At 45.5% G+C, this 72,089-nt stretch overlaps 2 pseudogenes; both read left to right on the top strand.

Moving 5' to 3' along the window:
• The first annotated feature begins 30,981 nt into the window (after positions 1-30,981).
• LOC123158818 (wall-associated receptor kinase 5-like) lies at positions 30,982-35,377 on the top strand (annotated as a pseudogene).
• A 34,613-nt stretch (positions 35,378-69,990) lies between these two features.
• Positions 69,991-72,089, top strand: part of LOC123158817 (putative disease resistance protein At3g14460) — a 6,535-nt pseudogene continuing 4,436 nt past the window's right edge.

The raw sequence follows: 72,089 nt of genomic DNA, 5'->3' as shown, positions 1-72,089 counted from the left end.
GGAGGAGGTGTTGGGGAGGGAGAGGGCTGCGCCAGGGGAATGGTGCGGCTGCCCTCTCTCTCCCTCACTATATATAGGGGGAAGGGAGGAGGAGGAGGCGCCCTAGGGTTCCCTAGGGGAGGGGCGGCGGCCATAGGGGAAACCCTAGATGGGTTTGGACGCCCCCACCCCCTAGAAAACTTGCCCCCAAGCCGGGAGGGGCGGCTGCCCTAGGGGTGGCGCCCCCACCTCTCATGGTTATGTGAGATGGGGTGGGAGGGGCTCTCAGCCCCTTAGTGGGCTGATGTGCCCTCTCCCCTTGGCCCATAAGGCCCCCAAACGCTTGCCGGGGCCTCTGAAACCCCTATCGGACACGCTGGTCATCACCTGGTACCCCCGGAACAATTCCGGACTCTAATATCCTTCGTCCATTATGCCGATCTTCACCTCTGGACCATTCCGGAGCTCCTCTTCATGTCCGGGATCTCATCCGGGACTCCGAAAAACCTTCGGTAACCACATACTATTTCCCATAACAAGTCTAGCGTCACAGAACCTTAAGTGTGTAGACCCTACGGGTTCGGGAACCATGCAGACACGACCGAGACGTTCTCCGGTCAATAACCAACAGCGGGATCTGGATACCCATGTTAGCTCCCACATGTTCCATGTTGATCTCATCGGATGAACCACGATGTCAAGGATTCAAGCAATCCCGTATGCAATTCCCTTTGTCAATCAGTATGTTACTTGCACGAGATTCGATCGTCGGTATCCCAATACCTCGTTCAATCTCGTTACCAGCAAGTCACTTTACTCGTTCCTTAATGCATGATCCCGTGACTAACTACTTAGTCACATTGAGCTCATTATGATGATGCATTACCGAGTGGGCCTAGAGATACCTCTCCGTCATACGCAGTGACAAATCCCAGTCTCGATTCGTGCCAACCCAACAGACACTTTCAGAGATGCCTGTAGTGTACCTTTATAGCCACCCAGTTATGTTGTGACGTTTGGTACACCCAAAGCATTCCTATGGTACCCGGGAGTTGCATAATCTCATGGTCTAAGGAACTGATACTTGACATTAGAAAAGCTTTAGCAAACGAACTACACGATCTTGTGCTATGCTTAGGATTGGGTATTGTCCATCACATCATCCTCCTAAAGATGTGATCCCATTATCAATGACATCCAATGTCCATGGTCAGGAAACCATAACCATCTATTGATCAACGAGCTAGTCAACTAGAGGCTCACTAGGGACATGTTGTGGTCTCTGTATTCACACATGTATTATGGTTTCCAGTTAATACAATTATAGCATGAACAATAGACAATTATCATGAACAAGGAAATATAATAATAACCATTTTATTATTGCCTCTAGGGCATATTTCCAACAATTAGTGCATCACCGATATAAGGCCTGCTAAGTAGATTTGACAGAGAAGACACAAGTCTATTCCTCTATACCACATTTTTTACGTACTTTTTTTGACATCATTTTTTATATACCTAATCTTTTTTATATATAATGATATAAAGGGAGAAGCATTTCTTCTGGTATGTCGCATTTTTTGTAGAAAACTCCCCTCTAGTTTTCTGAAATCAATCAGTGGTCTGTATTTAAGTGAGGACATAAAAACATTTAGTATTTCACAGAAACTCGTTGTTGTTTCTTGAGATCAACCCATGGTCTTAAGTGAGTCAAGAAAAAAAATCGGTGTTGATACGTCTTCATCGTATCTACTTCTGCAAACACTTTTGCTCTTGCTTTGGTCTCTAATTTGCATGATTTGAATGAAACTAACCCGGACTGACACTGTTTTTAGAAGAACTACCATGGTGTTGTTTTTTGTGCAGAAATCAAAATTCCCGAAATGGGACGGGACTTTTTCGAGTTTTTTATGGAATATATTAAAAATACTGGAGCGAAGATCCACCGGAGGGGGGGGGGCACCTGTTACTCAGAAGGCAATAGGGCATGCCTCGGGGAGCCACCGCCACCTCCTCTTCTTCATCGGGAGGGCCGATCCGGACTCCGTTTGGGGATCCGGAGAGGGGGATTCGTCTCCATCATCATCACCAATCCTACTTCATCAACAACTTTGTGATGCTCACCACCGGGAGTGAGTAATTCATTCTTAGACTTGCTGGACGGTGATGGAGTTGGATGAGATTTTTCATGTAACGAGTGAATTTGTTAGGTCTTGATCCCTAGTTTCCACTATGTTTTGAGATTGATGTTACTATGACTTTGCTATGCTTAAGAATTGTCACTAGGGTCCGAGTGCCATGATTTCACATCTGAACCCTCTATGTTTCAATGAACATATTTGAGTTCCTGATCCTATCTATGCACTTGTTATTGTTCTGATCCGTAGACCCCAAAGTGGAAATAATTGGGATACTCTACAGGGATGACTGTAATTCGAGTAGCTGAAAATCTGGGATATGTTGCCGCTGATCCTGCAGGATCATCTTTGGAAAATGCTCCTGCTCCATCCTCGGCAATAGTGCAGCGTACACGTCTCTAACTAGCTAGGGGTAATTCAGCGAACTAGCTATAAAACCAATCTTGGGGGTTAGTGTGTTCTACATGTGAACCTGACACTCTAGCAAAGGTGCTCAATGACACACGATGGAAGAAGGACATGGAAGAAAATACATGGCACTACATATAAATAAGACATAGCAACTCATCATAGCAAGGTAAAAATCTCATTGATTGCAAGAGGGTATTCAGAAATTGAAAGAAAATCCGATGAAACTATTGATCACTATGTTTTGGTTTCCTCTGCAGGTCTTGTTATGTTAGTTCTCATAGGTTTCTACTTACTTTGCAAACATTCTGGTTTTCATTACTCCTAAAAGAATTGGTGGTCTACTTGGCTAGTTTGTGTGTGAGCATCAAAATATCACCATGGTCTTAGGAATGAATTCGACTTAGATGCTACACTACTTATATTATGGTCATGGTCTTCCATCATGTACCTAAATCTTGTAAGTAAATCTAACAGGAACATATATCCATTATAACAACACCCACTTATACTCCTATATTAGATTTCTCATTTTCTTCCCAAGGCAGCGGGCATGGTTCTCATACGAAACGATTCTTCAATAGTCTGTTTCTCCACTCGCCTTGAATTCTTACTCACAAGCTGACAAAATCAATTAATGCCTTATGAGTGTTTCTTTGCTATACTTGGACGAAAATCATGATATCTGTGAAGAATTCACCATTTGTTTTGTATTTTCTGTGTAGGTGCTCCTGTGTTTGTTCTCGTAGGCATCTACGTACTTTGCTGTTCAATTTCATTGGCTCTCACTCATCAGGACATGGTGGTGTACATGACTTTGGTGTTCTGCTACTGATATTAAGGTTTGCCATTTTCTCACCGACTGCTACATTGCTATTCATACCACGTGTTCTAGGATTTACCATTTCTCTTGGCTTGTTGTGCAGGTGTTTTTCATGATTATTCTGGTAGGCTACTTGATACTTCATGTTTATATTGGGTCGTCACTCACGAAGACTTTGGTGTACCTAGAATATTCAGGCTTGAGATTGAAAAGATCATCATCGGTAATTATTGGAAAGATCTTCCTTCAGGTACATAAATCTGTTAAGTTTATCTAAAGTAGAACCTTAGGGAAACTCTAACCGATCCCCAGTAAGTTAATGGAGTAAAAGGCTTAGTGGAGTATATATACTACACTAAGTTTTGACCAGACCTAGCTGATCCCCTAAACTTAGCGGAGTAAAAAAATATATTTGCATTTCAATTTCGGCCACCGAAATACATTTATTTGCTTCTTTATTTCATTCAATGACATTCGATTACATAATAATTCACCAATTCTTTGCTAGAAGAGCAAGACAAAAGAAAACAAGGACCACAATTAGACATTTTAGAAGTATCGAACTTCCATAACTGCTCCCACTAGTTTGATTAATATCTTCTTGATGCCTTCATTGTTGATCTGCGGATTCTCGATCTTGCATATTTCATTATTCTTCTTTGATTCCAAAGAAGTAGATGTTGCTTCGCCTCTAATTTCTTTCTAATCTCGCATCTAGTCTCATCTCTAGTCTCAATTCTAGCAATGAGTGCACGAACATCTATTAATTTTGGTGTATCAATAGATTAATGTATTCATCTTCCCAATACCAAATCAAGCATCCAACATCCTACACACATAGATGAGCATAAATGAGCTTCTGAAATTGAACTGAATCCAGTGAAAACCGGAATCAAAACAAGCACATTCCCATCGTTTGTGCATTTGAAGAACACCCATCCCGGAGGCTTTGCCGGGGCTGTGTGGGCCGCTTCCCGGCCAATCCATGGCAAGGTGCAGCCGCTGGCGGCCGGATACGCCAAATCCGGCAGCGACGACTGCAGCCGCAAATCCCCTGAATTTTTGGCCAGCGATTGGACAAGGAGGCAGAGGAGGACAGTGGCGGTCGCCTACAAGGCTTCCCCGGCGGTGGGGGAGGGTAGGAGGGGCCGCGGGAGCGAAGATGCGGTGCGGGAGGGGAGGGAGAGGCAGCAGAGGAGAGCCGCGTTGTTTTACTCGGCGGAGGAGAGAGTGAGTATAATTTGGGAAATTTTTAGGGAGAGGAGTAAAATTATACTCCATTAGACTGGGTTGGGGATCGGCTAGGTGACGGTTAGTGGAGTAAAAAGCTAAATATACTCCACCAACCAGTTATAGGGTATCGGTTAGAAATGCCCTTACTCCTTCCGTACGGTATCAATTATATCAACTTCAAGTTGTCACAGAAAAAAATTCTAACATATTCGTGCGATACGAGACTTCCATTTTCCATGAACAGTAGTTCTAGTAAATAGAGCATTCTTTACTGTTTTGTTTCTCCATGCCCGTTGTCTTCTCACAAGTGTAGAGAAAACCAACATAACTATCAGCCAGTGCATTGTGCAGTTCTGCATTTTTTTCCTCCAAATGCAAATGTGATGTAATCACCATTTATTTTTGTTCTTTGTGCAGGTGTTTTTTTTTCAGGATTAAAATTTGGCTTCTGCATATTTTGCATTTAGTTTTGGACTCTTGGCATTGATGGAGACTTGATAGTCTGCTTGGGTACTTCAGGCGTGAGGAAAAAGATATCACTATGGCAGCAATATGGAATAATAAATGAGACTATGCTTATTCTAGGTTAGCCATTTATTCGCACACAACTTAGACTGCTACATTGGTATCAGTTACCAGTTGCTCTTGGATTCGTCATTTTCTCGGTGGCTTGCTATGCAGGAGTTCTTATGTTTGTTCTAGTAGGTTTGTGGCTACTTGTCATTACTAGGGAAAAGCCTATACACAGAATCTTACCAGCAGCGCGCTTTAAAATAAGGCGCTGCTACTACGTAGTAGTAGCGCGCGCAAGCATAACTCGCTGCTCAAATAAATATAGCAGTAGCGCGCCCGCTCTAAGACGCGTTACTGTATAATTCCCACGAGGCCGCCGCAAGGCTGGTTCTAGCAGCAGCGCGTTATCACGAAGAGCGCTACTGCTACGTAGCATAGTAGCAGCGCATTTCACCAATAAGCGCTACTGCTAAGTTTACTACAAAAATTTAGTCCCACCTCGCTCCGTGAAGAGAGTTTCTACCACCTTAAATATGTTACTTCTCAAACTTTGACAAGCACTTGGTCTTCATTGAACTCTATGTGCAGAATTTGTGGCCACAATATGAGTCTTCACCGGTTTCTAAACCGGTGAGGACTCATATTGACAAATCAGATTGTACACAAAAAGATCGTTGATGATTAATGTATTTTTTAAGTCTATTTTTACATGCTGACACATAGCAGTAGCGCTTTCTTTGTGAAAGGCGCTACTGCTAGGTAGTTTAGCAGTAGCGTCTTTCTCTATAGCGCGCTACTGCTAAGCCATTCCATCTCCCACCCCCCTCTCCTCTATCCGATCCACTCACACTCGCACACTCACTGGATCTCCCCATCAACCCCCCGCGCCGGTCCTCCCCCCTTGCCCCTCCTTCCTCTGCGTTGCCGTCACCTCCTCCTCCTTGCTGGACTCGGTACCGGCCTCCTCCTCCGTCCTCCCTCCACTCGCCGCTGGCCGGCCCCTCCTTGCTCCGCCTTCCTCCTCCGTCCTCCCTCCACTGGCCGCCGGCCAGCCCCTCCTCGCTCCGCCTTCCTCCTCCGTCCTACTCTCTTCTCCCTCCTCGAGTCGCCCCTTCTTCTCCCTCCTCCCTGCTACATTTTGATTTAGTAGGCTAGTTCATATGCAACATTTTGATTTAGTTGATTTAGTAGGCTAGTTGATTTAGTTGATTTAGAACATTTTGATTTAGTTGATTTAGTAGGCTAGTTGATTTAATTGTTTTAGTATGCACCATTTTAATGTTATTTTTTTGTACATGGATAGGTAGATGCTTTTGTTTTTTTGTAATAAGTTATTTTTTGGCAAAATGTAGGTGGTACCTTGTCATCTAATACGTTACTAGATCTTAGGATTATAATTGTCCATCAAATTGCTTCTTGCGGAAGAACCAAAAATATCACATGCTACTGGTTTTCTTTCCTGTGAAGTGGATCGTTAATCCTTTGCTCATATTGCTTTAGGAAAAATGGCGCCACCACCACTATGTCGACTGTGCAAGTTAAGGTGCACCAGCAGCCTTGCAACTGGCAAGCTGTTCGACATCTACTTCCAGCTGAGTTTTCGTCATGCGGTGGTAAGAAATTAGATGAAATGTAATAACTATTTTATTTTTAGTGTTGGCATTACTGCATTGTGTCATTTTTCTTATTTTACACAGATCGTCCCATGCAATGTGATGTTGAAATTCAACAAGCTGACAGGAGACACTATGACATTTAAGGCTCCTGGGGGGATGTACACTATGGAGGTTGAGAAAGGACGCAATATGTCGCAGATTGGAGGAGATGGATGGGCCCATTTCATTGCCCGCATGCGTCTTACTGCACTATGCAGAACCGGGCTTTAGTGCCGGTTCGTAACGGCCTTTAGTGCCGGTTTGCCAACTGGCACTAAAGAGTGGGGACTAAAGGCCCCCCCTTTAGTACCGGTTCGTCACGAACCGGCGCTAAAGTGCCACCACGTGGCACGAGCCAGGCCCGGGGTGCGCGTAGGGCATTAGTACCGGTTGGTAACACGAACCGGTACTAAATATTTGGGGGGGGGGTTTGATTTATTTTCCATTCAATTTTTTTGCTGGTATTTCACGATACTAAAAATTGTACACGTTATGCATATATATAAATAGATTTTCTCGTACGTAGAACCGCATACTAGACCCGGTTAGACCCGGTTGAAAACCACCCATTAGTAGACCCGGTTAGACCCGGTTAGACTAAATATATATACCACCACTAGTAGAAAACCACCCATTAGACCCGGTTCGTAAGGGCCTTTAGTCCCGGTTCATGAACCGGGACTAATGGGTCGTTACTAATGCCTCCACCCATTAGTCCCGGTTCAAACACGAACCGGGACCAATGAGCCTCCACGTGGCCCTGTGCGCCGAGCCCAGTTAGGGGGCCTTTGGTCCCGGTTGGTGGCTCCAACCGGGACCAAAAGGCATCCACACGTCCGCATTTCAGTCGCTGGGTTTTTTTTGAAAGGAGGGGGGTTGGGGGTTTAATTTAGGTGTTTCGTGTATTGTGTTAGCTAGCTAATTAATAGAGAGAAGTGTCCTCTCTTATGTCCGTGCTTGGTCGACGCTACGTAGTATATATACATAAGTGATCGAGAGAACCATTCAGTACAGAAGTTCGTCATGCATACCGAGAGAAGATCGATCGACCTCTCCTTCTCCGAGAGATTGGTCGAACAACAAGTTTTTTACTGGCTACATACATGTATAAGATCTCTTAAGTACAAACCACTAGCATTTGAAATGAAGTTCCACATGGTATTCTCCGGCTTTACTGATGACATGTTCAAGAAAGAATCCCGCCAATTCCTCTTGAATTGCTTTCATGCGATCTGGTTCTAGGAGTTCATCCCGCATCTGCCACGTCTAATTAATTTGAAGAAGGGGGTTAATTAATACATATATATGAATGAAACTCAACAGAAATGATGGTGTAATAAAATGAAATTGTGAATATTGCTTACGCACTTCATATTGTCTTCTAGAGTAGCCCCGCTTGTTTTTAAAAGTCGCGTTGTGGATGAACTCGCACACGTAGTATCCACAGAAATCATTTCCTTCCTCCTGCCACAAGCACTTTACGAGAAATAGAGGTCAATCAAACTGATAATGAAGCATTATATAAATGGCATTGATGAAAGTATAGCTATAGAATCAACGGGAGATGCGCGCCAGTAGTACTTACTTTCGGGTATACATATCGCAGCTCCTTCGGCAGTCCCAGAGCCTGTGCGGTGAACTGTTTCCAAACCCTGCAAGACAAAGAAAATAATTATTATTACTTGAGATATCAGGAAATGAACAAAAAGTTGCCGATATGGTGCGATAATGATCGATTGAACTTACTTGCTGAGCATTTCAGTCATGTCCGCATAGGTGCTGGGATCTTTCCGTCTGGAGTCTAAGACGGTTACTAGTCCACGCTCAAGCTTAATCTCCAGAAGAATATAGTGGTACCTGCACGCATGCATAACTCATCTTTGTTTTGATTTTTGATCAACGATTGTAGCAAGTTGTCCTCGGCCTCTTCGACGCGCTTTTTAACCAGAAATACATCTATGATATTTGTGTTAATGAACCCAATATCATAGATTTCATTTTTTTTGCACTCGACGATCTTCAATCTGCATAATATATTGAGGATAATTAATTATAAATACATGCAAGGAAAGAGCCGAGCTATATATAGAGACTTAATGACAAAAATAGTACTTACAGGCAGTAGTAAAAGACTATTAATTTATCAAGGGCCTTTTGATTGAAGATCGCGAAGAACTCCTCAAATGGAAGAGCCAACACATCATTTGAAACAAGGTCGTGCTCCTCTTTAATTTTCAGATACAAACTGTTCGTCCCCTCAGACTCTCTGCAGGTTTTCATGTACCAACTATGGAATCTTCGCATCATTGTTGTCAGAGATTTTTCATCTTTGACAAGAGGCTTCCCGTACTTGTATCTGAATACGTCCACCTCCATGAAATCAGGAAGTGCATCATCAGGCAGGTAATCTTCAAGATTGCCATAACCGGCCACCGTCCCTGGAGGATTAGACACATTGAGCGGGGGGCACGATTGATGTGCTTGTTTGCCGAGCTGGGCAATTTTTTTCCCCATTGCTCGTTGTTCTTTTGACCTTTTATCACTGACAGTAGTTCCCGACCGCTTGGCTTGGAGATATGTCTGTTCAGTAATGCGCTCATAGTTGGTTCTCGGCGGAGACTTTGGTGGTTTCCTCAGGGCATCGAGAGTGCGCTTTGCTTTCACCGGATCTACCTTCTCCTCCGGAGGTGGATGTATCTTTGCTTTCACCCCTACAAAGAACTCCTTCACTTGGGCCTGCACGATCGTATTGTTTTCCTCCTTGGTCCTCTCGTACGGTAACTTCTCTACAGGCTTTAGAGGTGGACCGTATCTGTATTGCCTCTCTCTTCTTGTGCTGCTAGACGCTGGAGCAGACGGAGCGGCTGCAGCGTCTGTCTTCTTTCGTGCTTGCTTACGAGGCGGAGGAGAAGGACTACGACGCGCCGGAGCAGCCGGGGCGGCGGCGGGTCTGTTCCGCCCTTGCTGGCGAGGCGGAGAAGGAGGAGGCGGAGTGCCGCCACGCGCCGGAGAAGGAGGCGGAGTGCCGCCACGCGTGCCCTGATCGTCACTTGCCAGAGGAGGAGGCGGTGGAGGAGGCGGAGTGCCGCCACGCGTGCCCTGATCGTCACTCGCCGGAGGAGGAGGCGGTGGAGGAGGCGGAGTGCCCTGACTCGCCGGAGGAGGAGGAGGAGGCGGAGGCGTCCAGTTCAGAAGGTCGATGAGCTCCTTCCGCCATAGGCATGGAGTCTTTAGAGCAGAACCCAGCCTAGTCTCCCCTTCACCGGTAGGGTGCTCAAGCGCGAGGTCCTCAAATCACTCCGTTATTTCATCCACCATCACCTTAGCAAATCCTTCTGGAATCGGCTGGCAGTGATAAGTTGTGCCGGGTCCACTAGGATAAACTTGGCCAACAGCCGCCTTGACCTTCAAATTCATGCATCGCGCCATAATGTGGCAATTTTGAGACTCCGTGATACCATCCACGGGATACTTTGCAGGAGCCGTCAAGACATGCTCCGGCAGAAGCAGCTCGGTGGAAGCAACGCTGCTTCTCCGTTGAGATGGCAGGGTAGCTTCGGGGGAAGCTTCGACATGTCGTTTGTTGCGATCTGCTGCTTCTCGTTCCTCTTCTCGATCCTCTAGCCCCATTACCCTTCCAAGCAGCGCCTGCATTTGGTCCTGCTCCAGTTTCTTCCTCCTCTCGTGGGTTTTGTAACCCCCTGCGTCCGGAAAACCAACCTTCCACAGAAGGGAGCCTGGCGTACCTCGTGTCCGTCCAGGGTGCTCGGGATTCCCAAGGGCCATTGTGAGCTCGTCCTGCTCCCTGTTTGGAAGGAACGTCCCTCGCTGCGCTGCATCGATATAGTGTCGATGGTTCTTGACTGGTGTTTGCAGTTGCTCGTCCGTCCACTGACACTGCCCTATTACAGGGTCCAAGGTTCCGCCATCCCCAAAGAACCAAGTCCAGCAACGGTCTGGCCAGCGCATTGTCTCTGGTTCGATCCCTTTTTCAAGCAGATCATGCTCAGCCTTGGACCACTTAGGCCAGGCTTTGAGGTAGCCACCTGACCCCGTGCGATGGTGAAGCTTCTTCTTCGCATCATTTTTCTTGTTTGTCTCCGACATCTTCTTACTCTTTTCCGATGTCTTGTGGGCCACAAATGCGGGCCAGTGATCTTTGATCTTCTCATATTTGCCAATGAATTCTGGTGCCTCTTTTTTCTTGACAAACTGGTTCAGCTCTTTCCTCCACCTCCTCATTAGGCCTGCCATCTTCTTAAGAGCACAAGACTTGATTAATTGCTCTTTAACTGGCTTCTCCGGATCCTCCTCTGGCGGTAGGGTGAAATTTGCCTGCAGCTCAGTCCAAAGATCTTTTTTCTGCATATCATTGACATAAGACACCTCAGCGTCTTCATCCTTAGCAGGCTTATACCATTGCTGGATGCTGATCGGGATCCTATCCCTAACAAAAACCCCGCACTGAGCAGAAAATGCCTTCCTTGTCCGGATGAGTTCAATCGGTTCGCCGTCGGGCGCGATTTCTATGATCTCAATCCTTTCATCCGAGCTCAACTTTTTCTTCGGGCCTCGTCTCCTTACTGAAGTTGTGCTCGATCCGGAGGGCTAGAAATTATAAGGAAGAAAGACGACAGTAATTAATATGTGTACATATACCAAAACAATTAATGGATGCATCAATTAACTTGTCAGCACGGGCTTAACTAATATATATATATACCTGGCCGGACTCGGTTCGGTGACCGGAGCAGTCAGCACGGTCTCCTTCGTCTTGTACCTCCATTCTGTCACCGGAGCCATCATGAACATAGTCCTCCTCTTGTACCGGCATTAATGGGTCGATGCCATCATAAACATAGGCCTCTTCTTCATCCAGCTGACCATCGGTGTCGATGAGAAATGACGCAACATCATCACTTCCATTTGCGATTGTGTCCCCCAACATCGCTTCTGTTTCTTCGTCTCGGGAGTGCTCCATAGTTTCTGCAAATATTTACAACATGTCAATTATTATTCAAACATGGTACATAGTGGCAAACGTAGAACTATCTAGCTAATCACAATAAGGAATCATGTTAGTGGCCTCGACGCTGCTTCTCTAGGGTTTGGGGTCGCCTCGACACAAAGCTTCAAGGGTTTGGGGTGGCCTCGACGATAACGCTCTTTTAACTTGATAAATTTGGGTGGCCTCGAGAGAGGGAATTTTTCGAGTAGGGGCGCGGCGGGAGGGGGTAGGAGCCCTGCAACATCGTTTTCTCTCTAGGGTTTGGGTGTCCTCGAGAGTTTTGGTCGAGCGAGAGGGCCGAGGGGGGTGCTGCAGTTGTATAAGTTATCACGGTCGAGAGGGGGTATATATATCGACCGCCCCTCATGTCGAAGTTATCTAGAGGGGGTTATATCGACAACGACGCGACATACATATGCATGGGAAAATAATGTTATCGGGAAGGGGGTATCGGTACCACCCCCTCGTGTTGAAGTTTCTTCTTTCTCCTTTCCTTTCTTTCTTCTTCTCCTCTTCTTTTTCTTCTTCTCCCTCGAGAAAGGAAAATAATTAAGGAAAAGGAAGAAAAGAGGAAGAAGGAAGAAGGAAGAAGAAGAAGAAGTAAAAGAAGAAAAAAAAGAGGAGAAGAAGAAAGGAATAGAGGAGAAGAAGAAAAAATAGAAGAATCTATTTTTCCTTCTTCTCCTCTATTCCTTTCTTCTTCTCATCTTCTTTTTCTTCTTTTTTTATCTTCTTATTTATTTCTCCTCTTCTTCCTCTCCTCCTTTTCTCCTTTCTTCCTCTTCTTAATTATTTTCCTTTTTCCTCTCATTCTTTTTCTTCTTCTACTTCCTTCTTCCTTCTTCCTCTTTTCTTCCTTTTCCTTATTTTACTTTCTCCTCTACACTAACCTAAAATGCACTAACCTAAAATCGATCGATATCTACTAACAACCTAAATATAAAATTAATACATATATGAAAAAACATATATAAACAAAAAAATGCTATGAACATTATATTCATACATACATATATAGCCACATCCATTCATCATATATATACATAGCTACCACATACATATATACATTATACATAGAAAAAATGCAATGAACAAAAAAATACACTGATGAAAAAAATACTATGAACATGTACACATATATACACATACAAACACATATACACAAAAAATGCAAAAAAATGCTATGGAGGAAAATTTGGGCAGGGGCGGCGGGGCGGTGGCGCACCGGCCGCGCAGGGCAGGGGCGGCGCGTGGTGGCCGCGCAGGGCAGGGGCGGCGGCGTGGCGGCCGCGCAGGACAGGGCGGCGCGCGCCGACCGCGCAGGGGCGGCGGCGCGGTGGCCGCGCAGGGGTGTGGGACAGGAGGGGCGCGGGAGCAGACTATGCTCACAGGGGGCGGCGGCAAGGGCGAAGGCGAGCAGCCTGACGGCGTCGGCGGCGGCGGCGACGGCAAGGTGGAGCAGGGGCGTCGGGCGGCGACGGCGACGAGGAGGAGCAGGGGGCGTCGGGGGAGAAGTGGGCGATTTGGCCGGAAACTGCTAAGTGCTGCTTATATAGCACAGCCATTAGTCCCGGTTGGTGGCACCAACCGGGACTAATGCGCCCTTTAGTCCCGGTTGGTTCCACCAACCGGGACCAAAGGCCTCTTTTTCGGCAGCCCAAAGGGCGGGAAGCTGCGGCCTTTAATCCCGGTTGGTGGCACCAACCGGGACCAATGCCCCCCCCTTTAGTCCCGGTTGGTGCCACCAACTGGGACCAAAGGCCCCTGTGCTGCCCGCATCGGGGACAAAGTTTAGTCCCACCTCGCTAGTTGAGAGGGGCGCGCAGTGGTTTATAAGCCCCACTGCCGCACCCCTCTTGAAATCGTCTCTACTGCAGACTTATGGGCCTACTTGTTACTGCTTTGCCTGATCGGCCTACTGGGCCTTCTGCGGGCCTGAATCCTGGCCCAAAGTAGGGATTCAAGTCGTATTCAGGCCGTGGGGGCCCAGTAGGGGCACTTTTTTTTGTTTTTTGTTTTCTTTACTTATTGTTGCTATTTTTATTTTTTTACATTTTTTTTGTTTTCTGCATTATTTATTTTCTTTTGTTTTTTGCTTTATTTTTTAATTCTTTTTGCTTTTAGTTTTAGGAAAATTATAAACTTTCTGTTAGTGCCATTACTTTTCAAATTTGAAAACAATTTTTTTTTGTTTTCTTTCTTGCTTTATTTATTTTATTTTGTTTCTACTTACAACAAAAATACTTATTGTTCTTTTTTTGTTTTGTTTTCTGCATTATTTATTTTCTTTTGTTTTTTGCTTTATTTTTTAATTCTTTTTGCTTTTAGTTCGAGGAAAATTATAAACTTTCTGTTAGTGCCATTACTTTTCAAATTTGAAAACACTTTTTTTTGTTTTCTTTCTTGATTTATTTATTTTATTTTGTTTCTACTTACAAAAAAATACTTATTGTTGTTTTTTTGTTTTGTTTTCTGCATTATTTATTTTCTTTTGTTTTTTTCTTTATTTTTTTAATTCTTTTTGCTTTTAGTTTTAGGAAAATTATAAATTTCCACTTTTTTTGTTTTTTTGTTTTCTTTCTTGCTTTATTTATTTTATTTTGTTTCTACTTACAACAAAATACTTATTGTTGCTATTTTTAATTATTACGAGGGCCAAACCATAAGACATTAAAGCATTTCAAATGAACTCTGAAAAAGTTGAAAGTTGGCATGGTATCATAAATTGACCCACACATAGCATGTGCATGTACAAAACGGACAATGATATCATACTCGTCAGTTACAAAGTTGGCATGGTATCATCATAATAGTTGCGGGAGAAAGTGTTCACTTTTTCTTCGCTTGTGTTATTTGCTTATTGCGCCGTGACAATGGATAATCTTCATCGTTTATCAGGATGCTGGGGTCAGCCTTGACTTTAAATCGAGGAATTTCATGAAACTTTTCATAATCTTCAGACATGTCTGTCTTGTCCTCCACTCCCACGATGTCCCTTTTTCCTGAAAGAACTATGTGGCGCTTTGGCTCATCGTATGATGTATTCGCTTCCTTATCTTTTCTCTTTCTCACTCTGGTAGACATGTCCTTCACATAGATAACCTGTGCCACATCATTGGCTAGGACGAACGGTTCGTCAGTGTACCCAAGATTTTTCAGATACACTGTTGTATTCCTTACCGTGGGTCTACTTGTACCCCGCCTCCTGACAGATTGACCCATTTGCACTTAAACAAAGGGACCTTAAAATCATGTCCATAGTCAAGTTCCCATATGTCCACTATGTAACCATAATATGTGTCCTTTCCCCTCTCGGTTGTTGCATCAAAGCAGACACCGCTGTTTTGGTTGGTGCTCTTTTGATCTTGGTCAATCGTGTAAAATGTATTCCCATTTATCTCTTATCCTTTCCAAATCAATACAGTCAAAGATGGTGCCCTGTATAACAAGTAAAGCTCATCACAAACAGTGTTGTCACCTCTGATACGTGCTTCCAACCAACTGCTGAATGTCCTGATGTGTTCACATGTAATCCAGTCGTCGCACTGCTCCGGGTGTTTGGAGCGCAGACTGTTCTTGTGTTCATCGACATATGGGGTCACCAAGGTAGAGTTCTGTAGAACTGTGTAGTGGGCTTGAGACCAAGAATATCCGTCCCTGCATATTATTGAGTCCTTTCCAAGCGTGCCTTTTCCAGTCAGTCTCCCCTCATACCGCGATTTAGGGAGACCTATCTTCTTAAGGCCAGGAATGAAGTCAACAAAAAACCCGATGACATCCTCTGTTTGATGGCCCATGGAGATGCTTCCTTCTGGCCTAGCGCGGTTACGAACATATTTCTTTAGGACTCCCATGAACCTATCAAAGGGGTACATATTGTGTAGAAATACGGGGCACAGAATGACAATCTCGTCAACTAGATGAACTAGGACGTGCGTCATGATATTGAAGAAGGATGGTGGGAACACCAGCTCGAAACTGACAAGACATTGCACCACATCACTCCTTAGCCTTGGTATGATTTCTGGATCGATCACCTTCTGAGATATTGCATTAAGGAATGCACAGAGCTTCACAATGGCTAATCGGACGTTCTCCGGTAGAAGCCCCCTCAATGCAACCGGAAGCAGTTGCGTCATAATCATGTGGCAGTCATGAGACTTTAGGTTCTGAAAATTTTTCTCTGACATGTTTATTATTCCTTTTATATTCGACGAGAAGCCAGTCGGGACCTTCATACTAAGCAGGCATTCAAAGAAGATTTCCTTCTCTTCTTTGGTAAGAGCATAGCTGGCAGGACCTTCATACTGCTTTGGAGGCATGCCGTCTTTTTCGTGCAAATGTTGCAGGTCCTCCCGTGCCTCAGCTGTATCTTTTGTCTTCCCATACACGCCCAAGAAGCCTAGCAGGTTCACGCAAAGGTTCTTCGTCACGTGCATCACGTCGATCGAAGAGCGGACCTCTAGGTCTTTCCAGTAGGGTAGGTCCCAAAATATAGATTTCTTCTTCCACATGGGTGCGTGTCCCCCAGCGTCACTCGGAACAGCTAGTCCGCCGGGACCCTTTCCAAAGATTACGTGTAAATCATTGACCATAGCAAGTACGTGATCACCGGTACCCATGGCGGGCTTCTTCCGGTGATCTGCCTCGCCTTTGAAATGCTTGCCTTTCTTTCGACATTGATGGTTGGTCGGAAGAAATCGACGATGGCCCAGGTACACATTCTTCCTGCAGCTTGCCAGGTATATACTATCGATGTCAAGTAAACAGTGCGTGCATGCGTGGTATCCCTGGTTTGTCTGTCCTGAAAGGTTACTGAGAGCGGGCCAATCGCTGATGGTCACGAACAGCAACGCCTTTAGGTTAAATTCCTCCTGTTTGTGCTCATCCCACGTACGTACACCGTTTCCATTTCACAGCTGTAAAAGTTCTTCAACTGATGGCCTTAGGTACACATCAATGTCATTGCCGGGTTGCTTAGGGCCTCGGATGAGAACTGGCATCATAATGAACTTCCGCTTCATGCACATCCAAGGAGGAAGGTTATACATACATAGAGTCACGGGCCAGGTGCTGTGATTGCTTCTCTGCTCCCCGAAAGGATTAATGCCATCCGCGCTTAAAGCAAACCATACGTTCCTTGGCTCACTTGCAAACTCATCCCAGTACTTTCTCTCGATTTTTCTCCACTGCGACCCGTCAGCGGGTGCTCTCAACTTCCCGTCTTTCTTACGGTCCTCAATGTGCCATCGCATCAACTTGGCATGCTCTCCGTTTCTGAACAGACGTTTCAACCGTGGTATTATAGGAGCATACCACATCACCTTCGCAGGAACCCTCTTCCTGGGGGGCTCGCCGTCAACATCACCAGGGTCATCTCGTCTGATCTTATACCGTAATGCACCGCATACCGGGCATGCGTTCAGATCCTTGTACGCACCACGGTAGAGGATGCAGTCATTAGGGCATGCATGTATCTTCTGCACCTCCAATCCTAGAGGGCATACGGCCTTCTTTGCTGCGTATGTACTGTCGGGCAATTCGTTATCCTTTGGAAGCTTCTTCTTCAATATTTTAAGTAGCTTCTCAAATCCTTTGTCAGACACAGCATTCTCTGCCTTCCACTGCAGCAATTCCAATACGGTACCGAGCTTTGTGTTGCCATCTTCGCAGTTGGGGTACAACCCTTTTTTGTGGTCCTCTAGCATGCGATCGAACTTCAGCTTCTCCTTTTGACTTTTGCATTGCGTCCTTGCATCGACAATGACCCGGCGGAGATCATCATCATCGGGCACATCGTCTGGTTCCTCTTGATCTTCAGCAGCTTCGCCTGTTGCAGCATCATCATGCACATCGTCTGGTTCCTCTTGATCTTCAGGAGCATCACCGTATTCAGGGGGCACATAGTTGTCATCGTACTCTTCTTCTTCGTCGTCTTCCATCATAACCCCTATTTCTCCATGCCTCGTCCAAACATTATAGTGTGGCATGAAACCCTTGTAAAGCAGGTGGGTGTGGAGGATTTTCCGGTCAGAGTAAGACTTCGTATTCCCACATATAGGGCATGGACAACACATAAAACCATACTGCTTGTTTGCCTCAGCCACTTCGAGAAAAATATGCACGCCCTTAATGTACTCGGAGGTGTGTCTTGAACCGTACATCCATTGCCGCTTCATCTGTGTGCATTATATATAATTAAGTGTGTCAAAAATTATTATAGAACATCATGAATAGATAATTAAGTGACCAAATTAATAGAAGTTCATCATCACATTAAAACCAAAGTACATACATAGTTCTCATCTAACAACATAAAGCTCTGCAGATCATCTAAATTAATTAAACCATACACTGAAACTATGTAAAACATTTCAATGCGAAAACAAATGCAATCATAATCGCAATCAATGTAACAACTGATCCAACGGCATAATGATACCAAGCCTCGGTATGAATGGCATATTTTCTAATCTTTCTAATCTTCAAGCGCATTGCATCCATCTTGATCTTATGATCATCGACGACATCCGCAACATGCAACTCCAATATCATCTTCTCCTCCTCAATTTTTCTAATTTTTTCCTTTAACAAATTGTTTTCTTCTTCAACTAAATTTAACCTCTCGACAATAGGGTCGGTTGGAATTTCCGGTTCAACAACCTCCTAGATGAATAAAATCTATGTCACGTTGGTCGGCATAATTGTCATAAACAATAAATGAACCAAAAGTTATGAAAAGATAATATATACCACATCCGAATCATAGACAGGACGAGGGCCGACGGGGGCGGATACCAAAACCATCGCACTATATAAGATGCAATAATAAAAGTAAGAAAATTATACAAGTATCTATCTAAACATACAAATAAGAATATTTTTCCTTTCAGAAAGAAGATAAGAACAAGAGGCTCACCACGGTGGTGCCGGCGATGAGATCGGTGCGGGTTATCGATGACGTTGAAGACGGGGACGGGGCGTGACGAACCGCTAAACCTAGACAAATATTGAGGAAAATGGAGCTTTGCGGTCGAGCTTGGAGAGGAGAAACCTTAAGTAGTGTGGCTCGGGCATTCCATCGAACACCTTGTGTGCATAGGAGGTGAGCTAGAGCACCACCAAGCCCTCTCCCCCTCGGCCAAAAGAAACAGAGCAGTGTGCTCTGCTCTTGCGCGGCGGGGGGGGGGGTATATATAGGCACCACCATTGGTCCCGGTTGGTCGCATGAACTGGGCCTAAAGGGTTGCCTTTGGTCCCGGTTCATGCCACCAATCGGGACCAATGGTGGTGGGCCAGGAGTGCGGCCCATTGGTCCCGGTTCGCCCCACCAACCGGGACCAAAAGGTCCAGACGAACTGGGACCAATGGCCCACGTGGCCCGGCCGGCCCCCGGGGCTCACGAACCGGGTCAAATGCTCCCATTGGTCCCGGTTCTGGATTGAACCGGGACTAATGGGCTGGACCGGCCTGGACCATTGCCCCCTTTTCTACTAGTGCACCAAACCCACCCCCAAAAAACACCATCGCACCCCCCATGCATCCCACCTCCATCTCCTACCTCCCTCGATTCCTCCCACCAGTGCCCACCTCCCTCTTTCGCCGCACCTCCCCCCGATCCACCTTCTGCTCCGGCCGCGCGGCCTCCTCCCGGCGCCGCCGCCTCGTCCCCGGCCTCGCTGCTCCTCTCTGGCGCCGCGCCCATGTCCCCGAACCCGAGGCCTCCTCCCTGGCGTCGTGGCCTCCTCCCTGGCCTCGTGCCCTCCTTCCCGGCGCCACCTTCTTCGTCCCCGTCGCCGTGGCCTCTTCCTAGGCACCGCCACGCACCCAGTCGTGCGTCACCAGGGGAGCGCCCGCGGCGCCACGCGCGTACCTGACCTCGCCACCACCCCGGGTGCGGGCGTTGCTCCACGGCGGCCGGATACGCCGCCCCAGCGGCACGGGGGTCAACTTCAACCTCCCCCCGTAGAGACCACCCACTCCCATGGCGGCACCCCCGACCTCTGCCATTCATCCCCACCTGCTAATGCGCCGCCGCGCCCAACATTCTGGTGACTGGGCACCTTCCTTCCCGCCGGCAACCACGTTGGCCATGCCTCCCCCGCTACACACCAGGTCAAACGGTGACGACCACGACCTCCCGCCCTGGATCTGCCGTGCCAGATCTGCGAGCCCGCGGCTGGATCCGACGAGCCTCGGCCACGGAGCCCCGCCTACCCCGCCCCCCGTCGACTCCGCCGATTCCGGTGGTGGCTGGGCGGTGATGTTTGATATTTTTTCAGGAGGCTTGTGGTCGGATTCGCACTGCAGTGCTATTCCCCTTCCGCCTCACTCTGAAACATGGCCATCGTGAAGTTCTGCATCCCCCAGCAGCGTTGGTCATCTCTGTTGCGTGATTTGGTCCTCTTCGACTGTCTATGGAGGTGCAGTGCGTTCAAGCCATGTGTGCGGTTTAGCCTCGCGGGTGCTGCAGTTCGGCAACCGTGGCTCTGTGCTTTGTGCTGTTCGCGGAGCCTTTCTTCTTTTAATTTTGTTTGATGGCTTGCTATGTAAAATTTGCAAAGTTTATTTTGTAATTGTTGGAGAAAGCAATGCGCCCCACGGCTTCGAGCGGTTCATCCAGGAGCGCCACGGCCCCTCTGTCATTCACGCTATAAAAATTGGAGCTCACTTTGTAATACTTTTTATATGATGCAGTCCAAATACTTATTGATTACAAAAATAGTGTTAGAAAAAGCCCTCCTCTTGTGTTAAAAAGATAGTTATACAAAATGCATGCAGTCCCCTTTTGACGGCATTGCAGTGCGGTATTCAGACTGAAGCGGTGCAGTTTTCTGTCCGATGAAGTGCGCGTCGTCGATTTTGGTGTAGTGAAAAACAGAGTGAAGAAAATAAAAACTCATTTGAGAAAATTTACGTCCAAGAAAAAGAAATTATGAACTTCACGTCTGATGCAGTGCGGTTTTTTGTCCGAAGCAGTGCGTTCTTTCATCGTTCATAAAAAATAACAACAAAAACTCACAAAAGCTCATCTGAGAAAATTTTACGCCCGACAAAAAAAATCATGAAGTTTGCTTGACTCTCTGATACAGTGCGGTTTTTCATCCGAAGCAGTGCGTTCTTCTGTATTTCATAAAAAATGACAATAAACACTCACAAAAAGCTCATCTGAGAAAATTTACACCAGATAAGACAAAAAATGAAGTTCGCTTGACTATCTGATGCAGTGCGGCTTTCAGTCAGAAGCAGTGCGTTCTTTTGTTGTTCATAAAAAAATGACAACAAAAACTCACAAAAAAGCTCATCTGAGAAAATTTACGCCCGATAAGACAAATCATGAAGTTCGCTTAACTGTCTAATGCAGTGTGATTTTCTGTCCGAAGCAGTGCGTTCTTCTATCTGATGCAATACACACGTCGGTTTTGGTGTTGCGAAAAACAAAGTATCCGCATTTTAGTAATTTTAAAATTGCTCTTAAACAGTAAGGAATTAAAGAGCGTGCTTTACATGAAAAAGTTGCGCCTCGTTGATATCTTTCCGACAATGTATCATTTGCAACATTCCACCTAGCGGTTTGAAAAAAATGACGAAAAAACGTCCGGTGCCACTCGTCATCCGCCGCACGATTTTCAAAATTAACTTAAAACCGTAAGAAATTTCAAAACAATTTCAACATATGAAAGTTGCGCCTCGTTCGTAGCTTTCCAACGGCATATCACACGCCTCATTTCGACAAACGGTTCAAAAACTGGAGCGAAAACAGTACCGAAAATTTCAAAAAATTTAAAAAACAGAGTTCCGCGATTTAGTAAATTTGAACTGCTCTTAAACCGTAATGAATTAGAGAAAGATTTATATATAAGAAAGATGCGCCTCGACGATATCTATCCAACAGCGTATCATTTGCTTCATTCCGACAAGTGGTTTAGAAAAAAGCGCGAAAAAACGCTCGCTGCCACTCGTCATCCGCCGCACTATTTCCAGAACTGACCTTAAACCGTGTGGAATCTCGAAAAGTGTTCAACATGTCGAAGTTGCGTCTAATCCATAGCTTTTCAATGGTATATTACACGCCTCATTCCGATAAACGGTTAAAAAATTAGAGCAAAAACAGTACCAAAAAAATAACGCGTGCAGTTTTTTCCGACGAGAAGTTCACTAGTCTGTATTGCAGTGCTCATCGTCAAAATGATGCAGTGCGCTTCTGTTGAGCGTGCAGTGCCGAAGTGGTATGCAGAATAGTTATTCTGCTAATATCGAATGTCTCACAAACCAACACGATTAATTATTCACACATACACATATATATACATATACAATTTCTCCTACATATGTCGCCTTTGGTGCCTCCGGAGCACGATGACAAGTGGTTAATGGGGGCGGTAGCGGGTAATAGTATTCTACTTTGGGATCTATGACCTGGTCGAGCAAAAATCCGGCTATTTCCTCTTGAAGTGCTAGTATACGGTCCGATGGTAGGAGCTTATCCCGCACCGATCTGAACTGTTAAGAAGGAGATCAATATGCATGTTTGTTAGTTGTGTGACTAGATATCGATAATGGTGTGAATAGTGTTCTGACAAACGTACCCAGTCCTGTCTATCAGATCTGCTCCTTTCGCACGTCATCATGCGAATGTTCTCGCAAACGTAGAATGCACACAGATTATTCCCCGGCGCCTGCTTCAGGGCCTTTACGAGAATGGAATTGAATCAGATAATGATTAATCAAGCATGATAATTAATTAATGATATTGAAACAAGAATTAAAGAGATGGTAGCTAGCTAGTACTACTTAATTATTTACCATGGGTCGATGCCAAAACAACTTTTTTGGCCACTTGCCTGGAGTCACATTATTTTAAAAATATGCATATATTGAAAATAATATATATGAAGTATACAAATGTTTTTATACTTCAAATACAAATAAATTCCATTTTGCACTGTTTCTTATAAATTTGTAGAATATATATAAATATGTAAATTATAGTCCTGTATTATAAGTAATATAAAAATAAGTAAATTACATTGCATTATAAATAATCACGTATTAATTTAAAATTTATACATATGATTAAATTATAAATTGTTATTCTGGTTTCTTGTTGCATCTGTTTTGCTTGGGGTTCGCTTGATGCACCCCTGCAGTAGTACCGCTCTGGGCTGCGGTAGTACCACTTATTAGCGGTTGTACCATCCCTGTCGGGCGGTTTGTGGGCCGTACTTCTGATGTCCAGTTCCGCGGCTACTATCGTTGCTTTCTCGGGGTTCTTTTTTCGTGTTGGGTTCAACAGTAGTAGGGCGGCGGTGAAGTGCGGCAGTATCGATTATAAGCGATAGTACCGCCCCGGCCGGGCGGTAGTATCGCTACTGTTGTACTCTCGTCGCGCTCTGCTCTGCCCTGCCTCCTCCACTCCTACGTTCTGCTTCTCTCGCGGCAGTACCGTTGGGATGAGCCGTAGTACCTTTTGGCAGCACTACCGCCCCTGACGTTCCTCACAGTTGCTCTATTTTCCTGTTGCTACCGTACGAGCAGTAGTATCGCTCCATGCAGCGGTAGTACCACTTGTGTGCCGGCTGGACACATAACGGTTGGATTCGGGACGTCCAATAAAAGGGGATCTTCTTCCCCAATGGATTTTATCCTTCTAGCTCGTGTTCTTCCCCCATTCTTGACCTTCTTCGAGCTTGCTATCTCTCAATCCCTCCAATGATTCTTACTAATTCTTGAGGGAAAAGAGAGAGGAGATCTAGATCTACATTTCCTCCAACCACTTTCTCCTCTATGTGAGAGGACACCTTTTGATCTAGATCCTAGAGTTCTTTGTGTTCTCCTCTTCATGCTTTCTCCCTTTTTCCTCCAAAGTGTATGTGTTCGGTGACCGCCCCCAAGGGCTGCCATTTGTACGAATTTGGTGGCCGCCCTCAAGGGTCCCTTAGTGGAATCACGACATCTTGCATTGTGCAAGTGCGTGATCGAGGAGATTACAGTGTCCCTAGTGGTTTCTTGGGGAGCATTGTGCCTCCACACCGCTTCAAACGGAAATTACCATCCGCAAGGGTGTGAACTCCGGCATACATCGTCGTCTTCGCGTGCCTTTCTTATCCATATTGTTCCTTGTTATATATCTTATTATCACTTAGTTGTTTATATTTTTACAATAAGTTGTTTCTGCATGTAGGTGAGCCTAGTTGTTTTAGATTTTATGCTTGACAATTAAACACTAATTTTTTTCCGCATTTGTTCAAGCCTAAACCATAATTATTTTAAAGCGCCTATTCACCCCCCTTCAGGCGACATCCACGATCTTTCACTGGGCCGAGGCGAGGTGCCTCCGAGCCAGAAGACTCCAACGAAGTGCTCTTGGTCCAAGAGGCATGCAGGGCTCCGGGGTCATGCTCGGGTGGCCTTCATTTGCGAGAGAGATGTCGTTGTCGACCATCTATCGCCACGGTCGATGACGAGTGTTGTAGAGTCGACGCCCTGCTTTGTCCGCGGAACCCCTCTAAGAGCATCTCCAATCGTTCGGCACCCCAAGGGGCCAGAAATAGCGCCTCCCTATGGGCGCGTTGGCCGAAACATCGGCTTGGGGGCGATCTGGTTCCCAGCCGCCGCCCCCAGGTTGCCCCCAGGCGCCGATTTCGGCCCATGTTCGACGCAAACTGGCCCATTTTCAGCCCATTTTAGGCGCAAATTGGCCCACTACCGGTGCAAATTGACCTATTTTGGCCCGTATTCGGCGTACTTCGGCCCAAATTCAACATAAAGCTATTTTTATCACATAGTTCATTACAGAAAATCAATAGAAATCAAATAATTCAACATATAAAAACTCATATTTCATCACACGTTGAGCTAGGCATTGCCCTTCAGCCTCCATAGGTGTCCCACCAGATCCTGCTGCAGTTGTTGATGCACCAGTGGGTCTCAGATCTCTTGACGCATATTGAGGAAGGTAGTCCAGGTTGCCGGTAGCTGGTGATCAACTTGGGCTAGAGGACCCTGCCTGTAATATGGTTCAGTGTCAAAAACTGGCTCTTCCTACTCGCTTTCAATGATCATGTTGCGCAAGATGACAGAGCAAGTCATGATCTCCCACATTTGATCTTTCGACCAGGTCTAAGCGGAGTACCGGACAACACCAAATCAAGATTGGAGCACATGAAATGCCTGCTCGACATCCTTCATGCAAGCCTCCTGACCCTTTCCAAAGTGGGAGTTCTTGCCTTCTGGCATCGGGTTTGAGATAGTCTTCACAAATGTGGACCATCTCGGATAGATGCCATCTGCTAGATAGTATCCCTTGTTGTAGTGCCGCCCATTGACCTCGAAGTTCACCAGAGGAGCATGACCTTCAACAAGCTTGGCAAAGACAGGGGAGCACCGAAGTACTTCATTGTGAGTTCCTGGCATACCAAAGAAGGAGTGTCAAATCCAGAGGTCGTGTGTGGCCACTACCTCAAGTACCACACTGCAACCACCATTGGCGCCTTTGTACATCCCCTGCCAAGCAAATTGACAGCTTTCTGATTTCCAATGCATGTAGTCGATGCTTCCAAGCATCCTTAGAAATCCATTTGCTGCATTCTGTGCTCGGATCCGAGCAGTGTCTTAAGCATTGGGTGATGGCAAGTATTGCGATCCAAACACTGCAACCACTCCTGTGCAGAAATTGTAGAAACACTTAATGGTCGTGGACTCGACCATGAGCCCATAATCGTCTAGTGAATCACTGGGAGCTCTATATGCAAGCATCCTCATAGTTGTCTGTGGACTTCTGGAGTGAGGTGAATTCAAGTGTGCTAGTGCAATCCTTCTTGCATTTGAAGTAGCTGTCGAACTCCCTGATGGAATTCACAATCCTGAGGGAGAGCTTTCGACTCATATGATAACGGCGCCGAAATACTTTGTCGCCGTGCAGTGGAGCGTCCGCGAAGTAGGAGGAGTAGAGCAAGCAATAGCCTTCCCGTTGATGCCGGTTCTTTGACTTCATCCGGCCCGGTGCTGAGCCACCTCGCCAAGGCTTTGCGTTGCTCGCGAGCAGGCTGGCCAGGGCGGCGAGGACAATGAGATGCTCTTCGTCTTGGGCATCAGCTTTGGCTTCCTCCTCCAATAGCGCCACGAGTGCCTCCTTGTTGTCCGAGTCCATCACCGAGAAAACAAATCGCCGAACACCTGGCGGGCGTGGTAGGCGCGCAGCTGCAGGTGTCCCACCCTGCGCGGCAGGAGCGCCGGAAACCTCGCCCAGGGACGGGGGTGGAGGATGCCTTTGTTCTTTCGGCGGGCGAATGACCTATCTAGCGGTGGTGGGGAGGTGGGGGGGGGGGGGGGGGCGGTGCCGGGATCGGCAAGGCGGCGGGAGCTCGTCTGCACGGGGGTGGGGGCGAATCTAGACGTAGAAGATGCATTTTCTCCTGACAGGACTGGCCCAGACGCGTTTTTCCCTTCCGCTGGAGCCCCCAGACCCCCCCCCCCCCAAGTGCGCTGGGTTCGGCCTAGGATCGCCAGGCTAAAAAACGGGCCGAGCCGGCGGATTTCGGCGTCCTGGTATCGACTGGGCGATTTTTTCGGCGTCGACGCTAAAAAAGTCGCCCTAGGGGGGGTTGTTGGGTGCGCGAGTGGAGATGCTCTAACTCTGATACGTCACCCGGTTACAAGGATCGTCGCTCCATTCGGCTGGGCCATGATAACTCAGCATGGCTCGGCGGTGTTTGTCAGGATATGTACATAACATAGCACACGAGGAGTGTAATGTAGGATGAGGTGTTCAAAACTAATAAAATTACCTAAGCGGACCAAACTAAGAATATCACCTTGCTTATTAGTATGATGAATAGATAAGGTGAAACAAACCAGCTCTTTTCTCTTCTCTCGGATCAGTTTCCCTTCAAATGGTATAGAGCGATTGAAGCAAACACAACTCGTGCTTGTTATATTGGCGCATGTTGATTTGCCAAGAGAAAATAACAATTGATTTAATGCTTGACGAGAATGAAATCAAACGATTGGGGTTATCATGGTAGTGGGACTTAAGGCTTGATGAGAAACCTCTACTTTCACTGTAGCATTCTCACTTCCATCACTGATGAGTTCTTCTTTAAGGAGATGCGTGTGGATAATTTCTCTTTAAATTTTACATTAGAAGTTGACTCCAGAGGCAAAGTCATGTGAAACTTTTATAAAGGGGGTTATTGCTTAATACGGTACGTCACGAAAATTGCACTTAAAGTTGCAAAATATAACCCATCAAAGCCACTTATAACTGATAAAATGTTTGGGCCGTCCTATGTCACGGAATTGCCCTTGCGGTACGTCACGGACATCGCCCTTAAAGTTGCAAATTGCTCCTATATTGCGCTCTATGCGCTGGAACAAAACGCATCGCGCAAGTTTGGGCCGGCCTATGTCCGGGTGGCCGGTTTTCTTAATTTGGTTTATTTTTTATTTTTATTTTTATTTCCGTTTCCTTTTTCTACTTTAAATAGTTTGAGAATTCAAAAGTAGTTTCGAAAATTAAAAGAATGAGAATTTTGAAATAAAATGTTTAATAAAGCAGAAAATGTTTGTGGATTCAAAAATGTTCGTGATTATAAAAAATTGCTTATTCAAATAATGTTTCGAATTTTGATAACAAATGTTTGGAAATAAAAAAATGATGATTATTTTTAATAAATTTCGTGTATTACAAAATGTTAGTGAAATTCAACAGAATTTCAACTATTCAAAAAAAGTTCATGAATGGAAAAACATACAAAAAGTTAAAAAACTCTTCATGACATACAAAATAGTTTATATATTCATAAAATGTTCGATGATTCAAAGAATGATCTTGCATTTCAAAAAAGTTCGCAAATAGTATAAAATGTTCATGAATTCAAAAAATATTCTTTTTTGAAAATGTTTGAATTTTTTGTAAAAGTGATCATGGATTTCAAAAATGTTTACAATTTCAACGATGTTCACGAGTTTAAAATAATGTTCACAATTTCACGAAATTGAGAGTGATTGTATCTCAGTGATGCAGTAAAATGTGATTATGGCCATTAGATATTATGAGTTTTTTCTCCAGTTGCAACGCACGGACCATATTGCTACTAATAATAATGATTTGTGTGTGTTACTGACATATGGAACCCAGGGGCTTTTTCATGAGGGCAAAAATTCCGAGTTTCTTTTGGCAAAATAACATGCCACACATCCCCCAATTGCTGACAGCGGGACCTGCACCATGCATGCGAGCCTAGTCAGCACTGCTTTGGTATTCAAACTCGATTTGGACCGTATTCCACGATGGATCCAAGTTTCTACACCAATTCAATGTATGCCGCAAGTTCTAGCACCAAAATGACCATTCACGCCATGTTCTGGCACCACTGGTGTTATTGACTCTTCAGGATAGAATGTAGCAGCAGGGAGCAGGGAACAATGACGGCTAGCAGGCTGTGGCAGTGCAAGATTGGATCAGGAAAAAATCGGATCGAAGATGAGTTGCGGCGTCGGGAGAGGAACCTAAGCTTTGTTAGCATGTTATGAATGTGCAACTTGTATTACTACTAGAAGGCCAGATGAGAAATTTCTTACCATCACCCGGCGGATCTGAACGGCCATGTATGTTACCTTCATGACACGCGTCCTAGTGAGAGCCCGCATATCATCCTTCGTGTAACGCGTTTCTGTAGCAGGGCTTTGCTTGTGAAACACATGCGGTGTTATAATGGTCTACATTGGTCTCTTGCGGAATTTTGTTGCAACAAGACCTCAGTTGGAAAAACAATAATTTGCAACAAAACTTCAGTTGAATTTTTTTGCAACAAAACAACTGTTGCAAAAAAAAAAATTTGCAACAAGACTTACGGTGCAATGGTGGAGATGCGCTGAGCCAATCTTATAAAAGATCAGCTGGCGGACACGTAGCACGGCTCGTGCCAAAAAGGCAAGAATACAGAAAGTCAATGGCCACCATCAATATCTATACCTACTAATAAAAAAATAGCTATTCTTACTCCGTCATGCTATTTTATAGGAAACCCATGATACTTTTGCAACTAAACCCACAATACATATCAAAAGTTTTTTAGTATACTCATATCCTCTAACAGTAACTCTGAATTTAACATGTTATATATGGAACTTGATTAGAATAATATATAAAATCTGAATATGATGCTATTTTACTTGTTAAATATTTTTCAAAAAAAAAACTATCTAGGGTGCAATCTTAATCAACAGTGCATTATCCATCTTTCTTACATATCGGTACTGATCCGGATTATGGATGAACATCTCAGCAAAATCAGGATTGGAGACGAAATTGAAGATCACTTACCCATTTATTTGCACGTACTAAATCTACATGCAAGCCGTGTTTAAGTATAAGACATGTGGAATCTTGAACTTGCGCTTTTGTAGGCAAAGACCATCTTTATTTGGGCCGTAGCTTTAAATACTCAGATTATAGTCCACCTTTTGTAAATTAAGAGTGTGTGGTATTTTTTTCTTCCGTTGCAACGCACGGGCCCTTTTGCTAGTAACTCTAACATCAGCTACATCACGTTGTTTTTCTTCGCAAAAGTAATCAGGATTCAATTGAGAGGGATAATAAGTGTTGGTACTCTAACAATCAGCAACATCAATTTTTAATTCAGAGAGGTAAGACTAGCAAGTTCATGACTAAGACTTCTACGCTCTGCAGTGGTGAGACTAGCAAGTGTAGCTGCTGCAAGTTCATTGTGTTGTTTTTTTTGAAAAAAAATTCTGCGAGGAAACTTCATGGTGTTGTTCATGACTAGTGAGGTCAGACTAGCAAGTTCATGGTGTTGTTATTTGCGAAAACTATAAGAGAATTCAGTTGAGAGGGAAGAGACTCAGTTGATTGGTCCGTAGCGAAACAGCAGCAGTTGTTGTCACTCGCTCCTTTTTGCATCAACCAGCCTGAAGCCGACAAAACCAACAGCGGACAGCCGCATTCACCAAGGAAGAAAGTGGAGTTGTATTTACCAAAAAAGGGTTTCCCCCGCTTTGTATTCCAAAGCACCAACCAACAGTACAAATGCGATGCTGGGGCGAGCAGCACACCAAGCCCAAAGAAGAAAGGAAGAAGAAACAAATGCCAACAACGGCAGCTCGACTAAGCGCGGACGGCCCGCCACCACTACGCCCTCCAGAGACACACACCACAGCCCGAGGTTCCGAGTGCCGCGTACCAAGCAGCACCTCCAAGAAGGTATGCGACGTCGACGACGCTGCTGCCCGGACGAGTCCTAGGGTTTCCCCCGGTACGCGGAGGGAAATGGAGAATGGCTACCACCGACACCCTTCAAGAAGGAATGGTGGCACCCGCCGGTGTCACCGCATCGGAGCCGGACGAGCCGGCAAGGATTTCTCCCGCACGCCAAACACCACCGCCCATCCGGAGCCTACCAACCAAACCACCGCCCAATGCGCCATCGAGGTTGCGTCGCCACCCACGCCGTCTCACTACGAGCACCAACACGAGGCCGAGAAGACCGGAGAGAAGCGCCACACGACGAGAGTAGCAGCACCTAGGCCGAGCGGGAGGGAACCACCTCCACCGTCATCGTGCGAGAAGCCCACGCCTCCGGCACCGTCGCGGTAGCCGACCGGACACGGCAGCGCGGCAAACCAGGCAACCCCTGGCCCGGCTGGGCCCGAAACGAGCCCGCTAAACCCCGCCCTGCAGCAGGCTGGCTTCGGCACCGCCAGCCCCCGTCGCGCAACGCCGCTCCCCCGCCGCTCGGGAATCACGCCACCGACCCGCCCCGCCGCCGGCCCGGCCAAGACCAGATGGGCCCCGTAGGGCCTAGATCTGGGCCGAACTCCGCCGCCAGGACGCGCTGCAGCGCCACCCCGCCGCCAACGACGCCGCCGCCGTCCAGCCGCTCGCCCACCCTGCGGCGAGGCACCCCGCCACCAGCAAGACCGTCGCCGCCGAGGAGCACCCCCCGGCGCAGCTCCGCCCCGCGCCGGAGAGCCACCGGGAGGGGAAAGGCAGGGGGGCCGCCGCCACCAGCAACCCAGGGGCCAGGCCGGCCGCGGGCGCCAGCGACGGCGGCCGGGAGAAGGGGAGAGGGGGGGCTGGAGGGGGAAGAGATCGGGGCGCGGCCGGCCGCCCGCGGGGGCGGCGCGGTTGCGAGAGGGGGAGGGGAGGGGAGGACATCAATGTTCCTATTAGAATCGATGATGAAGTGCATTGGGAGCATGTTCTTTGTAAACTTGAGGACTGGGATTTATTATGACAGTATTTTACCAGCTCAAGATTTCAGATGGTCGACCAATGGGACTAACTACCTCTGAATTCTGATGCAGATGAATCAACTGCAAGCTAGTACTGCAACTGTCACATTTTATTTCTACTACTATATGCTATACTCTGTATTCTGCTCTGCTCTCCAATACTAGTACTATGTTCCACAATAATGCTCCTCCACTGGTGCCTTCGGGGACATCCGATAATGCTCCTCCACTGAAGAGGGCACATGTATGACTGACAAAAGCATTGCTCAGCTCCAGCATTCCAGGCACAGACACACGGTAAGAGAGACACCATTGTCCCAATCCTAGGGCCCTGCCGTCGACGGAGGTATGGAAAGGGCCAGATCTGTATCTTTTTCTCCATCTTTCGAATTTTTGCCAGTTGAGAGTTGAGACACACGCATGCAATGGATGTGTAGGTGTGGCATGTGGCTATTATCTACTCTTGCTTCTTTACGACCTGACCTGAGTAACCATGCAATGCGGATGATTGTGCTCAGCTCCGCGTATATCATTATCAAATTCACTACTAACCAAATCTTTGTAATGACTCCGTTTGTTATGCAGCTAGCTGCCTGATACTGGTAAGCTAAGAGCAACAGAGAGCATGCATGAAGACCCACTACTCCTTCTATCTAGTGTCAGTGACACTGCTGTTCCTAGCAGCGGCCAGCCAGCAAAAACCTACAATGCTGGCGCCGGTGACACTTCTGGGTTGCCCCGACAAGTGCGGCAACGTGAACATCCCATACCCCTTCGGCACCAAGGATGGATGCTTCCTCGCAGGCTTCCAAATCGTCTAGGAACTGCAATCATGACCCAAGTAAGCCATTTATCTTGACCGAGGATTCCTTGTCGCCAGTGGAGCTCACCAGCGTGTCGGTCGCAGAGGGGAAACTGCAGGTGCACGCCCCGTTCTGCTACAACTGCAAACTGAACCAGACGTACAACTCGTCTAGGAACTACATTGACATATCCTTCCCGTACCGATCCCCGTTCCTCCTCTCGGAGGAAAGCACTGTGTTGATGGGCATAGGGAAGGACCCTGTCAGGGCAGTGCAGGAATTCGGGCCCTCTTGCGATGTTACAGTCGAGTCCTTTGCCGACCATGTCAATGGGACGTGCTGCTCGGGCCGCGGTTGTTGCCAGGCCACCCTACTGCCGCAAACCTCCAACAACATAGTGACCATGAAGAGCTACGGCTACCACAACGGTTGCGCCTACTCCATGCTTGTGGACAAGTCCTGGTACAACTTCACATCGCTGGACCTTGACGGTGATGTTTTCTTGCGGAAGAACGATGCCAGAGGGGTGCCCATCGTGGTAGACTTTGTCATGGTGAACCATTCCTGTCCTCGGCCCGGCCAACAGGCACATGATGGGTACGCATGTGCCAATGATAATACCATGTGCGTCCAAGTACCCTTCTACCATGACACTCCAGGGTACTTGTGCAGGTGCTCGCAAGGGTACCAAGGCAATCCATACATACAAACGGGTTGCCAAGGTACATATTTCTATCTATCCTTTTTCAGTTGTACCCGCATGTCTGTATTGATATTAACCGTACGTATATGCATGCATGTCTGGTTAATTTGTTTGTAGACATTGATGAATGTGAGATGCCGGAATTGTATCCTTGCCTGCCCTACGGGAACAAAAGGAAATGCCACAGAGGGGCACTGCTCGGAAATGTTTCCTCTGCCAGCAAAGGTGGCCGTAGGTAACATATGCAGCACCCCATCCACACTCCTATTATACCTTCAGAAATTTAATGGTGAACTGCCAAATGCATAATATATCTGCTCTAGTTTGGTCACAACATATGCCAATTTATCTAGTTACTGCTTTATGCGATGTAATATAAATCGACGTCCAATTTTTGAGATAAGCGTAACGCAATTTGTTTTATGTAGGTGCAATAGGTGGTCTTTTTGTCATAACACTTGTGGTGTTCTTTCTCCTTCTCCATAGACAAAAGAGGAAGATGAAACAACTTTATCTGAAAAATGGAGGCCCTGCACTACAAAAGGCAAACAATATAAAGATTTACAGAACGGAGGAGCTCAAGCCAATTTTGAAGTGTGCCAATTTTATAGGAAAAGGCTGCTTTGGTGAAGTTTACAAGATCTTGATAACCAACACTAAAGAAGCCCGTTACTGACAGTGTTGCACATAACGAGCAATTTGCAAACCAAGTCATTATTCAGTCTCAAGTCATCCACAACAACATTGTAAGGCTCGTAGGTTGTTGCCTAGAAGTTGATATCCCAATGCTAGTCTACGAGTTCCTCTCCAAAGGTAGCCTCGATGAAACTCTTCACAGCAACAACAAGGTGCCTCTAGATCTTGATGTACGTTTAAGTATTGCCGCAGAATCAGCGGAAGGTCTAGCGTACATGCATTCGAAAACCGGCAAAAGAATTCTGCGTGGTCATGTGAAACCAGCAAATATACTCTTGGATGATGATTATGTACCAAATATATCTGACTTTGGTATATCAAGGATGATTGCAAGGGATAAGGAACACACTACATCTGTGATTGGTGATAGGACTTACATGGATCCAACATATCTTTTTTTTTGGAACGAAGGCTCAAGGGGAGCCCGACTTTGAATTATCAAAGCCATCAACCGGCCAGGATTACACAAGGCCACCAAGCAAGACCGACCGAAAGATACAAGGGAGCTGACAGAGCAGTCTACAACGCAACACACACTACTGCACACATAGAAATACACATGAAAACCTGCAAGTAATGTCGAAGCCCGCTGCACCTCGGCACCAAGAGCAAGGGAGCAGAGTAGCGAAGGGTTAGCCAAAGGCCTGCAAGAACTACGCGCAGCCGGATCGTGGGATTGGGATCCCAAAACCTGTCTACCAACACCGAAGAAGACCCCAATCCTCTCGCCTAGGCTCGAAGGCGCCGCACCGTCGGGTCGTTGGGCGCTCACCCGAGAGCAAGAGCAAGTGCCGGTCGCAACCCAGAGCAGGCCTAACTCGCAGTCCTCACCACACCGGAGGCACACCATTAGCTGCGCTGCCACCTGCCCGGGCCACCGAGAACAGAAGGAAAACCACTGGGAGGATTGATGAAGAACAGACTGCAAAGACCCAAGGGCGAAGCTTGGGAAGCCTCTGCTTGGACTCGCCGCCGACGAGCTCTCTCCAACCTCGGCACCACTCACCCGGAGAACCAGACAACCCAAGGCGGCGCCTCCAAGGAGGGAACGACGTGTAGGACGCCGCCACCGCCCAACCCGAGACGAGTTTTGGGCTTTCACCCGGGATCTGGGGCGGGGGTGGATACGGGAGACCTCAGCGGTGCCTCGAAGGAGAGAAGGCAATGCGCGCACGCACCCTCACCGCCGTGGTCGGAGAACCGACCAAGGGTTTCCCCCGGACTCGAGATATGCCACCGGCACCCCACCAGCACCGGAACTGCCAGCGAACGCTGCAGATCGGACACACCCGGAGGGGGAGAGTGAGCAGAGGGGGAGAAGCAGCTCGACCTTCAGATCTGGATCGGGCACAGCCGGGAAGGCCGCGCCACGACCACCGCCCGCCGGATCCGCGCCGCCCGAGCAGCCGGGGACGCCGGCCGTCACATCCCGCGCACGCCGCCTGTCGCAGAGGCTGCGCCGCCTCGCCGTCCGGGGCCGCCGCCCCGGAGTCCGGGGTCCTGCGCACAGAGACGCAGCGACGAGAGGCCTCGCCGCCACCTTCATCGGCGGCCGCCGGGGCTTGCCAGGCGTCCCTCGGGTGGCGGCGAGGGGAGGAGGTGTACGGTGGGGCGGCGGCGGCGGGGGGAAACCCTAGTCGCCCCCGGGTCGCCCGCTGGGGACGACACGGGAGCCGCGCGGGGGGGGGGGGGGGGGGGAAGCCGGCAGTAGCTTCGGATCCAATATATCTACAAACTGGATTACTGACAGAAAAAGAGTGATGTCTACAGTTTTGGAGTACTACTCTTCGAACTTGTTAGCAGGAGGAAGGCCACTTATTCTGACCATAACAGCTTAGTGAGGAATTTTGTTGATGCTCACAAAACAGAGAAGATACCAATTGGAATGTTTGACAAGGAATTTGCAGAACCAGGAGATTTGGAGCTTCTTGGTAGCCTTGCAAGGGTTGCCGTGGAATGCCTTAACCTTGATGTGGATGAAAGACCAGCAATGACAGATGTTGTAGAGCGCCTTCTCATGTTGAAGAGATCACGTAAGTAGTTATAGACATGAGTGTATGTTTGCTGCGAGACGATTGACTTCCTTGCATGCTTGTCCATCTGTTTTTGGGGATGATTTTGCTGGTTTCCCCCAGCCGTACCTTTGTTAAGTTGGTAATCCCAGCAGTTATATCCTTGCTCGGACCATTGTGGCTTTTGTTCAAAAATGTTTGCTATAATATGTTGTTATACATTTTAGTATGTTGAATATGTATGTTGTACTTGTCCCACCAAATCGTGTGTGGCGGCCATTAGCAGTTGCAAAAGGTGGAGGGGTACAAGAGGAGTGCGCCACAAGTGCAGGTGGAGAATGAAGGGGAACAATACTTTGGCATGTTTCATCTGTTTTCTTCCAAAACAGGAACAGAGGAAGAAGGAAAAACAGAGTAAGCAAGAAAATGGGTCTGATCCCAAACAGACTTTTCCTTTGAGCAACGATGGGATGTGTGTGTACAAGTTTGCACAACTCAGCTACTCCGTGATGAGCTCCAAGAGCAGCACACCGTAGCTCCAGATGTCAATGTTGGCCTTCAGCTACCTCAGGCCTATCTGATTCCCATCATTCTAACCTCCAGGTTTAGGCAATCTGCTAATCAGCAAGTGCCGGGGACAGTAGTCAATCTGTAGGTGAGCACTTGACTACTAATAACAGAGCAAACTGACTAGATCGAAATAACATGTATCCTACAAGCTGCTACAACTGAATCAATGACAGTAGCCAATCTGCAGGTAAGCACTTGCCAAAACACCCGTCAATGCTCACTCACTGCCATTATGATTACGGATTCGTAAGTATACAACACGAAAAAAAAATCAAACAAGGTCTGTAGTCTCCACGGAGCTACACTACCGATTTTTCTCTCAACAACAAAAGCTGATTGTCAATAGTAAAAAAAAAATACACAATACTTGTCTTTGCCTGATATATAAGAATACAGATTTTAGCCTTTTGTTGAGACGAAATGGTGCAGGGCAAAACCATTAACATTGCGCCATGCAGGGCCCCATTCAGTGCTAGCCAAGCTGAGCAGCAGGATAAAGATCAGTCAACATGGCCGGCTAGCTAGTCTCCCTTGCACCTGCACACATTTTATTTAATTTTAAACAGGATGAGATATTCAGATAATGTATATGACTATGCATGCATACTGTTGAGCTGGGTTTAAGCGTATCAGGTTTACATTTCTCATCAAGTATAGTAGTCTATATGTTAGAGTACGTAATGGGCCTAATGGCCTGGGCTGGCGGTATAGCCCGTTAGTCTTAGGGTTAATTAGATATAAGGGTCGCTTGCTTAGGAGTCAAGTACGCCTTGCTTAGGAGTCAAGTAAACCTCGAGATGTATCAATCTAATCAAAGAAGAATTAAAAAGAAAATCCCTTCCCTCTTGTCCGGCCGTAGGCAAAAAGGCCCCCGGCCGGCCCTCTCGCGCCCTCCTTCTAGTAGCACCATAACACTATAGCAGCTAACTTAAATGTCTGAATTACTCATTGCATTGGATGAAGGAACAACCAAAGTAATAATTACATTAGAGCTAGCCATTCAATAGGCAATATCGGTACATCGTTAATACATTTATCAATTGACTTAGTTCTTTCCAAGTAAAACACATTCACCAAGGGATTAAATGATTTCCGAATAGTATCATTAAAACTACCGAATAGAAGAATATAACTAGCTTCGAGGATCCAAACATGAATGAGTTAACCATCTATCATTTGATTTTTCCACTATTACTTATTTGATATTTGATTTTTTATCTCTCAAGGATGAAAATAACTACATTGAATGATAACACATGAAACAGAGGAGCTATAAGCTTGTCAACCTAGCAAACTTACCATGAAGAGTGGAGACTTAAATGCTTGCCTGTCTATCTATAATGAATGATCACATAATAAATAGTATAACAATAATAGTCTACAGAGCAAAGGTGTTCAAGTATCGGTGAACAAAATAAAACAAGATCCGGTTACTGCTACAATAAAAGGACCAGGGATGAATAACCACCTGTCACATTGAAACTCTTGAAAGGATGACATCAAGTAATATAATTATGGGCTTCACAAAGCTTGCTAGATTGCAATGACTTGAGTTAAACCATGTAGACACTGCCTTTCACATATAATAATATCCCATCAGTATCCTCAACATATCCTCGCATAAATTTCAAGCATGCCTTCTGTCCTTCGAACTGAGGAGGAAGCCCAAGAATTTTATGCATTGCAATGGTCTTCGACAACACCCAGATGGCACCACCATGACAATTGACCTTCCTCCGCCACACTTGAATGTTATGGTAATGGTTAGACAACATGGCGAGACCAACTGCGCCATCTTCTGCGTGGATGATTTGGTGGTTGCCGTGAATTATTCATGCCGGGAGGCCCCTCGAGCACATCAAGGCTTTGCCTTTCAAAATCAAACCCAATTATGCCCTCCTTTGCATACATAAAAGACCAGTAGAGGACTTTACCAACAAGGGTACTAGTACCAGCTCTTATACAATCTGGACATGGAACTCTGTTGAGATGGCATCGCCCCATGTGTCAGACTCAGAGGAATAAACAGAGGCGAGAGGTCGATTGTCCTTGGCACCCATAAGCAACAATAGTACCTTAAAGGGGGTGGAGTGGCAACTTCTGTGCACGTGGCTCTGCTTGCTAGCAGCACATAGCACAGCCCCGCTGAAGTAGCCCTCCGTGAATTCGGGTGGAATGGGCACACATTGCTGGTCACCGGTTATAGGGTCGCACACGAGAACCACCGCGTGTACCCATCTTAAGATGAGGACGCGGCCATGGCGGCACCCGAGCAGTCGGCCCTTCATGGTGAGGCGCGGAGGAGGGATGCGGTCGGGACAGGGTAGGACGGGAGCGAACTCGATCTTATCGCCGTCATTGAACAAGATGCCGAGGAGGGGTGGCTGCCGGTGGTGTTCGTAGAAGCGACGGAGGAATCTGGGGTCAGCGAGGAGGCCTCGCCACCGCTTGTAGACAGCGGAGACGCGTGGGAGGCTGGACGGTTGGGGTTGGAAGACGGACGAGGATCTCCTCTAGCATGTCGGCGGCTTCGAGCGGCGCTGACATGGAACCTCCACTGTGGCGGATCATTGCTAAACGCCGTGCGTTGATATGGCGGCGGAGGCGTCAATCCGCGGTTGGACTATTTGAGGGGATGAGCACGCACGTACGCACGGGGACGGGGTGAATCCAGGTGGGTTTTCTTCGGTTGCGCATGCAGCACGGCAGCATTCGGGCCTTGACGAACCGAGCCAGATTTGTTCGTCCCCTGTTGCCTTAAGAACGGAAATAAAATTTGCCAGAAAAAAAAACAATGTAGTTGGACATTTGGAATGCAGCACGGCGTGGCAGGATGATTCGCCCTGGATGTACAGAGAGATGTAGCCTCTTGTCTGCATCTCAAGGTGCGTTGGTATGCATGAGAACACATTTGTTGCTTATTTTTTATCCTTCAACAGAACAATTACAGCTAAAAATTTGTATCAGCATTATAGATACATCTGTATTTAGATAAATGAAAAACAAATAATTTGGGATGCAAGGAGTATCATGCGTACACATACGGGGAACCTAGGAACAAGAATGCCATTCTGTTTGCATATTCATCGGCCATCTAGTTACAACAACCAACTACCACGTGACACATGTGGTAAACAATCCAAATTAGGGGTGAAATTCGAGCCGAGTCGAGCGAGCTCGACTTGACTCGCTAAAGCTTGTTTCATTAACGAGCTAGCTCGACTCAACTTGTTACTATAACGAGCTCAAATCCAAGATTGGCTCGACTTGTATAACTCGCGATCTGACTCCTTTAGCTTGTTAAGCTTGTTAAAGATATGTACATAAAACCTTACGAATACGATAAAAAGATTAACTGGGAATTTAACATGTACATATATGGTCATGGTCATGTACGTGCGAGTCTCCTCGGTGACTAGGCCTTGAGCAGTTGGGCCTTGTGCTTGGACGCATGGTGTTTACTGGCTGTTTTCTACTACCCATCAAGAAAGACTGATTCTTTTACCAAGCCTAACGAGTTATACGACTACTTGTGAGATCGGCTTGTTTAACTCGGCCTGTATACGATCTTAAACTAAAGCTTGGTTCGACTCGTTATTGTTCGAGTTTGAGTCGATTCGAGCCAAGTCACGGGCCACTCGTTTAGCTCATGAGCTTCGAGCTTTTTTCCAGCCCCAATCCAAACAACTCAAACAAAATTACGACAACCAACTAAAGAAATGCAGATCACAACTACTCTTTTCTAGCCTCCGGTGGCGAGCTTGATGGCGCCATCATGTCCACGGCCTTCTGGCCTAAGTCGCTGCAGGTGGGGTTGCCGGCTCGCTATATCTGACGTGGAGCCTTGCCCGGACACGTTCGTAACCCCTCATATTTCCCTCATATTTGGTCCCGATTTGAGGGGTGCCGGTCAGTATGGATGTTTAGGGATGAAGCGTGGGGTCCGGTTGGGTCACTATTTTTTAACCGTTCACTGACCAGGCGGCTGTAGATGCTCTAATGCCCCAGCAAATTCATTTAGAAACTTAATGTTCCTTCAAATATATATATATATATATATATATATATATATATATATATATATATATATATATATATATATATATATACGGTCACGCTATTGTGAGCGAGAGCGCAGAATTGCTTAGCCTACGCTCCGGTCTTTTTTTTTGAGATGTACGCTCCGGTCTTAATTAGGTGGGATGGTCGCGCATGCAGAAGTAAGCCGTTGAGGGTAAAAGGGTTTGAAGGAAATAGTAACGGGATTTAATTTGATTACCTTCGGTTCTCACGTGGTCCACCACGTCCTGCAGGCCTCTCCACCGCTACTAATTTGGTTTTTTAGGAACCGCTACTAATTAGTTGAGGGTAAAAGTGTGTGAAGAGAATAGTAATAAGATTTAATTTGGATACCATCTATACTAGCATGGTCCACGAAGTCCGGCTTCCAAGATTACTAATCGTTGGCAGTAATATAGAGATATAAGAGATGGTAATGCGCCAAAATACTTTACCAAGCAATAAACTACGATCCCTCGGCTATTAAACCTAGTAAGACCATGTTGATATGTAGTAATGAGTTACTACATGTGCCTTGCTATATGTAAAAAGGATGGGGTGGATGGTAATGAAATTAGATTTCGAGGGTGGTAATGAAATTGTTGGCAGTAAAATGGATGGATTGAATGGTAATGAAAGACATATTTTACCAACCAATTAGTTAGAGATGATCCAGTCCTGCCTCGTAAACCTGGTACAACCATACTGATCTGAAGTAACGAATTACTACATCTGCTCTTTTCATTGGGAAATACAGTACAATTGAAGCGTAGGAAAATAAGTAAAAATGGGATGCTCTTGATCCCACAAGCCACATGCAGTAACGGCAAGCATAGAAAAAATGAAAAAGGAACGGCTCTTGATCACACAGGTATGCAGTAACGCGTTACTACTGATTTTCCAGGGAGGAGCACGGACCAGGCGAAGTGCGTGGACCTGGTCGTAAGCCGTTACTTTTGATTTTTTAGCGCGTGGTTCGGGCTAATTAGTGCGAACTGTCCGGTTGGGTCGATCGGCCGGAGCGTACGCTAAGACATAATACGCTCGGGCTTAGTTTAGCACACCTATATATATATATATATATATATATATATATATATATATATATATATATATATATATATATATATATATATAATATAAATTACGATATCTCAATAGAGGTGTGACCTTCAAACATAATTTGGTAAAACAGATGTAGCTGTAAAAAATGTTGCTTTTCTGTACTTACTAGTCGTGTCATCCCCTGTTTCTCTATTGCATCGGAGATCCATAAAAGACAATGACATAAAATAAAATATCAAAAACTTACATATTTATATTTTAGGAGTCAAAACATTTTCCCTTGATTGAGCTAGCCAGCTAAGCAAATACTTTCATAGTTTCTAGGTGGGATGATAGGTTGATCTCCCAAAATGAGAAGCCCCTCTTATGTGTATGCATCTCCTTTGTCTGCAGATCAAGAACTATGAGCGGAGTACATCCGTATTTCCCGTATACCTGCAACAGAAGCACGTCGCCACTCCTCTTCCCAGAGCCCTCGAAATCAACAACTACATCGCCACTCCTATGGGGGATGTCTGGGCACACTAACCGTAGTTTGTGCTCAATGTCGATCACATTTTCCAGCGACCAACCACAACTTGCTGGGACCGCAGGTAGTTGTCGCCACACCGATATCTTGAACCCCTCTATGGAGAGCAGTTTCAACAGGTTCCCGTCTGGTGACGTTGCCAAGTGGAGCTTGCTTTGATTGTGAATGATGTGTGGGAGCTCCACTCGTCCCGGCGCCCCTCTGCCCACATCATATGTGAGGATTTTGTCCCTGCGGTTCACTAGCCAGTTGATGATGCCGCCACGGAGGATAGCAGGGGTGTTGTACCCAATTGTGTGCATCCATGGAAAGTCAGGATGGCTCACATGAGAAGTAATGGCCCCCCATGTACCAGAGGAGGGTGTGGCAGCCTGTACTCTGATGCCCCATTCGCAGACACTGATGAAGAGCAGCATGAAGGAGCAGTCGATTCCGTCTGCGGCGGTGAGCAGGACATACGCATGCCGGTTGTCCCGGGTAGTCTGGTCACCTGTCGGTCTTGAGAGGAAGGTGTGACGGCCCGTCATGGGATCATACACACAAAGGCCAGAGGAGCGCTCGGATTCAGATTTCTCGTAAAAACGGAGGACGACGAGGCCGCCACGGGACGTCAACGGATAGTACTGGCCAGAGAAGTTGGAGGCGTGACGTAACATGCAAGGCGTCAGGTACCCGTGGCAGAACTGCACAGCTGCGGACGTGGCCGGGTGGACCGGATTGAGGAGCTGCATGTCATAGGGGCAGTGTGCGAGCATGGTGGAAGCCGCTTGCTGGCTGAAGCGACGTATGAACAGCGGACTAAGGATGTCACGGCGGAGGTGCTTACAGACAGCGGCACAACGGACGACGGTAACGAAGTCGGTGCGTGCCACGATATCAAGGACCAGATCAACTGGGAGCGTCGTTGCAATCTTCGTTGCCTCCATCGCGCCAACAGTCGTGTGCGTTTGAGTTGGAGGCCTTCGCTTCCTTCCTATGACCAGCTAGGAATAAGAAACGCCGGCACCTAAGTCGTCTCCGGGGCATTTAATATTGCACAATACTCCCTCCGTTTCTTTTTAGTCTGCATATAAGATTTGGTCAAAGTCAAGCTTTGCATAGTTTGACTAACTTTATATTAAAAAATATCAACATTCACAATATGAAATCTACATTTTCAGATGCACCATGAAATGTATTTTCATATTATATAGTTTAAGTATTGTAGATGTTCATATTTTTTAATATAAATTTGGTCAAACTTTATGTAGTTTGACTTTGACCAAAAGTTATACGCGAAGTAAAAAGAAACGGAGGGAGTACGTAGCCAAGCTGAATTGCACCCGGGAGAGAATCCTCGACCAGCGCGGACTCGATCGATCGAGAAATTAGCCAGATCCAGATCGGACAAGACAATTGGCGTACTTGAGCAGGAGATCCGCTGGGACACACTTGGAACAGAATCCTTCACGGCATCGGACCCGACAGCGTACGCAAATCTAGTTCCAACGTGCTATGCGGCCAAGGAAACGAAGTACGTCCGTGAACCCCTGTCGTCCTTGCATTGGATATTATACGTACGTCCGTAATATGCATACATGTCGGCCTTGCTTTATTATCTGTCAACGTACCTAACGTACATACTGTCTGGTCCATCCGCCCGGCACGAGTCTAGACGGTTGGCAATAAGGGGCTGTTCGGCAGTCCACCCGCTCCACAGTATTTTAGAATCTGCAGAGTACGGTTTCTCTGGCTCCGCACTTTTTAACTACAACTCCCGTTGACTCCGGGAGCGGCCTCATGGAGCGGAGGGCCTCCGAACATGCCCTAAGAGTCCCACTTCGGTATGTCAGGACCCAGCAGCGTTCTTTCTGAACAATTAGACTCTGTCGCATAAGTAAGTTCAGCTAAGTTTGAATGAAGAGACGACCGCGGGAAGACGCCATCGCCGTTCATCTGCCATCGGACGCGTTTCCTTCCTTGCTACCGCTTCGCGTGCGCCCGCGTCGGTGTTTTACTTTGCGACGAAGTCTACAGTAGCTCAACCTCCTCTTTTGTTTTTCCTCTCAATTGTAAGGCTATGAAACCACGCCTCTAGATAATTGGAGAACCATCTTGCCCCTGCGTCGCTCTTCCTGGGCGACACGGGTGGCATCGCCGTTCCCCCCTCCTAACCCCCTCTCCTCCCGTTTTCCCCTCTCGCCGTTGCCGGAGGACGCCGCCGGCGAAGCTAGTGCCGCTGACGGCGGCGGCGGGGTCCCTACTTATGGCTGTTTTTCCTGGGATTTCGACGTCACAACGAGATTGGACCTCGAGGACACACCGAGTTTGATTCGAACCTCAATGTGCTCACGTGTGTGTTGCTAGGCAGCAAATCAATCAAGCTGCATGTGTGCTTGATTGATGGCTACCTTTGCACGCGTGCGAGTTCTCATCGACCACAGCACGGATGGACATGCCTTTCTGCATTGTTCGCGTCCAGATCTGACGTGACCAGAGGAGGCGCGATGCCGGCCGCTGTTCCTCTGTTTGCGATGGAGGTTGGCTGGATCTGGACGCACACCCAGGTGTGCCAGATTCGAACCCCGTCTCGCATGGTGGTTGTCAAGCCGCCTAACCCGTCATGGAGGTGGGACGCCTTGGATGGGATGCAGCAGCCGTCGGTGTGGCTGCAATGCCAAGATCCAACGCCGTGCTGTCTGCTGGGCTCCGTCGGCTGCTGGGTAATCTCATCCCGGCAGCGGCCTCTAGATCTGGCGGTTCACTTCGGAGGTGAGATGCAAACTATGGACAAGGACTTGATGCAGAGGGGTGGTGGCCAGCAGTGGCGGTCACACATCGCATATAGCTATTGGGATCGTGCAAAAGTGGTGGTGACAACACATGACTGATTTGATGGTGGTGCTTCTTGCGCACCCAGTCTCGACCTCTGAGGCGAAAGCCTAGGTGACCCGAGTTGGTTATGCACGGCAATGGCGATGGTTTTACGTTGTGACCTTATTGAAGGCATTGCTCGGATATGCTCGAACGGGTTTTTCAAGGTGAAAACCTAGATATTAACCTTGAGTGGTTGGATACGGTGACGGCGGCTATTGAGCGTCGCTCCCTTCTTAAAAGCGTTGCTGTTGAAGAACCCCGTCGTTTGTGTGGTGTCATCAGATGGCTCGTGGGATATGGTCATTGATGTAGTTTGCCCATTGTGGATCTAATCGCTATATTTTTTTGCCCGCCTACATATAGCTTTGGTCTTATATGACTTTGCTATTTTGTGGCGTGGTCTTGTGTGTGTGGGTTGGTGTTGGCTGTGTGTATTCTAGCTATGCAGAGGCCGGGTGTGCTCATTGTGTTTGTATCCTCTTGATGCTTCATTTTGAGTCAATAACTTTGTCGAAAAAATCTTGACATTTCTAGTGTTCCTGGTTGGCTAGTTCCTCCTGTAACCAACTTGTACTCTCGAATCATTCCTCTGAAAGTACTAAGATGTTGCGAGTTAAGTATGAATCTCTGAATTTAGTTCGTCCAAATACCTTGGGTCTCACAATTGGTACTCAGAGCTTAGTTTAATCCTTGGGGGTGTTGGAGCCGATTCTCTCGGCCCTCTTCTCTCTTGGTTGTTTCACACAACACACACAAGAGCACAAGATATTTGGTGCCATGCTGTCTCCAGAGCTCACTGCTTTTCTCCTCTGTATTTCTCTTGATGAGGTACAACTCGATGCACACACAGAGAAATATAAAGCTGTGACTAACTCATCACTCACGCCACTAACACCACGTCCTAGTCTACTGGATGCATGCACGCACACGACTAACTCACATAACCACTACTGCTGCTATCCACAAGACTCGCACGTGCACACGCTAGTTGCTGCTAGCTTATCTACTGACTAATCATGACCTATTCCCTCTGCAAACTCTGGTGCAGGCTGTTGGCTCTTCAGACTAGCATGCGTCACCGTTTCATGTGGAACCTCGGACTCAGTCCATGCATGCTCTTTTAACTGAAACCACTCGCTTGTACGCATCACACGTACATCTGCACATACATACTATACTACATGCAAGTGAAATAAACATGCAGATACAACTATGTCAAGATTAAAGCTAACAGGGGGAGATTGGATCTGGGCGCAGAGGTGAAGTTAGAGGTGCTGTAAAATTTCCCTCGGACCCAAATCCTGGCGAAGGTGTAATACTCAGTGGCCTATGCGGCGGTGATTCACTCGGGTACAGGTTTGTGAACTTGGCGCGATTGCTAAAACTCCTTGTTTTGGTCATTAAAATCCCACCCTCCCTCATGAATCTGGTGTACCTTGGAGGCGCGGACTCGGTGGTGGCAAAGAGTTCCCATGCGTGTCGCGCGGTCCTGGTGCCTCCTTGTGCTCGCGTGGAGGGCCGCTGGGGGCGCAGTGGCCTAATCTGGTGCTGCGAAATCTGGCAGCCGGCTCCCCTTGTGGCGCGGGGCTGCCATCTGGTGGTGCTTGCCGGCGCTAGCTGGGCTCCCCCTGGTGGCTAGTGCAAGCCATGACTGGCCAAGGTTGGGGAAGTCCAGTGCTTCGGGTTGGTGGGCTGGTGGTGGCTCGGGGATGCTCGGGTCGTTGACATCAGCACGACACAGCATTTGGTGCTCGGCAGTGGTGTTTGGGTGGCGGTGACCACCCTACTTCTCATGGGTACGGGCCGGTGGCGTGCGGGCTCACGCTCGTCGAGTGGCTACGACCAAGGGTTTTTCCTCGGGTCGATACGTTTTGGGCCTGGGGTAGATCGGGGGTCTCGCTCTGGGTAGGTGAGGTGGGCTTTGGTCCGGGTTGTGCTCACAGGCGGTGCTCTTGCTCTCCCAGCGGGTGTGGTAGTCAGCAGTGGTTGTCGTGATAGCATTGCGGTGGTGAGCGGATCGGTGTCCGTGGCCACAAACATTGCGTCTTGTGTGCTAGCTTGGGCCAAGGCTCGGGGCTTGCTCACAGACGACTGTCAGCAGTCAAGGAGTCGTGCCCCCCCCCCCCCAAATCCACATGGATTAGCTCGGGACACAGGTGTGGGTGCATCTTACGGTGGAGGCGCCTGCCCAAACTCGGTGACTGATGCTGCGCTAGGAGTAGAAAGTGTCACTCTCTTTTCCTATCTTGGCTGACTGCGCCGGAAAGAAGTCATTATAACCCCCTAGGGTTTCACAAACAGACTATTTTACCCCTTGAGGTATAAAACCGTGCATTTAACACCCTATGTTTTCCCAAACCATGTGAATCATCCCCTAAACCTGATTAGAGTGATTTTGCAGGCAGTTTTTGTGATGCGGCACAGTGCACTTCATTCTTAATCTGCACCCGGCTTCGTCCGAGCACAAGCGAGTGTCTTACCAAGATACGGGCTCCTGGGCCGTTGAATCTTAGATCGATGGCTCCTCAAAAGGTATTGTACTTACATTAAATTTTGAGACTCTCGGATGGCTTTTCCGGAAAATGGCAAAGAGCTCCCGAGAGTCGTTGGATCTATGATTCGATGGTTCACAGGAGCCCGTATCAAGGTATCACCAACGCGTGGTATCACCTGATATCTACTCCAGGTACTTCATAGATATTTTGTATACTCTAGAATATGCTACTGTCTCCACCCCAAAATAAGTGACGTAGTTTTGGTCCATATTTGAACTAAAACCATGTCATTTTTTTTGGATGAAGGGAGTATTTAATATGCCCATAAATATCCTTTCGATCTACTCAGAGCTCTAGTAACCTTTCTTAACTACAAGCCTATCTACCATGTTGTTTATATATACTGTGATTTTTTTCTTCTATTTTTGTTTCCCTATTAGCCATAAGCCTTGGTTTAACCAATAAATCTATTGAGGAATACCACTAAATAGAAATAAGAAACTTCTCTTTACAAAGAATATATGTTTAAAAGTTAGTGCATGCACATTTTCCAAATATCAAGCTAATATCGTATCATAACATTTGATGCAACACTGTGGTCAGTTTTAGTTAACATCACCGAAAAACGTAACTTGTTAAGGTCACATCTTAATCATAAATAATAAAAAAGGTTTGGTATAAATAATTCAAAAAGTTTGGTATTATTAACAACATAATTGAAAGGACCAACTACAATTGACCAAATAATTAAAAAGCCTCTCTTCGATGCTGTTTAAAGACACTAAAATAAAAATAATTAAAGACACTAAATAATCGAGAGCGTGGCCTGTATTGCAGCTGCACCATCCAGTCGCATCGTGGACACGGGTTTCAAGCAGCATCTACTACCTATATCGGAAGGACTCCAATAAGAGTTGAACTACCTACGTATTTAGCACGGATATGATGATTAAGTCGATTTGTCGACGAGTCGTGAGTCAACAACTAGTAAAGACAAGAGAAAACATGTGGAAGATGGCATGTCAAGATTAAGAGGAGATTGTTACGTAATCTTTAATTAGATTCAGTTTGTGTTGGACTAAATTAGATAGCGTGATTTACATTTCGTGAGTTGTAATAGTCCGGTTAGAATTAGTATACTTGGCCATGTATACGTGTTGGTTAGAGTTTGAGTCTTAAAGTAATAGTACGTGTAGGCTTAGGAGTTTAGGCTGAGTCCGGTTTCTGCTCAGGTCCTAGCATGTATAGGTTTAGTTTTCCAAGGGTAAGAGCACTAGTAAAAGATTTCAGACTTGTCCACTCAGAAATTTTATTCTTGTCACGCGACAAATTTTCATAGGTTGATCAGGCATAATATCACACATAAAATTAGCATGTGAAATAGATGTAACCACTTCTTCATTTCTTTTCTCTACATAACCAAAGTCATGAACAAAGCTCTCGCATGGCTCATTACTAACAAAAGAAAAAATGATTTTCTTCAACTATATGATCACACAACTTATCCAAGTTAGCAACACAAATATCCATAACAACTGGCGTGAGCGAAACCGGTGGCATTTCACTCAACTGAACACATTAAGCTTTAAATTCGTTATGACATACAAAAATCAGGGCCGGGCCGACAGTTGTACATACCGTGCGGCCCGCACAGGGCCCATCAATTTAGCGGGCCCCAAACTTTTTATATGCCTTTGTACATATTTTTGCAGGGTAGGCGTTGGGCCGCGCATAGAGCCGGGCCTCTGCCAGCTGGTGTGTGAGTCCACCGGGCCGATGCTCGAGCATCCCATGCCACTGCTCGATGCCTCGATTGCGATCCCAGATGCCAGGGTGCTAGGGCATGCGGATCTGCTCGATGCCTCGATCTCCCCTAAAAAAAGTTGATCTGCTCGATTTTTCTAACCAAAGGGCGGTTCAGTTCTGCTCCATCAATTGCATTGAGAATCCATGGGCAGGCGACACGGCGCAAGCGCATCCTCCTGCCTCCTGCCATGAGACATCTAGATCCGGCGACGCCGCGACGGACGATACGGCGACAGGTATAGGCAGAGGCAGGATGAGGTTACGTTGTACTTCTGTAAATACAATATCTCATTGGTTCGCAACTTCTCATCCATCGATTATTCCTCTAGTGATGTCGGATTCTTGAGTCACATAGGAATACCGATGGCTTCTTACTGCTAATTCTATTCATGTTCTCCTAATTATTATTTCCTAATTAACTTTTCGCAGGGATCAATGGAAAAATATGTTCTTGCATTATTGCTCTTGATTAAAGATCACAGTATAGCAGTTCAATCTAACGGGACACAAGACTAGGTGAGTTAGACGGTTCGTTTAATTGTCAAACATTGATGCATAATCTTCAATTGATATCTGCTGCCATATCACTATAATTTTATTTTATTCAACTTAATCTTGTGTTTAAGTACAACATAATTTGTTAGGTAAGACGCTATATCAAATATAATTGCTCGATAGTTCATTACTTCTAGTGTGATAGGGCCCATTTTTTAGTTTCGCGCAGGGCACTTGCGTCTGTAATGTGTTCAAAAAAATGTGTGTTTCTAGTTTTTCTAAGAAACTACTAGGTTTTTTTGACGTGTGTTAAGTCTAGGATTTCCTTTTCAGCATAATAATATGTTTCCAAGTGGTCGTTAGACCTTGTTTTTTTTATGCTTTAGACCTTGTTTATTTAATAGTACTTTTTTGAGAATTATCTTGATTTTTTTAAAACAAGAATTATTTTGATTTTTTATGGTGCTGGACTGGCCCAACAAAGATTGACCCCATTTATTCCTGGATTTATTTCAGGATTTCCGGCGATGCGCATTCAATGGGAGGAGACGTTCCCGTCGACGACGAGATGCCTACGGTGACTTCGTAAATTTCAAGATGATATGCCGGCTCAGTCTTTCGGAGGCGCTCATAGGGGTAGGGTGTGCGTGTGTGCGTTCATAGGGGTGAGTGTATGCACGTATATATGAGCGCTTGTGTCTGTACTGATGTTCAAAAAAATATCTTTTTTCTTTATCTATCTTCATTCGGCCGCCCAATCGATAATTACGGGTCGGGTCCCAAGCAAGATGTATAGTATTTCTAAAAACAAAAAGCAAGGTAACTGGTGCTCCTCGTTATTAAATAAAAAAATGTAAGACGTGCTCCACTCCAACTCCAACTCCAGACCGATCGAGCACGGAGAGAAGATATATAGATACGCGAGCCACCGGCAACTCCAACACAACACGCTGGAGAGCAGATCTAACTGTGGCCTGCAAAAGAAGCAGTTTTCCACGGCGATGGATGGTTTGCCGCTGAATCCCTTCACTGCAACCAATACCGAGCCGGAGGAGGAGGCGTCGTTCACCGTCAACGCCAAGTCGGAGGAGCAGGAGAAGGAAGATGCGTTCCTCAAGGCCATGGCGGAGGTTGGGGAGGAGGGGGAGGATGCGTTCCTCAAGGCTCGGGCATTGGTTGATGCGTTCATGAACTACTGCAATCCAGGGGCGGTCGACAAGGTGGTGGACGATGATGTGTCGATGGATGAGGACTCCGACTGCCCCTACGACTCGGAGGATGATCCAGACACTGCCTACGCCAAGATCGCTGCACGGTACGAGCAGCGCGTCCGGGAGGGCCATGCTCGCAATCCATGGTTGACTTACGAATCGGACGCCGTTATCCTGGAGAGGCATGGGGAGGATTCTGCTTTCTACAATAAGGAGGAGTTCCCAGCTGTGGTGACTCCAACGAACAGATCCATCTCTAGTTAGACAAGATTCGTGTTACTAATCTAAACAAGCTTATTCTCATGATTAACAGTTTTGCTAAAGCATATCTATGTTGTTACCATGCGTGCTAGCAGACTACTAACAGATTATATGTGCAAGTTGTACTAAGCTTCCTGTAATCAGATTGTTCAAGGCTTCAAGTGGTGTAGTCCCTCCGTCCCAAAATAAGTGTATCAACTTTATACTAACTTTAGTACGGAGTAGGTACATAGATTTAAACTGTGATCTATTGTCGGTATATCGTAATGCTTGAGTGAGTAATTCCACACGGCTGTTATCCTAGAATACCCCCACATATAATGGTTACACTTTATTCAAACAGTGAAACTAATCCATCGATCATATTAAGAGATAAACCAATCCATTATTTCTAATTCTATCAGGATGAGTATGAGTAGTAAAAATAGAACAATCACTATACCTGTAAAGTAAATAGTGCTAATTACACTTATATAAATCAAGTTGCAGCGTGCCTGCCCCAGAGGTGAGGAATACATATGAAGGTAATCTTGGCAGAATCCGTTTCCAAGATTAAATCTGAATGTCTGCATACCCAATGTTTGCAAGACCATCGTTTCTTCCCTGAATGAAAGTATACCCAAGGTCTGAGAAACAAAACGAAAAACGGAGGACGGCGATGAACTTTTTGTATCTAATGAATCAGTATATGGATCTTTACTGGAGAAATTCTGTGTTAGAGTTGTGTCGAATATAGTGTACAAGGTAGGTTACAGTTGGACTTGTAGTTGTATTCTATTTACAGGATATGGAGTCGTGTCCTAGTAGGACACTTGTATCTTAGGCCTCTCATATATAGCGGGGGTAGACACACAATGTAATCTATGCCAACATAATAGCACCGGAACGCAGGGGAAGCCGGCGGCATATGCCGGTGTCCAGGGCGACCGGGTGCGGTATTGTGACGGTGTCACGGGGAGGAGCGCCCATAGTCAAGCCTCGGGGATGTAGCCATATCGGTGAACCTCTTTAACAAATCTCGGTGTCGTGCTGGTGTGATTGCTTGGTCCTCGGATGATCGACGGAGTGCCTCAGATTTATTCTAACAAGTGGTATCATGAGCTAGGTTGTTCGGAGGTTGCGATCGTTGATCTAGAGGTTGAAGCGAAACGTCAAGTTGGATCGTGGTTACCAAGGCCTCGCACACGAGCCATGAAGCTGAGACACGACGACTTTGACGACGTGAAAAGCAGACAGGGATCGGGAGATCGGAAGCGGCGACGTGATTCATGTCAGTGACGAATTGTTTCGGAATAGTAGCACACATGCAAGAGCCAACATATCCGATCGAATCGGACGCGTACATGGATGAGACGCGTTTCTCATGGATGAGACGCGTTTCTCATGGAGGCCGATACACGGACGTGCAAACATCAATAGGAAGTACTACATCGGAAGGGAAAAGGTTTTGGCAAGGCAAAGCTAGCATTGAAGTTGAGCCACGGGAGCCAATCTATGTGAAGACCAGAAGCTATCTTGTTGGATTTGCTACTAGTATACTCGGTGTACTTGGGGATCATGGAAAGAGTGCTCGATTTATTTTTCACATGTCAGTCGTACAAAGAATCATGGCGCCAACGGATACCAGGTTTGAGGTGGAGGAACTGACGACTTTGGGTTATGGCAGACAATGGTTAAATTTTTTGTTGGCACAGCAGGGATGCTTGAAGGCGTTGCTGGATGTCAGGCCAGACGGACGATGAGGACTGTGAGGAATTACGGATGGTTGTAGTTGATATGTTCGGCTGGGTCGGACTGGTCAGTCTGACGGATTGACGCAAGTCGGTTGGTACAGAAGATGGTGGTGGGATCGGCGAAGACGACATAGGAGCGCGATACTGATGGAGACCGACTTCTGGGCGTGGAAACACGTGGCGCAGGCCCGAGGGCTTGTGTGGCTTCGACAAGACTATGGCGCGGGGTTGATTCAAGGTGGTGTACACATGGAGCTTGGAGTCAACGGGGCGCGGGATGGCACATACAACCACCATGGAGTCATGTTGAAGGTGGAGCTGGAGTCTGGAAGACTTCACTCAGTGCTGATTGAGGGGCTATGGCGTAAGTGCACAGAGAGTCGAACCCTATTCAGCGGGAAAGCGAGTGACACGCAATTCGGACTGGAGCCCAGTGGTCTGATGGAAGCGTGAAACTCGTCATCGGTCGGTGATGATCGGTGGTACTCTACAGTGGGGGTCAGTGGTGGGGTTTCGCGACCCTTGAGACTCGACCGGGACAGCGGAGACTCGACGCGGTAATAGGGGCGAGGCGTGCGGTTAGCACGGGACACGGAGACGGGCCAGGGCTCTGGTGGTCATACTGTTGGGGAACGTAGTAATTTCAAAAAATTTCCTACGCACACGCAAGATCATGGTGATGGTATAGCAACGAGAGGGGGAGTGTATCTTCATACCCTTGAAGATCGCTAAGCGGAAGCGTTTATCAATGCGGTTGATGTAGTCGTACGTCTTCACGATCCGACCGATCCAAGTACGGAACGCACGGCACCTCCGAGTTCTGCACACGTTCAGCTCGATGACGTCATCGCCTTCTCGATCCAGCAAGATGGGCGAAGTAGTAGATGCGTTCCGGTAGCACGACGGCGTGGTGATGGTGTTGGTGAAGAACAATCTCCGCAGGGTTTCGCCTAAGCGCTACGGAAACTATGACGGAGGACAAACTAGAGGGGACGGGGTTGCCGGCACACGGCTTGGTGTTTCTTGATGTGTCTTTGGTGCTAGCCCTGCCCCTCTATTTATATGTTGAGCCTTGGGGTCGAAACTTGGAGTAAAAGCCTCCACAAAGTCGGTTTCACCCGAAAGGCAAGAGTCCTTCTCGGACTCCAGGGCTAGACGCCAGGGTTCCCGGCGTCTGGACCTAGATGCCAGGGACCCTGGCGTCTGGCCCCTGGACTCCGCAAAACTTCCTTTTGCGCTTTCCAAAAACCTTGTGGGCTTTCCCCTTTGGCCCAAATAACGTGTTCTCGTACCCAAACATTTCGGGAAACATCCGGAACCCCTTCCGGTGAATTCATGAACCCTTCCGGAGATCAAACACTATTATCCCATATAACAAACTTTATCTCCGGACCATTCTGGAGTTCCTCGTCATGTCCATGATCTCATCCGGGACTCCGAACAACATTCGGTTACCAACATGCATAACTCATATAATACTATATCGTCAACGAAACTTTAAGCGTGCGGACCCTACGGGTTCGAGAACTATGTAGACATGACCGAGACACGTTTCCGGTCAATAACCAATAGCGGGACCTAGATGCCCATATTGGCTCCCACATATTCTACGAAGATCTTTATCGGTCAAAGCGCATAACAACATACGTTGTACCCTTTGTCATCGGTATGTTACTTACCCGAGATTCGATCGTCGGTATCCAATACCTAGTTCAATCTCGTTACCGGCAAGTCTCTTTACTCTTTACGTAATGTATCATCCCGTAACCAACTCATTGGTCACATTGCTTGCAAGGCTTATAGTGATGTGCATTACCGAGAGGGCCCAGAGATACCTCTCCGACAATCGGAGTGACAAAACCTAATCTCGAAATACGCCAACTCAACATGTACCTTCGGAGACATCTGTAGTAATCCTTTATAACCACCTAGTTACGTTGTGACGTTTGGTAGTACCCAAAGTGTTCCTCCGATAAATGGGAGTTGCATAATTCTCATAGTTATAGGAACATGTATAAGTCATGAAGAAAGCAATAGCAGTATACTAAACGATCAAGTGCTAGGCTAACGGAATGGGTCATGTCAACCACATCATTCTTCTAATGATGTGATCCCATTAATCAAATGACAACAGATGTCTATGGTTAGGAAACATAACCATCTTTGATTAATGAGCTAGTCAAGTGGACGCATACTAGTGACTATATGTTTGTCTATGTATTCACACATGTATCATGTTTCCGGTTAATACAATTCTAGCATGAATAATAAACATTTATCATGATATGAGGAAATAAATAATAACTTTATTATTGCCTCTAGGGCATATTTCCTTCAGTCTCCCACTTGCACCAGAGTCAATAATGTAGATTACATAGTAATGATTCTAACACCCATGGAGTCTTGGTGCTGATCATGTTTTGCTCGTGAGAGAGGCTTAGTCAACGGGTCTGCAACATTCAGATCCGTATGTATCTTGCAAATCTCTATGTCTCCCACTTGGACTTGGTCCCGAATGGAATTGAAGCGTCTCTTGATGTGCTTGGTCCTCTTGTGAAATCTGGATTCCTTTGCCAAGGCAATTGCACCAGTATTGTCACAGAAGATCTTCATTGGTCCCGATGCACTAGGTATGACACCTAGATCGGAAATGAACTCCTTCATCCAGACTCCTTCATTTGCTGCTTCAGAAGTAGCTATGTACTCCGCTTCCCATGTAGATCCCGCCATGACGCTTTGTTTAGAACTGCACCAACTTACAGCTCCACCGTTTAATAAAAACACGTATCCGGTTTGCGATTTAGAATCGCCTGAATCAGTGTCAAAGCTTGCATCGACGTAACCATTTACGACTAGCTCTTTGTCACCTCCATATACGAGAAACATATCCTTAGTCCTTTTCAGGTATTTCAGGATGTTCTTGACCGCTGTCCAGTGATCCACTCCTGGATTACTTTGGTACCTTCCTGCCAAGCTTATTGCTAAGCATACGTCAGGTCTGGTACACAGCATTGCATACATGATAGAGCATATGGCTGAAGCATAGGGAACATCTTTCATTTTCTCTCTATCTTCTGATGTGGTCGGGCATTGAGTTTGACTCAACTTCACACCTTGTAGCACAGGCAAGAACCCTTTCTTTGCCTAATCCATTTTGAACTTTTTCAAAATTTTGTCAAGGTATGTGCTTTGTGAAAGTCCTATTAAGCGTCTTGATCTATCTCTATAGATCTTGATGCCCAATATGTAAGTAGCTTCACCAAGGTCTTTCATTGAAAAACTTTTATTCAAGTATCCCTTTATGCTATCCAGAAATTCTATATCATTTCCAATTAACAATATGTCATCTACATATAATATCAGAAATGCTACAGAGCTCCCACTCACTTTCTTGTAAATACAGGCTTCTCCAAAAGTCTCTATAAAACCATATGCTTTGATCACACTATCAAAACGTTTATTCCAACTCCGAGATGCTTGCACCAGTCCATAAATGGATCGCTGGAGCTTGCATACTTTGTTAGCACCTTTTGGATCAACAAAACCTTCTGGCTGCATCATATAGAACTCTTCTTCTAGAAATCCATTCAAGAATGCAGTTTTGACATCCATTTGCCAAATTTCATAATCATGAAATGCAATAATAGCTAACATGATTCGGACAGACTTAAGCAACGCTACGGGTGAGAAAGTCTCATCGTAGTCAACCCCTTGAACTTGTCGAAAAGCTTTTGCAACAAGTCGAGCCTTATAGGCAGTTACATTACCATCAGCGTCAGTCTTCTTCTTAAAGATCCATTTGTTCTCAATGGCTTGCCGATCATCGGGAAAGTCAACCAAAATCCATACTTTGTTTTCATACATGGATCCCATCTCAGATTTCATGGCCTCTAGCCATTTTGCGGAATCTGGGCTCATCATCGCTTCCGCATAGTTCGTAGGTTCATCATGGTCAAGTAACATGACTTCCAGAATAGGATTACCGTACCACTCTGGTGCGGATCTTACTCTGATAGACCTACGAGGTTCAGTAGAAACTTGATCTGAAGTTTCATGATCAATATCATTAGCTTCCTCACTAATTGGTGTAGTTGTCACAGGAACCTGTTCTTGTGATGAACTACTTTTCAATAAGGGAGTAGATACAGTTATCTCATCAAGTTCTACTTTCCTCCCACTCACTTCTTTCGAGAGAAACTCCTTCTCTAGAAAGCATCCGATTTTAGCAAAGAAAATCTTGCCCTGGGATCTGTGATAGAAGATGTACCCAATAGTCTCTTTTGGGTATCCTATGAAGACACATTTTTCCGATTTGGGTTCGAGCTTATCTGGTTGAAGTTTCTTCACATAAGCATCGCAGCCCCAAACTTTAAGAAACGACAACTTTGGTTTCTTGCCAAACCACAGTTCATAAGGCGTTGTCATAACGGATTTTGATGGTGCCCTATTTAACGTGAATGCGGCCGTCTCTAAAGCATAACCCCAAAACGATAGCAGTAAATCAGTAAGAGACATCATAGATTGCACCATATCTAGTAAAGTGTGATTACGACGTTCGGACACACCATTTCGTTGCGGTGTTCCGGGTGGCGTGAGTTGCGAAACTATTCCGCATTGTTTCAAGTGTAGACCAAACTCGTAACTCAAATATTCTCCTCCACGATCAGATTGTAGAAACTTTATTTTCTTGTTACGATGATTTTCCACTTCACTCTAAAATTCTTTGAACTTTTCAAATGTTTCAGACTTGTGTTTCATTAAGTAGATATACCCATATCTGCTCAAATCATCTGTGAAAGTGAGAAAATAACGATACCCGCCGCGAGCCTCAACATTCATTGGACCACAAACATCAGTATGTATGATTTCCAACAAATCAGTTGCTCGCTCAATAGTTCCAGAGAATGGCGTTTTAGTCATCTTGCCCATGAGGCATGGTTCGCAAGTACCAAGTGATTCATAATCAAGTGATTCCAAAAGCCCATCAGTATGGAGTTTCTTCATGCACTTTACACCGATATGACCTAAACGGCAGTGCCACAAATAAGTTGTACTATCGTTGTCAACTTTGCATCTTTTGGTTTCAACACTATGAATATGTGTATCACTACTATCGAGATTCAATAAAAATAGACCACTCTTCAAGGGTGCATGACCATAAAAGATATTACTCATATAAATAGAACAACCATTATTCTGTGATTTAAATGAATAACCGTCTCGCATCAAACAAGATCCAGATATAATGTTTATGCTCAACACTGGGACCAAATAACAATTATTTAGGTCTAAAACTAATCCCGATGGTAGATGTAGAGGTAGCGTGCCGACTGCGATCACATCGACTTTGGAACCATTTCCCACGCGCATCGTCACCTCGTCCTTAGCCAATCTTCGCTTAATCTGTAGTCCCTGTTTCGAGTTGCAAATATTAGCAACAGAACAAGTATCAAATACCCAGGTGCTACTACGAGCATTAGTAAGGTACACATCAATAACATGTATATCACATATACCCTTGTTTACTTTGCCATCCTTCTTATCCGCCAAATACTTGGGGTAGTTCCGCTTGTAGTGTCCAGTCTGCTTGCAGTAGAAGCACTCAGTTTCAGGCTTAGGTCCATACTTGGGTTTCTTCTCTTGAGCAACAACTTGCTTGCCGTTCTTTTTGAAGTTCCCCTTCTTCTTTCCTTTTCCCTTCTTCTTCCCTTTGCCCTTCTTCTGCTGGTGGTCTTGTTAACCATCAACACTTGATGCTCCTTTTTGATTTCTACCTCCGCAGCTTTTAGCATTGCGAAGAGCTCGGGAATAGTCTTGTTCATCCCTTGCACATTATAGTTCATCACGAAGCTCTTGTAGCTTGGTGGCAGTGATTGGAGAATTCTGTCAATGACACTATCATCAGGAAGATTAACTCCCAGTTGAATCAAGTGATTATTATACCCAGACATTTTGAGTATGTGTTCACTGACAGAACTATTCTCCTCCATCTTGTAGCTATAGAACTTATTGGAGACTTCATATCTGTCAATCCGGGCATTTGCTTGAAATATTAACTTCAACTCCTGGAACATCTCATATGCTCCATGACGTTCAAAACATCGTTGAAGACCCGGTTCTAAGCCGTAAATCATGGCACACTGAACTATCGAGTAGTCATCAGCTTTGCTCTGCCAGACGTTCTTAACGTCGTCAGTTGCATCAGCAGCAGGCCTGGCACCCAGCGGTGCTTCCAGGACGTAACTTTTCTGTGCAGCAATGAGGATAATCCTCAGGTTACGGACCCAAATCGTGTAATTGCTACCATCATCTTTCAACTTTGCTTTCTCAAGGAACGCATTAAAATTCAATGGAACAACAACACGAGCCATCTATCTATAATCAAACATAGACAAGCAAAATACTATCAGGTACTAAGTTCATGATAAATTTAAGTTCAATTAATCATATTACTTAAGAACTCCCACTTTAGACAGACATCTCTCTAGTCATCTAAGTGATCACGTGATCCAAATCAACTAAACCATGTCCGATCATCACGTGAGATGGAGTAGTTTCAATGGTGAACATCACTATGTTGATCATATCTACTATATGATTCACGCTCGACCTTTCGGTCTCCGTGTTCCGAGGACATATCTGTATATGCTAGGCTCGTCAAGTATGACCTGAGTATTCCGCGTGTGCAACTGTTTTGCATCCGTTGTATTTGAACGTAGAGCCTATCACACCCGATCATCACGTGGTGTCTCAGCACGAAGAACTTTCGCAACGGTGCATACTCAGGGAGAACACTTCTTGATTATTAAGTGAGAGATCATCTTATAATGCTACCGTCAATCAAAGCAAGATAAGATGCATAAAGGATGAACATCACATGCAATCAATATAAGTGATATGATATGGCCATCATCATCTTGTGCTTGTGATCTCCATCTTCGAAGCACCATCGTGATCACCATCGTCACCGGCGCGACACCTTGATCTCCATCGTAGCATCGTTGTCGTTACGCCATCTATTGCTTCTACGACTATCGCTACCGCTTAGTGATAAAGTAAAGCAATTACAGGGAGTTTGCATTTCATACAATAAAGCGACAACCATATGGCTCTTGCCAGTTGCCGATAACTTCGGTTACAAAACATGATCATCTCATAAAATAAAATATAGCATCACGTCTTGACCATATCACATCACAACATGCCCTGCAAAAACAAGTTAGATATCCTGTACTTTGTTGTTGCAAATTTTACGTGGCTGCTACGGGCTTAGCAAGAACCGTTCTTACCTACGCATCAAAAAACCACAACGATAGTTCGTCAAGTTGGTGTTGTTTTAACCTTCGCAAGGACCGGGCGTAGCCACACTCGATTCAGCTAAAGTTAGAGAGACAGACACCCGCCAGCCACCTTTAAGCACAAGTGCTCGTAATGGTGAAACCAGTCTCGCGTAAGCGTACGCGTAATGTCGGTCCGGACCGCTTCATCTCACAATACCGCCGAACCAAAGCATGACATGCTGGTAAGCAGTATGACTTGTATCGCCCACAACTCACTTGTGTTCTACTCGTGCATATAACATCAACGCATAAAACCTAGGCTCGGATGCCACTGTTGGGGAACGTAGTAATTTCAAAAGATTTCCTACGCACATGCAAGATCATGGTGATGGTATAGCAACGGGAGGGGGAGTGTATCTTCATACCCTTGAAGATCGCTAAGGGAAGCGTTTATCAACGCGGTTGATGTAGTCATACGTCTTCAGATCCGACCGATCCAAGTACCGAACGCACGGCACCTCCGAGTTCTGCACACGTTCAGCTCGATGACGTCCTCGCCTTCTCGATCCAGCAAGACGGGCGAAGTAGTATATGAGTTCCGGCAGCACGACGGCGTGGTGACGGTGTTGGTGAAGAACAATCTCGGCAGGGCTTCGCCTAAGTGCTACGGAAACTATGACGGAGGATAAACTAGAGGGGACGGGGTTGCCGGCACACGGCTTGGTGTTTCTTGATGTCTCTTTGGTGCTAGCCCTGCCCCTCTATTTATATGTTGAGCCTCGGGGTCGAAACTTGGAGTAAAAGCCTCCACAAAGTCGGTTTCACCCGAAAGGCACGAGTCCTTCTCGGACTCCAGGGCTAGACGCCAGGGTTCCCGGCGTCTGGACCCAGACGCCAGGGACCCTGGCGTCTGGCCACTGGACTCCGCAAAACTTCCTTTTGCGCTTTCAAAAAACCTTGTGGGCTTTCCCCTTTGGCCCAAATAACGTGTTCTCGTACCCAAACATTTCGGGAAACATCCGAAACCCCTTTCGGTGAATTGCGGAACCCTTCCGGATATCAAACACTATTATCCCATATATCAAACTTTATCTCCGAACCATTCCGGAGTTCCTCGTCATGTCCATGATCTCATCCGGGACTCCGAACAACATTCGGTTACCAACATGCATAACTCATATAATACTATATCGTCAACGAAACGTTAAGCGTGCGGACCCTACGGGTTCGAGAACTATGTAGACATGACCGAGACACGTTTCCGGTCAACAACCAATAGCGGGACCTGGATGCCCATATTGGCTCCCACATATTCTACGAAGATCCTTATCGGTCAAAGCGCATAACAACATACGTTGTTCCCTTTGTCATCGGTATGTTACTTACCCGAGATTCGATCGTCGGTATCCAATACCTAGTTCAATCTCGTTACCGGCAAGTCTCTTTACTCGTTACGTAATGTATCATCCCGTAACCAACTCATTGGTCACATTGCTTGCAAGGCTTATAGTGATGTGCATTACCGAGAGGGCCCAGAGATACCTCTCCGACAATCGGAGTGACAAAACCTAATCTCGAAATACGCCAACTCAACATGTACCTTTGGAGACACCTGTAGTACTCCTTTATAATCACCCAGTTACGTTGTGACGTTTGGTAGTACCCAAAGTGTTCCTCCGGTAAACGGGAGTTGCATAATTCTTATAGTTATAGGAACATGTATAAGTCATGAAGAAAGCAATAGCAGTATACTAAACGATCAAGTGCTAGGCTAACGGAATGGGTCATGTCAATCACATCATTCTTCTCATGATGTGATCCCACTAATCAAATGACAACACATGTCTATGGTTAGGAAACATAACCATCTTTGATTAATGAGCTAGTCAAGTAGAGGCATACTAGTGACTATATGTTTGTCTATGTATTCACACATGTATCATGTTTCCGGTTAATACAATATGAATAATAAACATTTATCATGATATGAGGAAATAAATAATAACTTTATTATTGCCTCTAGGGCATATTTCCTTCACATACATGTGGTGAGACAACTACGAATTTGACTCGGGATGACTACAAGCAACGGTAAAATTCCTTCATGTTTCAGACGGCGGTCAAGAAAGGAGCGGTGATGTTGAGTTCAGGTAACTCTTATGTGTGGCATCCAATATGTGAGTTGTTCACTTTCACGCAGGTCAGTGATCAGTGTGTGATGGCGTTGGATGGAACTCTGAAAGTTGGGAGTGCAAACTAGAGTAATGTGGAACTTAATTTTGCTCGAGTGTTGACTATGGTCAAGAAAAGAAGGGACTACAAGTTGCAGGTGGAGTCACATGGAGTCTTTGGAGTAGCAGCGGTGCTCATGGGATAAGCTCAAGTCCAATGTACATGAAAGTTTGACGCATTGACGAATTCAAGGTGGTGGAGAATATACGCCAAGGTGGAGTTTGTTAGAGTTGTGTCGAATATAGTGTACAAGGTAGGTTACAGTTGAACTTATAGTTGTATTGTGTTTACAGGATATGGAGTCGTGTCCTAGTAGGACACTTGTATCCTAGGCCTCTCATATATAGCGGGGGTAGACACACGATGTAACCTATGCCAATATAATAGCACCGGAACGCAGGGGAAGCCGGCGGCATGTGCCGGTGTCCAGGGCGACCGGGTGCGGTATTGTGACGGTGTCACGGGGAGGAGCGCCCATAGTCAAGCCCCGGGGATGTAGCCATATCGGTGAACCTCGTTAACAAATCTCGGTGTCGTGCTGGTGTGATTGCTTGGTCCTCGGATGATCGACGTAGTGCCTCGGATTTATTCTAACATTCTGAAGCAAGAGAAGCAGAGCTGATCATTAAAGTTTACTAATGGTCTTCGGCCCACAGCTTCCACACTCGAACAAAGCAATCCCAGACTCACATCTAGCTAGAAAACATGTTTCATCTAAATAGCTAGTCTGAAAGAAAATGGAAAACAGACGACGGCGATTACCTTTCTGATTCTGATGAATTAGGTGATGGATTATTACTGGAGTAATTCTACAGCACTAACTTTTGAAGTTTACTTATGGTTCTCCACGCATAGCACAAATCGTACCACTGCTTCCACACTCGAATTCAGCACACCCAAACTGACATTTAGAAAACATGCTTCAGTTTCCCCATGAAGAAGTTCCACAAATTTCCCCAGCCACAGAAATGAAATTCCTCAGGAAGAGCCAAGCGTCTCCCCGTGCCAGGCCCCTGGAAACGGAGCGCAGCACTAAATCTCACAACAGCAGACGAATGCAAACGGAAAATCTCACGAACTTCGGCAAAATCGCTCGCGGGGTCTACTATACCAGAGAGGTGTAGGAGGAGGCAGGATAACTGAGGCGATGGGGAAGCGGGGATCTCCGGTGGTGGCCTGTCGTCGTTGGGGGTGGCGGCGTGAGCAGGGGAGACGACGCAGATCGGCGCTGAGGGCGGCGGCGTCCACCTCCATCGATTACGTTAAACACGGATGGAGTACTACCTTACATTATTTGGCAACTTGTTGGTCCAGAAAAAAAAACCCTTTCATTTGGCAACTTAATTAAGCTCGCTTTGATTGAGTACCTGACATTTGGTAACTTAACTACATTTGTAAACAGAATAAATTGGGCGTCTCCGATTTACTATTGTGTTTGTGCGATCTGCAAATCAACTAGCCATTAATTGATTTCTTCCCCAAATATAATGGCCTCTATATATATCCAAGCGCGAGGAAAGATCTCCACCATTGCCACCATCAGCTCACACACAATCCTTTCAACTTTGACGCACGTAGAGTTGCGCCGGCCCTAAAGATCGATCCAATATGAAGATAACAGTGCTGACGATCTTGCTCCTCGTCGGATGCCTCGCAGCTTTCGTACAGTGTGAGTATGCATCACTCATATACCTCATCAACATCAATACTACCATTCTTTTTACTACAAAGAAAAGGAGGTTACCACCTATCCATTCCAATTCCATTTCGATTGATGCAAGCAACAATATTTGTACGTATCATATTACTAACGAACACGCAACATTTGTTTGATGCAACAGGTAGATTCGTGGCTGGAAGGAGGAACTATGTAGTAGTTGATCGTGCCGGAGCTACATTGGTAGCCGTCAATGCAACCTCATTGGACGAGAGCAAGCTTACTGTAAAATTCTGCGTCAAGAGCCAATGTACCCGCGGGAAGGAGCCCGATCTCGAAACCTGTTTTTGCTGCCGGAATCTAAAGGGTAGTCCATGCTTCTTTTCGGATGATGAGTGCAAGAGCAAGTGTCCTGCCTGTGACCCCGTGTGCGCCCCTCCACCGGCCAACACCGATGAACAAATGCAGCGTGTAGAAATGAAAACTTAATTAGTCTATTTGTTTTGTGAACCAAATGAATTTTATGGAAATAAACATGCAAATTTGAGAAAAACAATGAGATCCTTGAGCTAATAGAAGACCGCTTCGGTACAACCCCCCTCTAAAACGTATAAAGGGTAGTACAGACATTTCGCATATTGTATTTATTTTTGTATGTACGATAGCTTGTCCGCTGAGACGTATATGCCGTATGTTTGTTCATTTGGAAAGCCTAACAGACGCCCCCACGCATCCTGGGCTCGGCCCATTAATATTTTCCATAATAACATTCAAAAATAGATGCTGGTAGTGATATTCGAAATCCTTACATCTCAGTATCAATCCTCTGGCAGAACCAACTGGGACACCTCGGGATGCTGTGCTACCTACAACATTTGATTCTTCTTATTTACGCGGCAGATGTGACGCTAAATAAAGAGAAACGCTAGGGATCAGATCAGACCACTTCGTCATCTTATCATTCGATTTGTAGAAACCGACACACAAATCCGATTGGAAGGCATAGAACGTGGGCCAACAAAGCTTTTTCCTCAGGTGATTGGTGGAAACTAATAACTGCCCATAGATCACGTGAGTTGGGAAACAAATCACTGATTTAAGGAAGCAAAATAAATCTAGCGAAATCTGTATCCAATGTTACCAAAATTTGCTTCCTGTGCAACTAAAAAGACAGCAAAAAATTTCGTCCCTATTTATTTGCAGTGCACCAAAACGACGCTCAAATTTTGTCTCCACATCAACTCAAAATTAACATGCTTCATTGGTCTGTATAACATGTTTCCAACGACCTAAATATTTGCTTCATTCCCATTTCCAAAATCATAGGCTTCATATTTTCATATCACATGTATTCGGTATTCACCATAATATTAGCTTCAAGTATGGTATCCATGTGCTTGCTTCCTTACGTTCTTTATTATACAAGCTTGTAGCCACTGCCGAGCGAGGGTGCGCTGTGAACTAACACTGTGAAGTTGTTGACGAGATCGGACCAGGTGATTAAATTACGATTCTAAATTATTTTTCCTTCAAATATTTATTAAATGTTTTCTAAAAAGCCTTTACAATTTTCAATTTTGTCCATTAATATTTAGTAGTTATGTCAAAAACTTAAAGAACAGTTTTAAGTACCTACCCAAATTATGATTTTAAATATATTTTCCAAACTTAGCATAGATGCTTACTATTGGCAGGCCCACCTGCTAGCAGAAGTTGTGGTCATTTCAAGAATGTCCCAGAAAACAACATATGCAGCGTAGGTTGTCCGGGTAGGCCAGAAACAGGGACGGAGCTCCCATGTACCAATTGGTGTCAATTGACACCAATGGAGTTTGGCTTTTAAGCTAATACGTATTAAGAAAAAGTGCGTCTGACCCCAGCCCAAAAATGCCATTGACCCCAGCCCAGCAACTAATCCCTAAAGCCATTGCCCAAAGCCCGTAACATTCATTAAGCTCTAAAAAGAATAAAACAACATGTGGCAGCAAACAATTACACAAGGCCCGGCCGGCCGGCCCAATGCATACGCACGTTTAATGGATGTACGCTGTACCTATAGTGAACAGACGGACGCCCTCGCCCTCGTCTCTTCGCCTCCTCATCCCGATCCCTAATTCCGCAGCCGCCGCAGCGTATCGGCGGCGAACGATGGAGAACTCGACGCTTTTTCATCTGGGGAATGGTGACATCGCCCGATCGATCCGCCAGACCGTCACTGCATAATCTTTAATCTGCAAGTTCTTCTCATCCTAGGTAATCTCTGTCTCTCTCGCTCTCTAGACTGTACAACTCTACATGTGCTTTGATTTCTTGATGGCTATCGGATTAGTAATTTTTTAGTTTCTTCTATTTGATTTGACTAGGACCAGGAGGATGTGAATAAATTTTTGATGAAAGGGAAACGACCAGCACCAGATAGTAATGTGGCAGGAACTTCAAGGCCAGTTAAACCAAGACAAGATCTTGCATCAAATATTGGTACTACTCCTCTGCATCTGGCAGAAATTAACTTAGATGAACTTCCTCATGATCCAGCTAATCAAAAAAGAATAGGGCAGTACACAAAGAATCCTAAGAAGCAAGATGAGATTAGAAGAATATATTTAAATAGAGGACCTTATAGACCAAAAGAAGGCTTTAAATATCCTCAGAAAACCATCACAGGAGTTGAACGGAGATTTAATCCAAAATGGTTTAAAGACAATTATTGGCTAGAGTACAGTGATAAGGTGCATAAGGCATTTTGCTTGTGTTGCTATCTATTTAGAGATTGCATTGATGGCCAAGGTGGTAATGATGCATTTGTTGTTAAAGGTTTCTCTTGTTGGAACAACAAACATAGACTAGTTACTCATGAGGGTGAAGTTAATAGCTTTCACAATGTAGCTGTTAAAAGATGTGATGCTTTAATGAATCAAAATTAGTCCATTAAGGTTGCCCTCCACAAGCAAACCCATATCACAAAAAAGCAAAACCGTATTTGGCTGAATATTTCTACTGAATCGTTATATACTTGCTACATCAAGGTTTAGCTTTCCGTGGCAATGATGAATCGGAGGAGTCAAAAAATAAGGGAAATTTTCGAGAGTTGGTACAAACATTGGCAAATCGGAATGTGGATGTAAGGAAGGTAGTCCTTCAGAATGATCCACAAAATTGCAAATGGGTGTTTCTAGATATTCAAAAAGAACTTGCGAGTTAATTAGCAAAGGTGAATAACAACCATCACTATTCACTACTATATATTTATTTCATGTAGTTTATCTCTATGAGCACTCAAAATGACATTCTCCCTTGTTTTGCACAAATAACATTGGATTCTATTCTTGAAGAGATTTGTGGGGATGTTTTTAGTTTATTGATTGACGAGGCTTCGTATGTGTCAAATAAAGAACAGATGGTTGTTGTCTTGAGATATGTTGACAAGCTTGGACTAATCCTGGAACGTTTAATTGAAGTTGTACATGTGAAAGAAACATCTGCAACGTGTCTCAAGTCAGCCCTTGAAAAATTGCTTGCTGATATTGGATTAAGCTTCAAACAAGTTAGAGGGCAATGCTATGATGGTGCAAGCAACATGCGCATTGTTTTTCTCACCAACTTCAATTGGTTACAGTGGCAATTTCAAAGAAGAATGAAGATATTGTGGATTTCTTTTATATGATCTCTCTGTTGTTTAATGTGGTCGGAGCTTCTTGCAAAAGAAAAGATATGATCAAAGAGAGTAACCGAGAAAATGTAAAAAAAGCCATAAGTAGTGGACGAATTGGTACTGGCACAGAGCTAAATCAAGACCAGTCACTTCAAAGGGCGGGAGACACCTGTTGGGGTTCTCACTATAGAACCCTCTCAAGCTTAATCAGGTTGTTCCCATCAATTGTTAGTGTCCTGAATTATGTAGCAAAAGAAGGCAAGAAGGATTCCAAGAAAAGTGAAGCGCGGGGCCTTCTATCATATTTTGGAACCTTTGATTTTGTGTTCTATTTGCACATGATGTTCCATATATTAGGGAGTGCCAATACTTTGTCACATGCATTGCAGAAAAAGGATCAAGATATCTTGAATGCCATGTCATGTGTGAACTCAACACGAAATGATCTACAACAACTAAGAGATGATGCATGGGAACCACTTCTAGAGAAAGTATATTCATTCTGTGAAGAACATGACATTCCTAAGGTAAACATGCATGATGAATATGTCGATCGGCATAAACCAAGAAAAAGAACCAATATTACAAACCTTCATCATTACCAAATAGAGTGCCTTAATTCTGTTATTGATTGGCAACTCCGAGAGTTCGATGATAGATTCAATGAAGTGAATTCTGCACTGCTTATCCACATGGCTTCTTTCAACCCAAAAAACTCCTTCGCTGCTTGTAACTTGGAGAGTTTATTGAAGCTATCTTAGTTTTATCCTGATTATTTCAATTCATCACAATTGATGGATCTCGGTCATGAACTTCGGATTTTCATTGACAATGTTTGAGTGGACCAGAGATTTAACAATTTGGATGGCATTGCTGATCTTGCTAAAGTGTTGGTGGAAACTAAAAAGCATCTTGCTTTTCCTTTGGTGTATCAACTTCTCAACTTGGTGCTAATTTTGCCAGTTGCCACAGCATCAATGGAGAGATGCTTTTTAGCAATGAATATCGTCAAGAGTGTTATGCGAAACAAAATGGGTGATGAGTTCATGAGTGATTATCTGATTTGCTATGTGGAGAAAGACATATTTTCTATGATAACGAATGATGATGTTATTGATTTATTTAAGAAGATGAAAGATCGAGAAGGGAAGTTATAAAATGTGAGTCTCATATCACTTTAGTTTCTTTTGTTCCTTAATGATACTTATTGTCAGCATTATTTCTTTCTTACTATTGTTGTGAATTAATATATTCTTTTGTTTATCTTTTTCAGAAAGTTGCAAATAAAATGTTCCAAAGTCATCTTTTTGCTTATTATTTCTGGAATATGTAAACAAGTGTTGTTCTATGACTTCAGCCAATACTCGGTATGAGTGTTTTTATGTAATAATATCACGAGCTCATTGCATATTTTTGCTATTTATATCGCTCTCGGCCATTACCTATGTTGTTGCACCATACTTTCCGCTAGATGCTTAGCGTGGGCAGCGATTGACACCAGTCCCCATTTTTCTAGCTTCATCCCTGGTGCCGACCTTAATTTCTAGTACTAGTGAAACATTCTTCTCAGAACCACTACGCTGGCGACAAAGGTTCAAATCTAAATCAATCACTCACAGCCCGTATATAATTCTACCTAATCACTTAGTGTATTATTTGACCATCAGGTCTTCAAATTTGAAACATGAAGGATTCAACTTTTTTTTGGATTATGGTTGAAGTCGAGTATGCCGATCAATCGTAAAAATATATAGTTTCAGTTAGTTGTAGGTTCTGCAGTACTGATCTATGAGCAAGGCTCAAATCAAAGTAAGACTAGATTATCAGTACTAATCTATGAGCAAGGCTCAAATGAAAGTAAGACTAGGTTCTTCAGTAGCAAACAATCCAGTATATATAAACATAAAAGGACGATTGCTTACCTGCAGTAATAGGTAGATACGTATAGACCTCGAAGGCATTAATGATAGGACCTCTGTAATGACAGAAGTCTGATTTCAGAGGGGGGATGTCAAGGTGCATAAACAAGTTGACATACTTCAAAGTTCGGTACTGAATCTTACCGTCTGCATAACGCTCGCTGATGAAGAGGGGGAAATCGAGCCAGGTCTCAGTCCGCGTCGAGATGTGCTTCATGAAGACCAACACCTCCTCGGTTCCGCCGGTGACGGGCTTCGCTTCGTTAGGCTCCTCCTCGAACGGCAGGAGCGAGGACGGAGACCTCCGCCACGGCCTGGTTGCTCTGCAGCATGGAGATGCCGCTCCTCACCCTGCCCCCGATCTCCGCCAGATCGCTCCGGATCCCCGCGATCCCATCCCCGTCCACGTCCACGTCCCCGCGCAGAGGCGCTGCAGCAGCAGATCCCTGCTGTCGTCGGGTGGCTAGACGCTGCGACGGGACTCACCATGGCTTCGTCGGGGCCGGATCTGGAGCGCAGGGCGGGCGGGGAGGAGGGGAGCAGTTGCGCGAGGGGCACGAGCCGCCGGAGACCCGATGATCCCGTTGACGTCGTCGCCGTCCTGATTGCTGGAGGCTCGTGGCCGGCGTGAAGCACGCACGTGCGCGCCGGCAAGAAAGACGGCCACGACGCCATGGCCGTGCCTGGACTGGTGGATCTGGGGGGTGAATTCTAGGGGAGAGAGTGGGTTGCGGAGACGAGATCGGCGGTGGTGGGTGGGGTTGGCGGCGGTGGGAATCATGGGAGGGGGCTCGCTCTCTCTCGATCTGGACTGGATCGGGATCGGTTTGGTGGGTGGGATTGGGCGGGGAGGGGAGAGGGGATCGCGCCCCGCGGAAGGAGGACGGGGACGGGGAGAAGGTGGCGGCGGCGACGAGACGAGGACAAGGGAGGAGTACGATGGGAGGAGACAGGCCGCGGCGGGGAAAAGGGAGCGGGAGCGGCAGCGGCGATGGGGATAAGTGAGCTAGGGTTTTCGTGGGTGCACGAGGATGAGAGGGAGGGGGGAGAGAGACGAGGGGGGTGTGGGTTGCCGTTGGATCCGGGCGCATCCGACGGTGCTCATCCATGATCGCGTGAGATGGTTTTGGACCAATCAAAACGCAGTACCCTTTTGATGATTTTAAGACCATTTAAATTGGTCAAAATCGATTGAAAATAAGATGTTAACACATGTCTGCTATTTGACGGCCTAGAAAATTTAGAAAAACAAATAGAAATCAAAAAATTTTGCATTGTGTTACCAAGTGTGACCTACTTTTCAGTAAGAATAACAAACTTTGAATAATGCAAATATCATAAAAAATTGTTCTCAGAAATAAGTTTTATGTAAGAGAATTATTTTTCAAGTGACCAAAATGATTTTTTCATGAAGAACCTAGCAAATATTTGTTGCAAATTTGGGCCATATCAATTTTATAAAATCTTAGGTCATATTTAATGTTCAGTTGACTAAATGATTGGGTGTTAAAAGCTTTGTTCCACCTTTGGTGAAAAAGACAAATTTTCGCCGATTTAGCTGGAAGCGGGTCAAATTTGAACTGCAGCTGCCTCATAGTTTGCTCTTTATTTTTTCCAAAATTAATTTCTAGATACAAAAGTATCTATTTAATAAAAGAAACATCAAAAAACTTCCAAGATTCGACCACTAGCTAGGAATGGTCGAGCCCACTGTTTTGAACGCATTTTGAAACGGGCATAAAAAATTCAAAAAAATATCAGAAAAATGGAAAACCTTCGCATTGTGTCATTATATGTGACCAAATTTCCAGGAAATATAATAAACTTGTAATACGGAAATTATTTTTAAAAAGTGTTCTAAAAAATGAGCTATCATGCGTGAATATTCATGGCTTTCAAGCCATATGATCAATCTTATGGCCACATTCATGGCATAGTTTGTTCAAATGATCCCATATTGTGCACAAGGGTGCATCTTGGAATTCCAAACAATGTTCCCTAAGGTAGTTTTCACTTTCATTGCACAAAAGAGCCATTTTCCATTTTTCGAGTGCCCCAAGTGAGGTTTTTTGTGAAGGACCTACCAAATAATTCTTGCAAAATTGGACCAAATCATTTTTCTAAAATACTAGGCCATATTTAATGCACAATTGACCAAATGGTTGGGTGTAAAAAGTTTTGATCCACCTCTGGTGAAAAAGACAAATTCCCGCCGATTCAGTTGGAAGCGGGTCAAATTTGAACTGCAACTGCCTCATTGTTTGCTATTTATTTTTTCCAAAAATCATTTCTAGGTACATAAATATCTATTTAATTAGAGAAACATTAAAAGTTTTCCAAGATTCAACCACTAGCTAGGAACGGTCAAGCCCGCCGATTTGACCGCATTTTGAAACAGGCATAAAAGATTCAAAAAAGAATCAAAAAATCGGAAAATCTTTGCATTGTGTCAATATGTGTGACAAAGTTTCCAGGAAAAATAATAAACTTGTAATACGAAATTATTTTAAAAAAATGTTCTCAAAAATAATCTATCATGCGTGAAGATTCATGGCTTTCAAGCAACATTATCAATCTTATGGCCACATTAATGGCATAGTTTATTCAAATAATCTCATATTGTGAACAAGGGTGCATCTTGGAATGGCAAACAATGTTTCCTAAGGAAGTTTTCATTTTCTTTACACGGAAAATTCATTTTCCATTTTCCGAGTGCCTGAAATGAGTTTTTTTTGTGAAGGACCTACCAAATAATTCTTGCAAAATTGGACCAAATCATTTTTCTAAAATACTAGGACATATTTAATGCACAATTGACCAAATGGTTGGGTGTAAAATTTTTTGATCCACCTCTGGTGAAAAAGACGAATTCCCGCCAATTCAGTTGGAAGCGGGTCAAATTTGAACTGCAGTTGCCTCATAATTTGCTATTTATTTTTTTCTAAAATCATTTCTAGGTACATAAGTATCTATTTAATTAGAGAAACTTCAAAAGTTTTCCAAGATTCAACCACTAGCTAGGAACGTTCAAGCCCGCC

Source organism: Triticum aestivum, chromosome 7B (assembly GCF_018294505.1).
Source record: "Triticum aestivum cultivar Chinese Spring chromosome 7B, IWGSC CS RefSeq v2.1, whole genome shotgun sequence".
In the NCBI taxonomy this organism is placed as follows: domain Eukaryota; kingdom Viridiplantae; phylum Streptophyta; class Magnoliopsida; order Poales; family Poaceae; genus Triticum; species Triticum aestivum.
The sequence above is the reverse complement of the archived record's forward strand: the minus strand, read 5'-3'. Positions and strand labels throughout refer to the sequence as shown.